Genomic DNA, 61,545 nt, shown 5'->3' with positions numbered 1-61,545 from the left:
AGGGGCCTGGGAGGGGTGCCCACTCCACCCCCTCCACCCCCTCCACCCTCCCACACATAGGTGCCCGCCCAAGGCCCAGGGGCGCTGGCCCTCCGGGGGTTTCGGCTGCAGCCTTAGGGAGCCCCCTTCAAGGATGCCACCAGGCAGAGGGCAAAGGGGGGCAGAAACCGGACGGGGGGCTGAAGGCCGAGGCCCTGGGTGGGGTTTGGGTGCACCTGGGACCCTACAGGCCGGATCAGGAAGGGACCTGCTGAGCCGGGCAGGAGAGGGCAGCCCAGGCAGCGGGGCTGCGGGGGGAGAGGAGCGGGAGGCCCCGCAGGGCCAGGCCTGGGTGTGCTGGGAGGGGCGGCTGGGGTCCCAGGTGTGTGGATAAGGGGTCACCGCCTGGGGGGAAGGCCAGCATTTCTAAAGGAGGAGCAGGCACCTCGTGGCATTCCGTGGTCTTGGGGTCTCCTCCACCCCACCGTCCTGACAGCATCCCCAGGAACCTGGCCAGGCCACCAGGGCTGAAGAGCTGGGGGGCTGTGGGGCTGGACCCCAGAGAAAGGCGTCTAAGCAGGTCGAGCGGGAATGTCCTGGGAGGCGGATTCGAACGCAGACCCAGGGGCGCGCCCCGCCCAGCCTGGGGGCACCCTCCCCCCCCCCCGCCTCCTGCACTCCAGGGAGCTGCAGTTCGCCTGCGCCGCCAACGGGGGTGGGGGGGGGGTTGGGGTCGCAGCCGGCCGCTCCCCGCTCCCCACCCCAGGCCTGGGGCGCTCGGACTTCGAACACCTGGGCGCGTGGGCGTCGGCCCCCAACAGGGATGAACGCTCAGAGCGCGCGGGGACCCCAGAACCCAGCCACACGCAGCGGGGGCGGTGCCTCTATCTCAGCGTGCCCCCGAGACACCTCCCCACCCCCAAGGTCCCCCGCTTCCCGCGCAGGGATGGGAAGGTTAACCGCGCTCAGCCGCCCCCTCCATCACGCGCCCCCTCCCCCGCCCCATCACAGGCCCCGCCCCCAGGCCCGTCCCGCACGGCGAGGCGGGAGGGTCAGGCCCGCGCAGGCGTGGAGACTGCTGCCGGCGGGGCGCGCGCTCCCGACGGGCCCCCCCCGGCCCCCCACCCCCGCGCCCCTCCTTCCCCCCGAGGCCGTCCGGCCGGAAGCCGCGGGCCCCGCCGTCGAGGTCTGGAAGGACGGGCGTCTGTACGGCCCGGGCCGACGCCAGGCGGGGGCGGGAAGTGAAACCGGGCGGCGGGGGCGCGGGGCTGAGTCGCGCTTTCCGAGGGGGCGCAATGGAACTGCGGCCGCGGCGGGGGAGGCAGCGCAGCCCCGGTCCCCCTCCCGGGGCGGGATCCTCCCCCTCCCGCCGGCCTCGGGTCCGGAGGCGGCCCGGGAGGAAGGGCTGCGCCCCGCTGAGCGAGGGCCCCCCGGAGGCCCAGCGGCCCCCCTCCCGCCTGGCCCGGGACGCCCGCCCCGCGACCGGGACACCCCTGCGCCGGGCAGGTCCGTGTGGAAGGTGGCAGAGGGGCTCGGGCTCCCCCAGGAGCGCTGCCAGGAGGCCCCTCGGGCCTGGGGGCTCGCAGGGGGACGAGCGCACCCTCCCGCCCAGCGCACCCCTCCCAGCCCGGCTTCCGGCCCGGCCAGAGGAGCAGGAATTGGGAAAGTTTGGGAGCCGCGTGCTAACCGAGGTCCTCTGTCCCCGCCCTTCCCTGGCGCTGGGGGCGAGGGGCGCGCCCCAAGGCGGGGCACCCCTGCCCCGCCACCCCAAGCGTGGGGTGCAGATGGGGTAGTGCGTGGCCACCCTGCAGCAGAGGAGCCGGAGAGCCGGGGCCCCCCCACTCGGGCCTGTCCCGGCAAGCCCCTGCCTCCGCCTGAGAATGGGGTGGAGGGAACCAGGTGGCCCGCAGTGAGGGGGGGGGGGGGGGAGAGACCCGCAGGCCACACCCCTGCAGCCCTCCTCTGGGTCCCCCCTCTGGATGCAGCACCTCCCAGCCCCCCTCACCCCTCCCCAGCCTGGCAGGGAGCCTTTTCTGGGACTTTTTCCTTTGAAACAGGAAGTCAGGGTGTCCAGGTCCCCACAGGAGCCCCCGGCTGGGGCTTTAGACCCCCTGGGAACTCGCCCCCCTGCCCTGCCCCTGCTGCCCCCAGGGCCACCTTGGAGAAGGGAAGGACACCCACCTTGACCGGCCTGGGTGGCCCAGGCTCTGCCCACCTGGTGCCAGCCCAGCACCGGGGTCCCCTCCCCACTGTGCCAGCTCAGTAACAGGAGACGAGCCCTGTCACGGCAGATCCTGATCCCCCAGCCCTGCCCATGCGTGTCTCAGCACACACATGCATGCACACACACAAGCATATACACGCTTACAGCCGTCGCCGGTCTCCCACGGCCAGGAGACCCCTGGCGCGGATGGGGTACGGGGTGCCCCTCCTCTTCCTGGCTCTACCTGCCAGCCCCTGGGGACCTGGGTCTCCTCACTGCTGGGGCCCAGCCACTTCCTCTCGGCCAGGGAGCCCCCGGCCCTGCCCACACTCACTGGGCAGGCAGAGGGCTGTGACCCTCACTCCCGCCCCACGTGTGCCACCCGTACATGCTCGCAGCACGGCATCTCCCTGCTGGTCCCACCGGAGCCACTCCGGTTGTGCCTCCACAGGGCACCACGGGCACAGACGGAGACATGAACTTGAGGCACAGCAGCAGGGCCTGACCCAGCCCCCCAGGCCCCTCTGCCAGGCCCAGCGAGGGCCGCCCACCCGTCCAGAGCCTGAGAGGCGTGGCTTTGGAGGGCGTGACGTGCAGCCTGCTTTCGGGGTCTTCCCATGACTGCCTACCCGCCCCCCCCACCCCCACCGTGGACCTGGGAATCCCTCCGAGATGGAGGATGCAGCCCGGGGCGGGCGGCCAGGGAGTCGGTGCTCACGGGAGTGGGCCCGGTCGGGCACCAGTGGCCCAAGGGGCCTGGCCAGATTTGGGGGGAGCAGGGGAGGGCTACACCGACACCCCCAGGCCTGCGTGCAGGCTGATCCAGCTTCTCCGTGCGTGCACACCAGCACGTGGGTGCCGGGCCACCCCACGGCCTTCCGGGTGGACACAGGGCCTGCCTGGCCGCAGCCCGCCTGGCCGGGCCTGTCCCTGGGCCGCAGTTCAGTGCCCAGGGCATGTTGCCGGGCACCAGGCTGCCCCTCCTGCCCTCCCCTCTTTCTCAACCCTGCCTGGGCCCGGAGCTGGCCTCAGGGGGCCCTGGACACGTGTCCTCTGAGGGGGGCCTTCTGGGCATGGGAATCTGAGCCCCGCCCTCAAGCTGCCGCCTTCACAAGGTGCCCTGTCCCCGGAGGTTTCTGGAACAGGCCTCCGTGGCAGCAGGAGGGACCTGGGCGAGAGCCTGGGCCGAGCTTCCTGCACATACGGCTGCCAGGCCGGGCGCAGAGCGTGAGGCCCCACCCCAGCCCGGCCGGACACCTGCCGGGCACAGGACACTCCGAAGCCAAGCCGGGCTGGCTCCACCTGCCCGTCCGCCCCCTGCGGCGGGGCCACCTGCTCCAGGGCCGGAGCCGCGGCCCGCAGCCCCTGGCACCGGCCTGGGCACAGATGGCTGTGTGCATGGGGCCTGCAGGGCACGCGTCATCCTTACGCAGGGGGCAAGGGCCGGCGGGCATCCAGCCCCAAACGTTCTGTCCGCACCCCTTCCAGGGCCTGGCCGTGGGCGGGGCAGGCAGGAGGGTGCGGGGCGGCTGCCCCCAGAGGGCAGTGGCTTCCGTGGGGAGGGTCTGGGACCCCATCCAAGCCCCCGGTTTCTCATCCCACTGGCCCGCCCAGCAGGGTCCCAGCCCCACCCTTTTGAGGGCCAGAGGGGTGGACCAGCCCCCATTTTCCCCACAGGATCCCCACCTCCCTGCAGGTGGTGGTCCCCCGGTCCCCCAAGTGTGCAGCCAGGGCTGGGACAGCAGCTGCGCAGAGGCCTGGCCCGCGGAGCGTGGGGAGCGGCCTGGGACTCTCATGAACCCCTGAGCAGACTCGGGCCTGCCCGGGGCTCCAGCTGGTCTGCCCTTGGCCAGCAGAAGGGGTGACCCTGTGGCCGGACAGGCAGGAGGGAGGGAGAGGCGCAGGGCAGGCCGGGTGTGGGTGGGGTGCAGGCTGAGGGCCACGCTGAGGCCGGCTTGGGGGGCGGAGGGGGGGCTGTGCAGCTGTTGCTGTGAGTGGGCGGCGGCTTCCTCTTTTCGGGAGGGCGCGCCCCGCACCTGCCTCCCAGATGGGGGCCGGGGTTCCAGTCCTCCGCCTGCGGCCGCGTCCTGACCACAGGGCTGGGGGCGGGGTCTGGGGACCCCCTCAGGGGACACATCAGAGGACCAGGCGGGCACAGCTGAGGGCGAGGGTGGCCGGGCTGCGGGTGGCAGGCAGAGCGAAAGCTTGGGGTGGGTGACAGGGACCCCAGGAGGCTCCCAGGAGTATCCCCCCACGAGGGCTCACTTCACCCCCAGGCCTTGGGGGGTAGGAAACCGGGTTGCCCACACAGGGAGCCTCGCTGGGTGGCTCCAGGCAGGGGAGGCTGGGAGCCCTGCCGGCTCAGAAATGGGGGTGAGGCCATCTCTGTCCCCTCCAAACCTTTGCCCTCTCCCCTGTCCTGGAGGCAGGGGCTGCTAGGAATCCGGGGGAGGGGGTTTCTCCTGTGCTGACCTTCTCTCCCCTAAACCCACAGGGGGATCCCCGACCGCCCCCCACCCCCAGAATGGCTTTGGGAAGGGGGTTCTGACGCCAGGTGACCCCCATGCTGCCTGCCCTGGGTGGGGGTGACCTTTTTAATGCTGTGAATTTAAGGCCCAAGTGGAGCCTGGGCAGGCGGCAGAGCCCGGAGCCGGGAAGCTGTTGTGGGCCGGGCTCCAAGCCCCCCGCTGGCCACATGGACCCGCACCGCCTGCCCAGGGCCTCCAGCGGGGCCAGCCTCCCCCGGGACACGCCTCCTGTCCAGCCTCGCCTCCCACCTCCTCCACCCCCCTGCCCCCTGCCCCGACCCCTCAATTCTCTGGAGGGGGGACCTCGAGTGGCACCTGGACCTGAGTGGTGGGGGGGAGCCAGGAGGGCCAGGGGCTTGGGGGAAGGGCGAGGCAAGACCCTCAGAGGCAGAGCCCAGGACGGGCCTCAGGGAAGCTCTGGGCATCCACGGGGCAGGCCTGGGTGGACACCAGTGGAGGCACCGGAGCTCAGTGATGGCAGCTGGTCGGACGAATCCGCAGGTCACGTGGTCACCCTGGCCCTCCCCTCGGCTCACCCCTGGCTGCAGGGGGCCCGGGACCCCGATCGGCTGCAATGGACAGCTGTCCACTCGAGACCTCAGAAGATGGCGGGAGGGCGCCCTCCTGGTGGACAGTGCAGGGGGGACCCCAACACCCAGGCAGAGGCCGTGGTCGGGCAGGAGAGACCCCCTCACTCCCTCTGGTGGTGGGGTCCAGGCCCAGGTGTGGGCGGCAGCTGCAGTGGGGGGTGCTCTTGGGGCAGAGGATATCGGGGCCTCAGCTGTGCCCCACTGAGGTGCGTCTGCCACCCACACCTTGGGACCCAGGCCCCAGGCACGGCTCCCGGTCCGCAGCAGCCCCGCCTGTCCACCCGGCCTGCCTCTGACCCTGGGCCTCACCCCCCAGGGGCAGCTGCTGGGGGCCCAGGTTCTGGGCCTTGACAGGGGCTATAAGCCAACAGTGGCCTGGAGTGTGGAAGCTCTCTCCGAAACCCCACCGCTCCCCCTCAACGCGGTCTGGCCAGCCCTGGGGTGGCGTGGCCTTCTCAGGACACCTGGGCAGGCCACCTGCACTTGGGGACCACTGGGGGCGGGATCTGTGTGCACCAGCACTTCTGGGCCCAGGCCTGGGGGGCTTCCCAGGTGCAGGAGACGGGGCCTGTGCTGGGCTGCGCCTGAGCTCCCGCCGCCTGGAGGACCGGTGAGGGGCGGGGGCCGGGGCCGGGGCCGGGCAGGGAGGCCGGAGAAGTCAGGCGCCCGGGGCCCAGCACAGCGGGGTCTGCGGAGCCTCCTGGGAAGCGAGGCGGCACGGAGAGGGCCCTGCTTCTCCCCCAGGGCCACACTTTGGGGTCCAGGGCTCTGACACCCTGTTCCCCACCCCACGGAAGACATGCTCTACGGGGGACGAGGCCTCAGAGCCCACGGAGGCTGGGCCAGAAAGGGCACAGCCGGCAGGGCAGGGCCTCGAGCTGATGCTCCTGGTACCAGGAGACCCGGGGGGAGGATGGACCGGGCAGCCGCCCCTCCCCCTCCCCGGGCTCAGGCGGGCGAGCACGGCAGCGAAGTCCCTTACTGTACAAGGTCATGGCGGGGCAGGGGCGCCGAAGGGCGAGCGGGCACAGGGCGCAGGCGATAAATATGCCAAGCTTTCTCTTTCTCTTTAAATCAGGCATTTATAAACAAGAGCGCATACATTAATTACATAAAAATAGCTTTCGAATCGTAGAGTAAGTCATATTGTCGTTAGCAGCAGCGAAGGGGAGGACGGGACGGCGGTGGGTGCTCCTGGCGGGGACAAAGGTAGAGCTGTGTGACTTTCCTTAATCGAAGAGAAGGTGGTTGGTGACTCCTGCCTTCAGGAGGGACGAGCTTCCCCCGGAGAGCCGGGCAGGGCGTCCCCGTCCCCTCCCCGCGGAGGAGCCCGTCCCGTCCAAACGGCCCAGAAAACAGGGCGGCTCCCGGGTAGGAGAGGGGCTTCTGGAAACCCCGCGCACACGAGTGGTACAGGGTTTAATGGGGTCCGCCCGGCCCGGCCCGCTGAGCGAGGCGGAGGCGGGCGGGTAGCTGCCCCGTGGATTGTTATTGCTGTGGTTTCCCTTCGGGACGCCTCTCCGGGCAGAGGAAGGTGAGCGGCGCGGCTGCACACACCCTCCGGACGGTGTCACACCTGGTCACCTGCCCACAGGACCCTCCTCTCCCTGGGGAAGGACGGGGCGCAGCTGCATTGGGGAGCGGGGCTGGGGCCTGCGCCAGCTGCACCCCGGGGCGGGGGGGGGGAGCTGCGGGGCACCCCCGCCCCGGCCTTGCTCAGGGAGCTGCCCAGGAAGGCCGAGCTGCTGGTGAAGGGGAGCCGCCCGTGCGCCTCCCGCCCCATCGCTCCCTCCCCGGGCCTGGGCGGGACAAGCAGCCACTGCGTATGGAGCTCTTCCCAATGACGTCTGGGGACACAGCTGGCGGAGGCGTGGGAGACCGGAGGGGACAGTGCCAGGGGAGGGACAGGTGGCTCCCTCGTGTCCAAGCTGGAGGAGTCGCGTCTCCCTCCGGAGCCCGCCCGGCGGCCTCGGTCTCCCTGCGCACAATGCTCCGGCTATACCGTTTCGTTTCCCTTGAAAAGTGACTGAAAAAAAACACACACACAACTCCAGAAAAACAAGGCTGACACGGCGTTCTGCGCGTTGTCTAACTGACCCTTTACACGACACGGTAATAATGCCCATCGAGGGGTATACGTGTGGCAGGTTCGATTCCATGCATACAGGTTTAATAACTGCAAAAGAACAACGAAGCGGAAAGAAAAGACGAAACCCGGACGCTCGCGGCGAACACACGGGGTCCCTTTCGCATTGCACTTCAGGAGGGGCCCCCGGGGAAACCCAGGGCGACCCCGCAGGGGGGCGTCGCACCCACGCCGCCCCGCTGCGCAGCTGCAGCTGCCGTGCCGTCAGGACGGAGACAGAAGAATCCGGTGAGACCTTCCTCGCGTCCACAGATGCCGCCACCTGCAGGCGGGCCCGTCTCCCGGGAGATCACTTCCGGCTCGGGCGGCAGAAAACCTTATACGATTTGCATAAACAACAGCGGAGAGTAAACGAGATTATCTGGAATAAATGCAAGGAACTTATTTTATAGTGGCAGATTCGATCGCTACTGGAGACGGATATCTGGGGGTAAAAAGACGCGTCGGGATTCGCTGTACAAGATGCTGGAAGGCACAGAACTACCCCCCGAAGTTCAGTTTTTGCATTTCGTTTCCTTGTGGTTCCCTTGTTCAGCCGAGCACCAGAGGGGTTTCCAAACGCTCGAGCACGCAGGCCGGGACCTGCTCTAGAGATCGGGTTCGACGTCTGAAAAGTAAAAACCTCAGTCAACTGGGGGATAAAAACGGGGGGGGGGGGGGGGGGGAGGTTTCCGACAAAGTGCAGTTCTAAGTGGACGTTTAAATGAACAAACAAAGAGAAAAAGAAAAGAGTGAAATAATGCTGTTTTGTTCCGATGCTGCGGCCTCAGCTGGAGGAGCGACGTCTGCCCAGCAGAGCAGGTCGCCGCGGTCAGGCGGCACAGACAGTCCTGTCCCCTCCGGCAGATGGCGGGCGGCCTGCCCCGGACAGGGCGAGGGCGGGCAGGCTAAGGCGGCAGTGTCAGCTCAGGCGCGGGGGCCCCCCGCTCCCCGCGGCAGCACAGGAGACCTGGGTCCTCGTCGCTGAAAAAATAGACTCTGGAGAAAAACCCTTCCTGTCCTCATGCAGCCGCGGGCCGATGAGCTGCGATGGCTTCGCCGGGCGGCCGCCCCGGCTCCCTTAGGGTCCTCGATGGCGTCACGTGGTGATGGGGCTTTTAAAAGTTAAGTCATTAAAAAACGTGTTGACTTTTTTTCCGAATATCGAGTCTCCTTATTGGTTTTAAATAGCTTATAACAAAAGTGTGAATGGTCGGGTGTCCCAGCAAGCGGAGGCCCGCGGCCCAGCGGCCGGTCCGGCTGCGGGGGCCCAGCTTGCGCCTGAACTTGGCCAGTAGAAAATTTGCTCTGGATTCCAAAAGAATGTGGTTCCAAACACTTGCTTGGTTGTAGGCACAGTAAGACGTTGTGCTATCTGGGCTGGGCGGAGGGCGGGCCCCCCACGCAGAGCCCCGCGGCGTGGCGACTGCCCGCCTCCCCCACAGGGTCCACACGGGCCGGACGCAGGCGGGTCCGCTAGGGCTCCAGCTCCGTGGCGCTCTCGCTGCCTGCGGCCTCGGGGCGGGGCCGCGGCCACAGCTGCTCCTGCAGCTCCTTCACCACCTTCTCCAGGTGCTCCCGCGCCTCGCGCTCCCGCAGCAGGTCTGCGCGCAGCTGCTCGCGGTCGGCCTCGGCGTGCTGCAGCTTCACCTGCAGGTCCTCGATCTGCAAGGGAACCAGCGTCAGCGCCCCCACGCCCCGCCCGGCCGTCAACAGGGCCGGGGAGCCTCGGGGTGCCCGCCCAGACCCAGGCCGGCCACCCGCTGGGCACGCGCAGCCCGAGGAGGGGACTCTGAGCAGCGGCCGCCTGGGGCTGCCCAGCCCACTGCCCGCAAGGTGGCCGCGCGGGATACCTGGCCCCTCCCCCCGCTGGCCCCGCCCCGCCCACGCACCTGGGCGGAGTACTTGGCGCGCAGGCGGCCGGCCTCGCAGCCCTTGTCGCACACCCGGACCTGCCGCGCCTGCTCCAGCTCCCTCTTCAGGCGCAGCCGCGCCTCGTTGGCCTCTTTCATCTTCTTCTCGTTCTCGGCGCGGAGGCGCTCGATCTCCTTCCGCAGGTTGCGCTTCGCCTCCGTGGCTTCCCGCAGCTTCTCCTTCTTGGCCACGCGCAGGAACTCCAGCTCCTGGCAGAGGCTCCGGTCACCACCCTGCCCGGACCACCTCGGGCTCCCAGCTCTGCCCCACCCCCGCACCGCCAGTGGGAACAGGCCTAGGCGGTCAAGCCACGCAGATACACACAGACACACACACAGACATGCACACACAGAGGCATACACACATACACATAGGCATGCACACACAGACATAGACACGCACACATACAGACATGCACACATACACAGATGCACACATACAGAGACAAAGACGCGCACACGCAGACATGGACACATACATAGACGTGTGCACAGACATGCATACAGACACACACACACATACAGACACACACATACGCACACACAGAGACATGCACATACACACATATAGACATACACACGCACACACATGCACACACACACATACACCTAGAAACGTGCACATACACACAGACATGCACACATGTGCACACACAGAGACATGCACACATACACACAGAGGTACACATATAGACACACACGCACACACATGCATACATACACAGACACATACATAGAAACATGCATATACACACAGAGACATACACACACGCACACACACACGCCTGCCCGCCCTCCCGGCACTCTGGCCGCCCCATGGCACCTGTGACCCAGGAAGGGCCACCACTGGGCTCCTCTCTGCCCCACAGCCTCCTGTCTCCCTGCACCCTGACGGGTCCCCACACGGTCCCGCGGCCTAGGCTCTCACCCCCGCGTGCCAGGGCTCCGCTCTCACCAGCACCCACTGAGCCTGGGGTCCGGCCAGGAAGTTACTGCACTGAGACGCCGCTGCGGGGCCTGGACCGCCTCTCCCTGAACTCCCTGTGCCCACGGTGCCCAGCCCCGGGGCTTCTTTGCAGCCAGGGGTTCACTCAGCGCCAGTGGCAGGTGGCACCGAGCCAGATGGAGGCAACCCCTTCCCGGGCTGCTCCGGCTGGTCATCAGGGACCCCTGCAAACACGCTTGTGAACACGCACGTGGGAAGTCACACCTCTACCAGAGCCGGGGCCGGGGCAGCGCTGGGGAGGCGAGGGCAGCGGAGCAGAGCCTGGGCCTGAAATACGCTTAGAGGCGGCGCCTGAGATCCTGGGGCTCTCGAGACCGAGACCGCAGGGCTGTGCTGTGCTGGCAGCCCACGTGTGAAGCTGTCCCCGAGCCGCCAGACGCCAGCAGAGGTGTGAATTCACCAAGGCTGGTGTGAAGGCCCCGCCCTCCCAGGCGCTGGGAACTCTCTCAGCCTCCCCACGCGTCAGAACAGCAGCAGGCAAGCCTGGGACAGCGCCTGGGACAGCGGTGGGGGAGACTGGCCGAGCTCCAGGACCCACAGGGGGTCCTGCCCTGTCTGCCCTGCTCGGGGGACGAGGGTGCCAGTGAGGCCCAGACGGCTCCAAGCCTCCAGCCCCCTTGTCACAAGAAAGTCACTTCTGAGGACTGTCTAGACCTGGGGTGGGAGGAAGAGGCAGTGTGGAGGGGGGAGATGCAGTGGGGGAGGGAGAGCTGTGTGGGGGGAAGGGGCAGTGTGTGCGGGGGGGGGCAGTGTGTGTGTGTGTGGGGGGGGAGGCAGTGTGTGTGTGTGGGGGGGGGCAGTGTGTGTGTGTGTGGGGCAGTGTGTGTGTGTGGGGGGGGAGGCAGTGTGTGTGTGGGGGGGGGCAGTGTGTGTGTGTGTGGTGGGGCAGTGTGTGTGTGTGGGGGGGAGGCAGTGTGTGTGTGTGGGGGGGCAGTGTGTGTGTCTGTGGGGGGCAGTGTGTGTGTGTGTGGGGGGGCAGTGTGTGTGTCTGTGGGGGAGGCAGTGTGTGTGTGGGGGGGGCAGTGTGTGTGTGTGGGGGGGCAGTGTGTGTGTGTGGGGGGGCAGTGTGTGTGTGTGGGGGGGCAGTGTGTGTGTGGGGGGGGCAGTGTGTGTGTGGGGGGGGCAGTGTGTGTGTGTGGGGGGCAGTGTGTGTGTGTGGGGGGAAAGAGGCAGTGTGTGTGTGTGGGGGGCAGTGTGTGTGTGTGTGGGGGCAGTGTGTGGGGGGGAAAGAGGCAGTGTGTGCGGGGGGCAGTGTGTGTGTGGGGGGCAGTGTGTGGGGGGGCACTGCCTGTGCCTGGAGCCCCCCTTCCTGAGCCGCGCGGACACCCTGTGGGGCCTGCACGCCTGCTGCTGGGGGCCTGGCGGCACCTCCTCCTAGAACCCAGGCTTAGTTAGGAAAGGCCCCTGAGCCCCCTCCTGCTGCCACGGGAGCGGCGGCTGCGCCTCACCTGGTGGAGGCTGCGCTTGGCCTGCAGGGCGGCGCTCAGCTTCTCCTCCTGCTTCACGCGCATCTTCACCACCTCGTGCAGGAACTTCTCTTTGGCCTCCTTGGTGTCCAGGCCGCCCTCCAGGGCTTGACGCAGGTGCTCCAGCTCTGCCTCCAGCCCCCCACTTGGGGTGTCGGTGGGGGCCGTGGTGTCGGGGGCCGTGGGCGGGGCGGGCGGGGCGTGCACCCCCGGGGAGCTCAGGTCCTTGGCCGAGCTGGATGAGGTAAAGGACGGAGAGGAGAGCGAGGACAGGGAGGAGGTGACTGTGGAAAAGAAACGGGTGCAGGTTACAGGGGAGCTCGCGCCCGCCCGGTCCCTGGAAAGGCTGGCCGAGGGGCGGAGGGCTGGCCGAGGGGCGCAGGGCTGGCCGAGGGGCGCAGGGCTGGCCGGAGGGGCGCAGGGCTGGCCGGAGGGGCGCAGGGCTGGCCGGAGGGGCGCAGGGCTGGCCAGGTTCACACGTACATTCCTCTCTGCTCTCCACCTCCACCTCCGCCTCCGAGTCCTTGCCGTCCTCCGGGGCGACTGTGGGCGCCTGCGTCTCTGTGGCCCCAGGCGTGTCCACCGCCAACTTGCGCTTCCGCGGCTGGATGCAGGAGGCGAGGGGCTCGGGGGCCCGGGAGACAATGGTGGCACATGGCGGGCTGCTCACGACCTTCTGCTGGGCCGGCGGGGCCAGGGCCACATTGGGGGCCACGCCGGTCTCGAAGCTCTTGTAGGAGTAAAAGCTGCAGGGGCACGGGCATGGGGGCGGGGCACTGTAAGCGCCGGCCAGCCCCACCCCCACCCCCACCCCACCGCGGGCCAGCATGCGTGTTTGGCACGGAACGTGAGGGGGACACCAGCAGGGGCCTCGGGAGCTGAAACAAACACCGGCTGCCACGGCTGCAGCCAGCCCTGACCCCACAGAAAGTTCTAGACGAGCTCTTCCCGATGCCCATCCAAACGGCCAACACTTGCAATGGCTGGACAGCTGGGGTCTGGGCATCAGGAAGCCTACAAACCACCACACGCCACGCACACAGACGCCCAGGGTCACGCAACGTGAGGCGGGCCCTGGTTGGTGGCTCAGTGGTTAGCGTGTCGGCCTGTGGACCGAAGGGTCGCAGGTTCGATTCCCAGTCAAGGGCATGTGCAGGAAGGAGACACACCATCGATGCCTCTCTCACATGGATGTTTCTCTCCCTCCCCACCGCCCGCCACTCCCTTTCACTCTCTAAAAATCAGTGGGGAAACACCCTTGGGTGGGGATTAACAAAAAGCCAACAACAACAAACACGCGGCGGGTCCCGCTGCCCCGGCCACGGAGGCTCAGGTAGCAAGCAGCGAGCCGGGCTGCGGGAGCGTGTGCCAGGGCCACGCACAGGCCGCCACAGGCCACGCACGCAGGCACGCGGCCGCCTGAGGCCGTCCCGGCGGGCAGTTCAGTAGGGAGCTGACCCCTGACTCGGAGGCTGCAGAGTCCAGCAGTGCCCAGGCCTGCGGGGACCGCTGGCCGCTGAGCAGCCGGCCCCTTACCTGTCTCGGATCAGGGCTGGGAGGTGTGGGGAGAGCTCCTTGTCACCGGCAGAAACCGCAGGGGACCAGGGTCGGAAGGCGGAGAGGCGCTGGCGAGGGTGAGCACAGCCCAGGCTCTGAGGGGGGAGGGAGAGGCACCGCTATCAGAGGCCAGTGAATTGCACTGGAGGCCCCGCCCACAGGCCCCGCCCCGCCCACCATGCACCGCCCCGCCCCATCCACAGGCCCCGCCCCTCGCCCCGCCCCGCCCGCGCAGAACCTTGTTGGAGGAGCTGGCCAGGGTCCGCAGCCAGCTGGACTGTTTGTCCTTCTCAGAAGACGTGGGGTGCTGGGAGGAAGCATCGTCTGTTTTTCTGATGGAGACGGGGGGCTCAGAGGAGACCTGTGGGCGACACAAACAAACGTTCCCATTGGCACCGAGGGCCCCCACCAGCACTGGACACCCTGCCTTGGGGTCGGGCCGTCTCCCCGGCCCAGCGGCCTGGCTGAGGGCGCCTCTGTCGGGCAGCCCAAAGCTTCCCTGGGGTGTCGCACGGCTCCCCCAGAGTTCTGGATTTCACCAAATAGAACTGATTTCAAAAAATACTTCTGGCCTGTACTGGGGGTGGGGGTGAGCGGCCTGCAGCGATGAGCCCTCCACGCTCACACCAGGCGAGCTGAGCTCACCCACGTGTGTCGCTCACAGGCTCCTGGGCGTCTAGAGCACAGACGTCCCGGCCAGTACTCCCTCCCGGGGCGCACAGCAATCTGCCCCCAGGTACAGGGGCCTGCGTGTCCAGGAGACTCTGTGGGCACCCAGAGCTGTGCCTGCATCCACACCGCAGGCCCCCACACCCCCGGCGGCAAGGGGCCCCCCTCCAGAGCGCTGGGGGACAGCTGTGCCACCGAACTGGCCCTGAGGGGCGGGGCTTCCCTGGGGGGGGGGGGGGAGGCGGCCAGTCGCGGGGCTGCTCACCACGGCTGTCACTAGGGGTCGGGAGACCCGGCAGGCGGAACCGGGGCAGGGACCGCGGCCCGAGGGCTCCAGGGGAAGGTCCTGCCCAGGTCCACGGGGTGAGCAAGCCAGTGGGACAGGCGCCCGGGGGCCCTCACTCCCAATTTCACTCCAGGAAGCAGGCAGCCCCAGCCCCAGGGAGGACGATGACCCCAAACACGCGGGGCCAGGAGGGCGGTCCAGGTGGCACAGAGCAGCGCCCCGAGGAAGACGTGCACTCGGGAAAGACCCGCCGGGTGTGGCCTTTTAGGGGAGACGCCCCATGAGGGTGCCCGCCACCTGCGCACAGACGGTGGGGGGCGGGTTACATGGCAAGGGCGGGGCTTCCTGCCTGAGCGGATGGGACGCGGGAGGAAGCAAGCCGGCTTCTCGCCAAGAGGAAAGCCACAGGCGCCGATTCCGAGAACCTCAGAGGGAGACCGGGTGTCAGACAGCCGGCGGCGCGGCCACACCCACCTGCCGCGCGGCCACACCCACCTGCCGCGCGGCCACACCCACCCGCGTGCCCATCACCCCGGCCCCAGCCACTGGGCAGGGTGTGCAGGGGCGCCCGCACCTTCGGGGTTTGGGCACTTCCTGTTCAGGGCAGTGTGCGGACACTGGGCACGCAGACCACCACCCAGGGACGCCCAGGGCCTCCCGCATCGGGTGCTGGGGGGCTGGGGGACCAGGCGGGACCTGGCGCTGGGTGAGGGCAGGCCGGGGTGGAAGGCCAACGGAGAGCCTGGTCCCCACCGAACACCTCCCTGCAGAAGGAACACCGGCTCCCTGAGCTCCCTGCCCCAGGGCCAGGCCCCGGAACCCAACAGGAGCACAGGGATTCTGCCACCTCGGGCCGGGGAGGGGGAGGGGGAGGGGGCCTGGCACCAGACCCGGGTGAGGTCACCGACGGCCCCGGGGGCTGACACAGCTGCAGGAAGGGCCACGCACGGGAGGAATCCCGCACAGGAAGCGACACCACTGTCCAGCCGACGGGCCCTGGTGTGAGGCCGAGCAGGGACCGGCGGGCCCGAGAGCCGGCCAGTCTGGGTGGCAGCCAGGCCACAGTGCTCGCACCCCTCCTGGCCCCCGGCTGCAGGCACTGGGCGAGGCCGGGAGCGGGGACGGGCCGCCCCCCACCCTCCGCCGTGAGCGACATGACAGGCAGCAGAGCCACGGGGAAGACCCTCGAGGACCCTCCTGCCGGAGGAGCAGCCGGGCTGGGCTGAACTTGCTCAGCTGCCAGGGGTCAGGAGCAGGTAGGACGAGGAGCCGAGCCCTCCGGGCCCCAGGGGACCAACAGGGACCAACACCCCAATGCCCCCGACGCGGAGCCCAGGAGCGTGCCAACCTGAGAGGCGGTGGCGGTGGCGAACTCACCACAACCCGAGGCGGCACCGAGAGCCACACACGGCTCCATGGGGGCGCGGGCTGTCCGGCTCCGAGGGACCCCTGCAGGCTGCCCCTGTCTGCACGCCCTGCGGCCAGGCCTCTCCTAGGCCGGGTCAGACGCCAGGCAGGGACAGTCACTCCCTGGCTCTCTGGACACCTGCACGTCAAATTAATGCCTAATTTCTAACTGAAAGCCACAGCTTTTCCCTCCCTGCCCCCTCGGTGCCGACGGCCCCTCTCAGAACGGCCAGACACGGGTGTGTGAGCGACGTCAGCGGAGAGGGTCACACACCCAAAGCCAAACACGGCGCACCCAGCCCGCACGCGCCGTGTCCCGCAGCGGCCAGCGGGGCACCTGCCCAGGTCCGCCTCAGCGCCGGGAGCTGGCCCCGAGGAAGCCCCGGTGACGCACGCGGCCGAGAGCACGCTGCAGGCGGGGCCTGCACAGCCCCGGTGACCTGAGAGCAGGCCTGCCTCACACGCTCTGGTCAGCTACCTCTTCCCACCACGAGTGCAGCTGGCGGGGCCGCACAGGGAGCAGGTGTCGGTGGCGGAGGAAGACAGGCTGGGCCCCCCACTGCTACCCCACGGAGAGGGGGGGCCCCCAACTCCAAGAGCGAAGGCACATACCTGCCTGGGTGAGCAGGGACCGCCCCTGGGAAGCTCACACAGGCGGGGTGTGCCACCCACATGCACGCTACCCTGGGAGCACCCTGCCTGCACCTCCATCACCCCACCGTTCCTGTCCCACCACCTTCTCCAGCACCCCTCTGCAGGCCGGCGCTCCATCCACCGAGCCAGACCGGCCAGGGCTAAAGCCAGAAACTTCTACCTGCAAAGCACACCATCGAGAAGGTGGAAGACAAGCCACCGAGGAAGGAGAGGAAGGATCTGCAGATCAGATTCTCTCACAGGGGCCTGGTCCAGGATACAGACAGAAAGCAACGCCGCCCCCCCCCAACACACACACTCACACTCTCATTCTCACACACACACTCACACACACACATTCTCACACATACACACACTCTCACACTCACACACACACACCCCCCCACACACACATACACTCTCACACACACATACACTCACACACACTGACACACACACTCACACACCCCCCCACACACATACACACACACACACTCACACACTCTCATTCTCACACACACACTCACACACACACACTCACACACACTCTCATTCTCACACACACACACTCTCACACACGCTCACACACACACACACACTCTCATTCTCACACACACACACACTCACACACACACACACACGAAAGGGGTCAAGGACGAGCAGACATTTCTTCAAACAAGACACACGCGTGGCCGACAAGCACATGAAGAGACGCCAGCATCGCTGGTCACCAGGGAAACGAATATCAAGCCACAGCCAGGCCCCCCACAGCAGGCCACGCCCACGCCCACGGGAAAGAGCGAGTGCCGGCGAGGACGGGGCCTCCGAAGCCTGCGCACTGCTGGCGGGGACGCGGCCCGGGGCAGCCCTGCGGGAACGTGGTGGCCGCGTGGCCTGCGACCCCGCTCCGTGGTCAACACGCCAGGAAGTGGAGAGGGCTGGGGCCCGGGAGGACGGTGGGCAGCGGGGAGGGAGCGTCTCGTACCTCTGACGACGGCGCGTGGAGCTGCAGTCACCCCACGGGCTGACCTGAAGGACGGGGAGCTAGGCCCCACCCACGCGCCGTGGAACAGCGTCCGGGTCCCCCAGTGAAACACAGAAGCCCCCCGTGACCCGGCAGCTCCACTCCTGGCACGGACTCGAGACTGTGGAAAACACGTCCGCACGGACACGTGTACGTGTGCTCACAGCGACCCAACACGGGCACCGCCCAGTGTCCGGCGGCGGTGGTCTGTCCACACGCGTGTGAGGCCCGGTCAGGAGGGAGGCTCGGCCACGCGCTGTAGCGGGGGGGCACCCTGAGCACGGTGCTCAGTGAGGAGCCGGCACAGAGGCCACGGTGTGTGGCTCCGTCCACGGGAAGGCCCTGAACAGGAAGTGGGTGCCGGGTGCTGGGTGCCGGGTGCTGGGTGCCGGGTGCTGGGTGCCGGGTGCTGGGTGCCGGGTGCTGGGTGCCGGGCTTTCGGATGAAGAAAATGCCCTAAAATCAGGTGAGGTGACGGCGCTGAGACTGGACACCACCGAGCTGCGCTCTTAGAAAGGTGAGTTTTATGTAAACTGTCTCAATAAAGCTGTTATTTAAAAGTCTGCTTTAAAGAAGTGAGATACACCGCTGGGTGGGAACCAAGCCCCTGAGGTCTGTGCCTTCCGACTGACTCCCTGTCGCCCAGCAGAGGCCAGCGCAGCTGCCGGAGGTGGGCAGACGCGGCAGCGAACAGCCTGTGGCTGCGGCCTCGGTGCCAGGCACGTCCGAGCCTCGACACGCAGGCTCCCCAGTGCCAACCCCGAGGCAGACGTGGCTGCACCGAAGGTCAGGCTCACCGGAGCCACTAGGAGCCGGAGGCCGACAGGGGCAGGGAGGTCAGGCCCTCATGGAGCTGACCCGGGCCCTCGGGACACGCGGCCCCGCCCCGGCCTGAGCGGTGCCAGCGAGGACGCGGTGCAGGGCGACCGGGGACTCTCAGGGAGACGAGGACATGGGCTCCTGGAGGCTGCGCCCTGCCAGGCGAGGCACGGGCACCCTCGGTTGGCCCTGGGCAAGGTCCCATGGGGAGAGGCGGGCGGCACGCACAGGCAGCGGCTCCGGAGAACAGCCAGCCCCGCCGGCTCTCACCTGGCACCAGGCCCCAGGTGGACAGATGGCCACCATCGCACACAGCAATGGGCCAGGGGGACGTCCGGGGCCTTCACTAGACCCGGCCCCCCTCAAGTCACTGGATGGGCTTCTATGCTCTCCCCCTCCCCACGGTGTCCCCCCCCCCCCCCCCCCGTGCCTTACCACCCGGGTCCCCTTGCAGCTCCCAGCCCCAGGAGACTGGGGGAAAGAACGTTCCAGAAAGAAACAGCTCTCGAGGCGATTGTGCAAACGCAGTGGAAAATGAAATAAAGACGGGGAACGGAGGGAGGGGGGACTCCGGGCAGGGAGACCGCGATCTGGGGAGGTGAGGAGCCCGGTCCGCCAGGGACCTGCAGCGCCTGTCCTGTGCGGCCCAGGTCACCACCGGCCGGGAGCGCGCGCACGGGGCTGGGCTGTGAAGCGTGAGGCGCTTCGGGGTCTGGAGGAGAAAGGAAGGTCTGGAGCAGCCACTGCCCAGAGCACGCGCCCCTTCCCACCCCCCAAGCAGAGGCACGTGAGCGTGTGGGCTGCCCGTGAGCTCGAGGCCAGGCGAGCGGGCACACCCATGACGGGGACCCCATCACCCATCGCAGCCGCCCCGCTGCTGGGATCTCCCGCTGCCGGACGTTTCCCAGGACCTGGGCGCCCACGGCCCCCGCCGAGCACCCCGTGGGGGAGAGCACCAGGAGGCACTGTCCTCTCTGAGGGGTGCGGGGTGCCCTGTGAGCAAGCATCCCTGCAGGCGGGCCCTCACTCCCGGGCCCGGACCCCACGCCGCCCGCCCGGGACCTGCGCCTCGGGCCCTCCGGAAGTCTCCCGGGCCTGGAAGCCAGGAGCTATTTTTACCGGCACCGTCAGTGCCTCCCACGTGAGGAGGCAGGTTTCAGATTCTGCTTCGCTGAAATTAACCTATTTTCTGATGATTGTGGCACAGAGGCAGCGGATTGAATTTGTAAGACAACCCCAAACTCCAAAGTGACGCGGAAACAGCGATTTTAAGAAGTTGCTTTGATTTAAAAAAAAAAAAAAAGGAAATACATAGTGTGCCTTTCTCCGCTGCCCCCGCTTTTCTGAGGAAGCCCCGCCAACCCACACGGGCCACCCAGCCCTGTCCCGCCCCGGGCTCCACGCAGGGGCGGGCTCCACGCAGGGGCCAGCCTGGGCGGCAGCTCCAAGTCCCCAGGGGTCGGACCCACGGAGAACACCCACCAGCCCCCATCTGTCCCGACACAAAGGGGCCCTCGGATGTGCAGGGAGTGCCTGTGCCTGGGGGCCCCGTGCCCCCCAGCAGCCTTGGGAGGTGGGCGGGCGAAGCAGCCATGGAGCCGACAGGGAGTGCCTTCCCATGAGCCCCTCACTGCCACCCTCCCTCCCGACCCCACAAACCCTCGCTTTTAGAACCAGAGCACCAGGTAGAGGGAGGGGGGTGGGAGGAATCTTTTTTCCCTTTCAGGAGCTGGAAAGCAATGGTGACGAGGGCTTTAGAAACAGGCCCGCACCACCAAGGACGATAAAGCGGCTTCGAAAACCCAGTTTACTCTGGGGGCTGGGAGCCCAAGGGTCTTTGCCCAGCGCCCCGGCCAGCGTGGGGGAGGGGCCGGCCCCACCCCGATGGAGCCAGGGACGCTGCAGAGGGAAGCGCGGTGGGGACCTGGGCTCGGGCTCCTGGGAGGAGGACGGAGGCCGACCTTACAAAAGGCTTCACAGCCCAGCGGGGACTCGCACCTCACAGCCTGCGCCCGGAGAGCCCCCAGCGAGGGCCCTGCCCCCAACAAGCCTTGGACACCAAGGGCCCGGACCCCAGGACCACCAGGCGCAGGGGCCAGCCAGGCCTCGTGTGGCGTGCAGTTCCCCAGCGATGCCGGGCTCGGCCTGGGACCCCCGGCCTGGCGGGGTGGGTGCACTCCGACGCTGGGCTGGGAGCAGCGGAAACACGCAGTGGTCGCCTGCGTCCACCCTCCCGCCCGGGCCCAGACCCTCCCCGTGTCCTCGGCCCGTTCCCTCACACCCCCCCCTCCACAGCTGCGCAGGAGGTGCGTGGGCCTTCCGACGCCCCCCTCCCGGCCACCTCCACCCTGACTCGCAGCGACATCGGCCATGCTTGGGCATACAAAGATCTCCGTGTGTGTCCACGCACATGCATGCGTGTCACACGTGCACACGTGTAAGAACACATTGTGTGTCGTCTGTCGGAGGTCAGTGTGCGGTGTGAGGCAGGCCCCGAGGACCTCGGGGGCTGTCAGCTCTGCCCCGACCCGGGCGCCGGCCGGGCCTCACAGAGCTAAGGGCGCAAAGAAATTTCCTTTTGGCCGAACTCCCACCGGGCTGGCAGGTGGGCTCGGGCAGCGCCGGGACAGGTCCTGGTGTAAGGGACGCCCCGCCTCCCCACTGTCTGGTCACGTCGGTACAGGGCGTCGGCAGGTGCTGGCCGAGGGGCCACTGGACCCCAGATGCGTCCAACACGAATCTGACTGCCACAACCGGGGGCCCTGGGACCGGGCAGCTCCTGCCTCCTCCAAACTCGGCTCTGAGCCGGGGCCTCCCCAGCCCGAGAGGAGAGTCGGAGGCTTCCTCTCAGGAGAACCAGCAGGTGGAGGGCCCGGAGAGCGGCCGAATGCCCGTGTGTTTGCACCAGCGGACACCTGGTCCGACACAGGAGTTGTGTCCCCGGCCATGCACCCCCCAGGCGCCATCTCCCCGCCACCCTTCGCGGCGGGAGGAGCAGCTGGCCCGGCGCTGGCAGCCGAGCCTGCCAAGCCTCCACGCAGAGAAAGCCTCGCCGTCCCACCCCTCTTCCCAGCACAAAGGCTCCGCTCACGCCCTGCGATGAATGATGCATAACAGCTCAGTCATAGGGAGACGCAGGGCTGGGGAGCCCAGGAGGGAGGGGAGGAGGCAGCTGGGGTCCCAGCGGTGACACAGGGGCTCCCCGCCCGGCAGGGGGCCAGCGCTGGATGTGGGCAGGAAAACGGATTACTCAGTCAGGGTGGCTGGTGGGGTTTTGGGAGGGGTCCAGGGATGAAGACCTCCAAACCTGGAATTAAGTCCCAACCGCCACCCTGGGCCTCGCCCATCACCCAGGTCCCGAGGACACTGCCCTGCCACACCCCAGCGGGCCCCCCGCAGCCAGGCCTCAGCAGACACCACGGCCTGCGGAGCGCAGACGTGACCCTGCCACAGGAACTCGCCGAGAAGCGCTGCTGGGCCCCAGAGAGCTGCGAGGCACCCCCACCTCCGGAGGTGAGAAGCTGGGCTCAGGTGGGGGCACTGCCAGCTCCGGGTCCACTCTGGCCGGGCACTGTCCACCTGCCCACGCCGGGAGGTCCCGCTTCTCTCTGGATCCGAGGTTTTCATGTCCAGAGCCAACACTTCCCGCCTTCACACCCACGGTGCACCCCCCCCCAAGTGGCGCCGCCTGGCAGAGGACGGTCTGCACAGCCCCGACCCTCCAGGCATCGGACCCTGTGGCTCCTCCAGAGCAGGAGGGGGAAGGGGGCCCCTAGCTGGGCCCCACCCCACACAGCACTTAGAATCCAGGACTGCTTCGTGGGCGAGCAACCTGCCCACAGGGTCCCGCTCTGCGGGTGCCGCCGTGGGATTCTGGGCGACGTCACCTCTGACGATGGGACCGGGGTGGGCACAGCGGTGAGGATGGCAGGCTGAGGAGAGCACGGCCCCCCCACCCCGAGGCCAGGGCTGCCATCGGACGGAGCGGCCCACCCCGAGGCCAGGGCTGCCATCGGACGGGGCGGCCCACCCGAGGCCAGGGCTGCCATCGGACGGGGCGGCCCACCCGAGGCCAGGGCTGCCATCGGACGGGGCGGCCCACCCGAGGCCAGGGCTGCCATCGGACGGAGCAGCGGGCGGGCGGCCTAGGGAAGGAGGACGTGGTGACCCCCCCTTCCCGCTCCACAGCGAGTGCACGTCGGGGGGACGGAGACGGGAACAAGAAACAGCAACGTGGACAAAGCTCAGACGGACGGCCGAGTCGAGGGCGCCCACACTGTGTTTGAAAGGGGCCTCACACACCACAGACGGACAGCTCGGCGAGCGGCAGGAATTCCCGTTTTCTGTGCCTGCGACGCCTTAGGAGCCACGAAAACCACACACGCTGACAGGGAAGGGGCGGAGGCTGCTGCTGAGGGAGCACCGCGGTCAGGAAGCGGGACGAGGCCCGTGACTGCCGGCGACCCCTCCGCACCCCGTCCACGTGGGTCCCCAGGAGGCCTCACGGAGCCCACGGCGCCGGCAGGTGTCACCGGTGGCCACCCCGCCGGAGCCTCACACGCGGCACAGGGACGTGGAAACACCTCGCTGCGGGTTTACCGACCAAAGCTCCGGAAGGCAGGCTTAAAGCCGCTCCATGTTTAAAGCGCCCGGCGCATGCCCAGAGCGGGCAGAGCCAGCATCGGAGCAGGAGCAGGAGCAGGAGCAGGAGCAGGCCCAGCGCCACGTGGCAAGGCCGGGTTTCCCGGAAAACGGCTGCGCGAGGTCCAGAGCTCCGCTACACCGCCTGCCACCGAACTCAAGAATATTCTAGAAGCTCCAAACACCAGGAAATAAAACTGTACTTCAGTGAAAACAAAAACCTCGTGTGCCTAATTCAAGTCACAAAGTAAACAGTTCCTTCTTTTCACACCAGAAGGGTGGGTGTGGGGGTGCATCTGTACAGAGTAGGGTGCTGTCCCCGAGCCCTCTATGCTAGCCATGGGACAGCCTCCCGACGGGAGGGGCAGGGCAGGAACCACGGGGACGGGGGGTAGGGGGTGGGGGGGAGTTCTCAGCAGCACGAGTTCCGGCCCCGCTCAGCACTGTAGGCTGGAACCTCCCTGGAGGGGCTCTCAGGAGGTGGCCACCTGGGGTGGGGGGCGTGGCTTCAGCCCCCACACCCCGTGCCTGTGTGGCCCTGAGAGAAAGCAGGGGTACCCAGTGCTGCGCCAGGAGGCGGGGGCAGGGGCCCTGGGAGGCGGGATCACGGGGGAGGTGCGTGCAGAAGGAAGACAGGCCTCCGGTCCTAAAGATGGACAGCCGGCCCAGACCCATTGGGCCTTCTCTGCTCCACTGCCCCGCCCACCCGCAGGCCAGGCTCGCAGGTGGCTGCCCTCCACGGTGGCTGTCTACAGGTCCCCCAGGGCGGCCCCCAGGTCAGGTCCCCAGGGCCGGTCCCCCCAGGGCAGGTCCCCCCAGGACCGGTCCCCCCAGGGCAGGTCCCCCAGGGCTGGTCCCCCCAGGTCCAGTCCCCCAGGGAAGGTCCCCCCAGGGCAGGTCCCCCAGGGCGGCCCCCAGGTCCGGTCCCCCAGGTCCTGTCCCCCCAGGGCAGGTGCCCCAGGTCCGGTCCCCCAGGTCCTGTCCCCCCAGGGCAGGTCCCCCAGGGCCGGTCCCCCCAGGGCCGGTCCTGCTCCTGCAGGAGGCGGTCCGGGCCAGGCCTTCCAGGCAGCCCTCGCGCGGAACAGGACACTTTCACCCGCTTCCCAGCCAGGAAGTGGAAGCCAGCGCCAGCCCCGCCCACACGCGGGTCTGTTTTGCTTCCTGGCGCCGCCCCCTCCTCGGCGCAGCAGACGCCCTGGTTGTTTTCTCTCCATAGAAACCGACACAACACAGCCCGGCGCTCGGCCGGCGCGAGTGGACGGTGGCGCTGCCCAGCTGCAGGGAGGCCGGGCGCCGGGGCTGGCCGCGGACCAGCGCGGACACCCTGTGCCCCAGCGCCGGGGCTGGACGGCGGCTCCCGGCCCCCAGGGAGGCGGCTGCGCTCGAACGTGGAGACTCGGAGCTGGAACCCAGAAGCCACCGCCTGTGCCAGCGCCTACGGGGGGGGGGGGGGGGGGGGGGGGGGCGGGGCCCGCGGAGGTCGGGAACATTCCCCAGCGAACTGAGAACGCTCCACACGATGCCCGTCACTTTCGAGCACCAACGGTGACAAACTGCGTGGGCAAACCGCAACCGTGGGCTGTTCCTGCCGGCGGGGTGGGGCGGGGGTAAGGCCCTGCCAGGGTCCAAGGGGCCGGGCTGTGTGCTCCTGGGGCCTGAGCGTCTGGGGGAAAGATGGGGTGCACCAGACCACACCTGGGGCCACACAGTGCTGCCCCCCAGCAGCCCAGACAGGACCCCCCTCCCCTCCACCAGGAACCCTGTTTCAAGTAGGGCACCCCTTCGCAGCTCAGAAACCGACGGCCCCAGACCCCTGGCTCCTCACAGCAGAGCCCCAGGCTCCAGGCCCTGGCGCCCCAAGAGGCAGGCCTGGCGGCGAGGCAGCCGAGGCTCTGGCACCAGGGTCCTCAAAAGGCTGCCAGGCCCGCGTCCAGGTGAATCCTACACTGGGGGCTCGGCCTAGGACTGACCCCCCCCCCCAATGCCAACATCAGCCAGCGCCAGTCCCCGGCTTTCGCACGCCAGCAGGCCCTTCCTTCACTACCAGAGACCAAGGACCATGTGGGAAGGGCGGGGTCTTCCGGAGACTTCTTGGCAGAGCAGCCCATGGGGGGGGGGGGGGGAGACAGAGGAGGGGTGACCAGCAGCCCTGCCCAGGCCTGGGTGGACAGCGGGGCTGGTGGTAGAGCTGTGGGCTCAGGGACACAGGGTCCGTGGTGGGAGACGCCCCGCCCACCACCCCAGCACTGACCTGGGCCCTGTGCCTGCTGAGGGGAGGTCGCAGCAGTGGCGACCCCCCTTGTCCCACCTCCACGCTGACCCTCACTGAGACTGGGGCTCAAATGACCTCATCAGCATGCGTCTCCTGCTTTACTTGGTCCAACACCTGAGCGACAGCCTGTCCCCTCAGCGGGTTTTGAGCCGGGTTTATCACACACAGGGTGCACGTGCGGAGGGTCAGGTAACGCCGCCTCCCGGCACTTCCCGGAGAAGCCACCGAGGAGAAGGCCAGGCCCCAGAGGGCAGGAGCGGGAGCCCTGTGCACCGGGCTCAGTCCCGAGGGCCCGGCTCCTGCAATACAGACAGGATGCCGGGGGGCGGCCTCCGGGGAAGGGGCCAAGGTGAGCCCCTTTGGGGTGCTTCCTAAGTGGCCAAGGGGTGGGGGCACCCCTGAGTTTGCTTTTGAAAAGCCGGGCCGGAGCGGGCGGAGGACACTCACAATGGCCGGCTTAGGGAGAAAGAGCCCTTCTGTCTGCAGGGCTGGCGTGCGGGTTTGCCTTGGCGGGGGGACAACTTTCCGCAGCCGCCCCTCCCCCGCGCCCTCGCTTGCAGCTGGAGCTGTCCTTAGAGGGAAGGAGGCATTTCCTGTGTCCCCTCCCCCTAATTTCCCGGCATTCTTGGCAAGCCCAGAGAGGCAGCAAGAACAGGGAGGGGGCCGCCCGCCAACCCCCTCACGGGGCGGGCACGCGGGGCCTGGACATGGGGGAAGGGAGCTCACGGTGCCCAGAGGAGGCCGAGGGGGTCAGGGCTGGCCCGTGGCTGCCTCCCCTGGGGTGGCTGCCAGGCCCGAGGGCCCACGGCGCAGCAGGAAGGGGCCGGCACAGGCTGCCCGCACCCCAGCGGCGGGGGCTTCAGGCGGCGGCTGAAAGCGTGTGAGCCGGGCCTGCTGGAGGCGCCGCCAGGGCACAGAGGTGCCAGGTGGGCAGGCGCTCAGGTGACGGTCCGGTCACCGGCCACTGAGGCCCCGCACAGGCGTGCCACACGGAGGTGCAGCCTGGCCTCCGAAAGGTGGCAGGGAGGTCGGGGCAGGCTGGGCTGGCGGCCACCAGGAGCGGCTGAGGCCCCCGGCCGCCCTCTCCCACCTCCCCGGGGCCCTCCCATCTGGATCTCACGCTGCATCGAGGGAAGACAGGGTTCGTACCTGGTTCTGTAGAGCCCAGTGCCCGTCAGGGAGTGGGCCTGGGGAGGGACCCGGCTGGGGTGGCGCTGCCCCCCGGGGCCAGGGAACACCACCCACACAGCCCTGGGGGTCACCACGGACACGTGTGTCTGAGGCCATCAGGGGCCCTGGGTGTCTCAGGGCCTGGCCCTCAGCCCGGGCACGTGCCAGGCTCGCTGGAACTTGGTAGGGGAGATGCTGCTGCCTCAGTGGCGTGGCGACCACCCCCTCCTGGGCCCAGGCCCCAGCGCCAGGTGCTGGGCCCGGCTGAGTGGCATGGCCGGGCCTGCACGGGGCACACCGCTGCTCGCCTCACCGGGCTCCCGTGCAAGCCCGCCCGGCACGCAGGAGGACCCCGTCCCGGGAGCCGAGCGCAGGTACACAGCCGTGACTGGCTCGGGGGCGTGAAGACTGGGCTCCGGCAGCCACTTTGGACCGTGAGGCAGGAAGCAGGTCACACGCAGACGGCAAGGACAGCGCCGCTGCCAGCCTGCCCAGAGCTCCCGCCGGCAGGGAGAGCCCTCGCACACGAGCCGCTGGGCGTACAGTGCTGGTCACATGTTGCCGAATCACGCCCTTGCGGGAAGCCGCCATGAGGAAGACGTGCTCGAGGACACGGACGCACGGACAGACGGACGAAGCCGGAGGTCACAGCGTCAAGAAGCGTTACGTTTTGCCCTGGCCGGTGTGGCTCACTGGCTAGAGCGTCGGCCTGCGAACTGAAGGGTCCCGGGTTCGATTCCGGTCAAGGGCACATGCCCGGGCTGCGGGCTCAGTCCCCAGTAGGGGGTGTGCAGGAGGCAGCCGATCCATGACTCTGTCATTGATGTCTCTCTCTCTCCCCCTCTTCCTCTCTGAAACCAATAAAAATATATTTTTTAACAAGTGTTCAGTTTTGATAGTCTGAAATCGTTTCTTTTAAACAAAATACTTCCCACCGGTGAGACCAGCATCTTCCCTCCAAGCCCCGACAGAGAGAAGCTGTGGCTCCGTGCGGTTGGCGTCTCCGCCCCGGCGGGTGGTGTGCCCCTGGGAGCCGGGGACGGGCCAGGGAGGGTGCGTTCGGGACTCTCCGTGCAGCCAGGAGGAGGATGCTGGCCTGTGGCTGCTCCGTCCCTCCCCCGCCCGGCCCGCTCGGCAACTTCCTTCCAGCAAACATTTAAAGACGTACTAGAATGTTTCCAGAAACAACACCCCCACACCTCCTCCTGCCCCAGGGCTGGGAGGGACCAGGCCCTGCCCAGGTCACGTCAGAAAAAACGAACCCCCCATTTAAGAGCGTGAACTCAGACACCCCGGTCCAAACGCAAGCCCAAGGGCTACCATGTCCTCGACGTGTGCGACCCCCCGGCCCTGCCCTGGCCCCGAGCCCACCCCCCGGCCCTGCCGCTCAGCACAGCTCCCCTCTGCTGCCCCCTTCAGCTGCCACAGCGTCCTCCTCAGGGAACCGCGGGGCCGGAGGGCCGTCCATCTCGCTGCCCATCGCCCATCGCACGCTGGCCCCGACCTGAGTCCCACTTCGGGGACACGTCGCAGGGGCCACGTGGCCAGGTGTCACCGGGGCTCTGCGTGGGGGACAGGCTAGCCACGTGCCAGGACACACATGGCCGCGGCGTGCCCACGGACCTCAGGCGTCACGTGAGCAGGTGGAAGGGCGTGAGCCGGGAACTACACGCAGCCTTCGCTGAGCACGCGCCCTGGGGGCTCACAGCCAGCACAGCGGAGTGCGGGGCCCCCAACACGCCAGGGCTCAGCCTGTGAGCACTGACCTGCCCCGGCAGACAGAGAGCAGGGGGGGTGCAGGAAGGAAGGGCTGCCCACCACCTCAGCCACGCTGCCTCCAAGGAATGACGCCGAGGTGGTCCGAAGACAGGGCCGTCCCGTGCCCGCTGAGCCCCCCCTCCATCCCCACCACAGCCACACGACACCCTCCCGAAGGCCCGCAGCTCTGTGCACCCCCTACTCTGGAGCATCGAGTACTTGGGCCGCCCCAACTTCAGGGCCACCAGAGGAGACTCCGCACGGGGGTTCATGGTCACAGAGTCACTGCGGGGGCCCCCAGCCAGACCTGGGGTCCACAGGCCACACTCAGGTCGGAGCCTGAGACACCCCTCAGAGTCCGTGCTCGATCCCACACGTGTGGGCGCCGTGCCGACCCTCAGGAAATGGCGCCCACTGCCACGGAGCCCACGCGCTCCCCACGCCTCCCAGCCGCCGGGACCAGGAGGGCAAGTGACGGACGGCAATGTGACCGACACCAGGAGGTGCGGGCGGCCCACGCCCCGACCGCCCGGGGGCCCGGGTCCCACCACAGGCGCAGAGCGAGGAGGGACCGGGGACACCTGCCTCCCCCGTTCGGCAGCTTCGCACGAGGAGGGTCCGTGGGGCGACGCCGTCTTCACCCACAAACAGTGTCGGATACGGCGCCAGGCACCCCCCACCGGCCCAGCACCGCGTCCCCCAGAGCTGGCCGGGCCCAGTCCCAGGTGGGCACCGTGGGCCCCTCGCCGGCACAGGATGCAGGACCAGAGGCCTCGGGTTGTCGGGGAGGAGTGAGCCAGGCGGACACGTGGCCGCAGACGGATGTGTTCCTGGCGGGAGGTAGGCCCGTGTGCACAGTGGGCAGCCGGCAGCTCCCCGATCTCGGACCCGGGCTCCTGCCGCCTGACCCAGCCCGGAGGAAGCGCAGTGAAGGCCGGCTGGGAGCCGGGCGCCTCGGTCGCACAGGTCACTGGGGCTGCGGGTGCGGGCGTGGCGCGTGGGAAAGGCGCCCACCATCCTAGGAACAGAAGCGCGACTGCTGGGCCCCAGAAACCGGGCCCACGTGACAAAGGGGCGCGAGAGGGGACCCCGGCACGGCAACAGGGCGCCACGCCGCGGCGGGAAGTCCGGCTTCGGCAGAACCTGCTGTTGTTCCACGGACAATGTTCACGAGACGTGGGCGTGTCTGACTGCAGGGCCTTGGGGGCAGCCAGCAACAACGTGAAAACGCTGCCCCACCCTTTGTGACTTTATGTTTCTAATAAATACATCTTATTGACTTTTTATCTTATTGACTTTTTACAGACAGGAAGGGAGAGGGAGAGTTAGAAACATCGATGGGAGAGAAACATCCATCAGCTGCCTCCTGCACGCCCCCTCCCCTGGGGATGTGCCCGCAACCAAGGTACATGCCCCCGACCGGAATCGAACCTGGGACCCCGAGTCCGCAGGCCGACGCTCTATCCACTGAGCCAAACCGGTCAGGGCTCCCTCCGTTATTTTAAAGAAAGGGGCCAAGGGCTTCAGGCCTGAGCCAGCGCGCGCCCTTCCTGCAGGCCCGTCCCCCCCCCCCCACCCCGGGAGCCTGGACAGGGTGCCGCTCCCGGTGCCCCACGCGGACGCCGATGAAGGCTCCGGGCCAGCGCCATTCCCCCGTCGCCCTGTACCAGGAGGGGGGCACCCACCTCGCTCTGGTTTCTCTCTGCCCAGACCTGGATGTACAAGCGTCTCTGCTCGGTTTCCAACGCCGTTTCTAAGCCATTGAAACAGCTCGCCTTGGTGACTCCCAATTCAGACCTGCCCCGTGTTCTTCATCCCTGAAAGGCCCTGTCAAAGCCCCCGCCTCCCGTCCCTGCAGAGGGCGCGGGGTCGTGAGAACTCGAGCGCCGGCAATAAAAATCAGGGCAGTGACCTTTCGACCCAGCCTCTTTGCAGGGCACAGTCCTGGAGCTCAGCGAGGGGTTTGGGGGGCGGGGTGTCCCCAACGGCCGGGCCGAGCCCCTTCCCAAGGCCCCTCGGCTTGGCTGGCCCTGCACCTGCCCACGGGCCAGTGGCCCCTGAAGAAGCCACACGGAAGCAGGACGGGCACCCCCCCTCGTCCCTCTGGTCTGGGAGCGACGCCTGTGGTCTTGGGGACCAGGTCCCCCTTCACGAAGGGGCTCTGGAAATCTGGCCACAGCTCTGGTCCCCCGCATCCGCCTCTCGGGCCATCAGCACAAATGTCAGCACATCTTGGCCCTGTGGCTGGGGGAAGGGCCCCCACGGGCTGGGCGGCACCCAGGAGCCCCTCAGAGACAAGTGTGAATCGTGTCCAGGGGGCCGTGGGGGCGGCGAGGCCCGGCACTGACGGGGCAGGGGCGTCTGTGGCCGGAGTGCGGGGCACAGGGCGGGCACCCGCACGGAGCCTCAGCCTCAGCCTCAGCTGTGAGGCCCCAGCCGGCCCTGCGTGCTGGGAAACTGAGCAACGGGACACGGAGGAGGCCCTCGGGCTGCCCGGGCCCTGGGGGAAGGAGGCCGGCTCCCGCCAACTGGAGCCTTCTGGGATGGGCCAGAGGCTGGGGAGGGGAGGTGGCAGCGTGAGGGCCGCCGACCACAAGCAGGGGGACCGTCCAGAGACCCCCACGCTCCCGTCACCCACGCCGTCACCTGCCGTGAACCCACGCAGCCCCGGCTGGGGGGCCGGCGGGGGGGCTCCTGTGAACTTGTCTGTCCGTCCGAGGCCCGTCCCCGGCGGCCCGCTCTGTCCGCCCACAGATTCCCAACAATGGGCCAGCCCTGCTCAGCCACCCGGGCGTCCAGGGAGCCCGGGGAAAGAAAGCCGCTCGGCCCCACCCCCGCTCCCTTTGGCGATGGGGCAGGCTGAACTTTTCACCCCCCGCACAGACACCAGAGAGAAGGGCCACAAAGGTGTCTGCCGGGGGGCGGGGGGGGGGGGGCCGCCACCATCTGCACTCCGCTCCCCACCATCCCCCTAGCGATGTGGATTGCCCGTTTTACAATCGCCAGATGGCGGCCGGGGCCTGCAGGCCTCATCACCCACTGTGACCGCCTGACCCCTCGTAAACGGGACAGAGCCCCGGACCTGTGGCCGCACCCCTGCGCCCGGGAGGGGCTGTGCAGGTCACCAGGCAGCGTCCAGCGTCCCCCAGATCCGCTCAAGTGGGAACTAAAGAGAACGGGAACCCGCTGGGCGGGCACCGGGGGCCAAGCAGACGGCAGCCCAGCAAGGCCATCCTGCCGGCGGCCCGGCCAGGCGCCTCCGCAGCGAGCTCGCCCCGAGTGGCGGCCACAGGCCCAGGCACGGCCTCCGCGGGAGGGGACGTGGGGGGACGCGGGTGGGCCTGTGCACGGGGACTGAGCACACGGATCCGCACACCCACCCCAAAGGTCGCTGCTCCCTCGCCCAGCCAGCGAGGAGGACGGGCCGCCAGGCTGCTCCCCACCCGCTGGTTCCCCTGGGCAAAGTGAACCCCTCCCCTCCCGCAGCCTCCCTGCAGGGCGACGGGACATGCAGCAGCCCAGGCTGCACAGCCGGCTCTCGGCCTTCCTGGTGCAGGAGCCTCCGGCCGGCCGGTCGCCTGGAGAACCACACGGGCCGGGGCCAGGCATGTTCAGAAGCAGAGGCCATGCCTCCACCTGGTGCCGGACGCCCAAGCCTCTCGTGTCCCCGAAACATGCCAGGAGGGGGACAGAGCGGTGGAGAGCCGCCGGGCGCGCCCTTCCTGGGAACAAGCCTTTCCTGGCCCTCCCATCCCTGCCCGGCACCCACTTCTCGGGCACCGCACCGCGCAGGTGGGACGGAGTCCACGCTGACCTGGGGGCCCGGAAGCCCGCGCCCAGGTGTCTCAGGAGCACACAGCACTGCCCTTGGGCCTGGCCACACCCCACGCGGGGACCAGCCTCAGCCTACCTCAGCCTACAGGGGCTGCGAGGCAACGGGGTGTTGACGTGACCGCACCCGGGGAGGCAGCGGCCGGCCATGCCTGTAGCTCGGCTGTCGGGGCAGGGCCCCCAGCGAGCCGCGCCTCTCTCTGGAGGGAGTCCCGCAAACGGAAACAGCCAGTCCTGCTCGGCCAGGTCTCGGTGGCACGCGACCCCGCCCCCACCGCGGCCCGCAGCTGTCAGCACTGTCCACACTTGCGGGCGCCCCCAAGAGCACGTGGACGCCACGCCGAGCCTGCAGCCACCAACCCGGCGCTGGCTCACTGCAGCTGTCAGGCTGAATAGTCAAAATCACGGCACTTTGTTCACCATCAATTCTCATTGAAACTGAAAAGGCGGTAATGAAGATGTTAACAAAACACGTCTAATGCAGCCAAAACCACTGCAGAGAGGAAACCGTATCCGCTCACACGGACACGCCAGTCAGCACAATTCAGCAGCTTCCGGAACCTTCCACCTCGGCGCTGGATTCGCTCACCTTCCTCCCCAAGCCACGCTCACCACGAGGAGGTTATTTCTACGAGCGGCGGTGCTGGGCCCCGGGCCGCCTCCAGCTGTGTGTGGGGCGAGCTGACAGCACAGCGGGTCCTTCCTTTCTCTCCCATCTCCGTGCCGTTTGTGAAGAGGGTGCTGATTAGAGAAGCTCAGAGTCAACTCTGCGGGGGCAGCAGCCACACTGCGCCGGGGCCGCCCGCAGCCAAGACGGTGTCACAGGGCCACGTGCTCCCCGGGGGCAGCCCAGACCCGAGACCAGGAGGCTCCTCACGGCACCGACACGCGGCCACTGGACACGCGGCCACTGCGGACGATGATCCCAAGAGACAGGCCATCACGGGGGCCCTCCCACCACCCTGCCCACAGCCCTGCGTGCCAGGCCTCAGCCCAGGGAGGGGACCCAGGGGGGCCCCGCGGACCCCAGAGAAGAGGGTCCACAGCCGGGGATCCGGGGAGACTGTGTGGCTGGGTCCACAGGACGCATGGCGGAGGGGGCGCCAGGTGGCGGCAGCGCAAGGAAACGGCTCGAGGAGAGAAGACCCTCAGGAGGATGGAAGGATGGCCTGGGGCTCACACCCGGCTGCGTGGCCGTTCCCCGTTCCCCGTTCCCTTTGCCGGACCCTCTGATTCACGGGGTGCCGGCTCCGCAGGAGGCTTCGCCGGTAAAAGCGCACCACTGGCCCAGGAGGAGCCTGCTCAGGGCCCCCCAAAAGCACAAAACCTGTCTCCGAGGGGCTCACTGCGCCCCGGGACAAAGTGTGGGAGGCCACAGGGCCACGGAGACACCCGGCACCCGCACAGGCAACCCTCCCAGCGCCTGCGGCTGCAGAGGCAGGAAGTGCAAGCGTGACGAGGAGACCCATCAGTCCTCGGAGACGCCAGGAACCGGCACACAGGTGAGTCCCCGGAGGCCGTAAACCGTCCACAGAGCTGGGCGCCACGCGCTCACAGAGTTACAGACACACGGACGACACGCAGTGCCCCGTCACACCGGAGAAGAAAGCCAGGGCCGGGGTGAGACCGCTCTGGGCGGGCGGAGGCGGGACGCGGGGCGTGAGCAGAGCCGCGGAGTCCCAGGGGTGAGACCAGCACCCAGCCGGGGCTGCTCAGCACGGCCTGGTAGCCGGGCAGCTGAAGGGACCAGAGCAGGGGTGGGCGCAGGAAGAATGGAAAATCTGTGGCCAAAAGCCTTGCAAAGAAAAAAAAAAAAAATTAAGAAAACCTACAGCCCTGGCCGGTCTGGCTGCGCACCGAAGGGTCGCGGGTTCAATTCCTGGCCTTGGTTGGGGCGTGTGTGGGAGGCAACCAACCGATGTTTCTCTCTCACTTTCCTCCCCTCCCTCCCTCCCTCCCTCTCTCTCTAAACAAAAATAAAAATTAAAAAATAAGGTTTCCTGTCCTCCCTTCTCTGGAAAGGTGTTTGCTGTGGGAGGGGGGCCCGGGCCGGCCGTGTGCTCCTCGGAAGCCTGGCCGGCCGGCCTTTCTGCACTTCCGCTCAGGCCACCTGGGGTCCCGGCTCCGTGACGGCGAGGCACTCTGCCGTCGTCTTTAGGTGACGTGTTTGTGGTTTACAGCTTTTCCTCTTTTTTTATTTTGTTAATCCTCACCCTAGGAGGTTTTTTCCGTTGATTTTTTTTTTTTTTTGAGAGAGAGAGTGAAAGGGAGGGGGAGAGACAGAGAGCGAGAGAAACATCAACGTGAGAGAGACACATGGCTTGGTTGCCTCCTGCACATGCCAGGGCCGGGGTTCGAACCTGCAACCAAGGTCCGTGCCCTTGACCAGAATGGAACCCAGAACTCTTCAGTCCGCAGGCAGACGCTCTAACCCAGCCGTGGGCAAACTATGGCCCGCGGGCCGGATCCGGCCCGTTCGGCTGTTCTATCCGGCCCGCGGAGCCGAAAGAGCGGAGGGTTCTCTTGCTCTCCCCTCCGCTCCTTTACTTTGAATTTATATTAGTTCACACAAACACTCCATCCATGCTTTTGTTCCGGCCCTCCGGTCCAGTTTAAGAACCCATTGTGGCCCTCGAGTCAAAGAGTTTGCCCACCCCTGCTTTAGACGCACAAAAGCCGTCCCCAGCAGACCCCTGCGCTAAAGGAACCGGGGCAGAAGGAACACCAGAGAGAAGGCTGTCTGTCTGTCTGTCTGTCTACAGGAAAGAAGCAGGGCCAGAAACGGTAGCTACAAAGTAACCACGTTCCTATTACCTAAGCGCCTTGGAGAAGCAAGCCTAACGCCGTATCCGTGGCTCATGACACGTGACAGTCTGTGCCAGTCCAGTGGGAGCCGGTGGCGGGCAGCGGAGGGAAGGCCTTCTCACGGCCCATCCCTGAAGGGGGACGGCGGGAAGTGAAAAGGTGGACGCCCAAAGCCCCGAGAAACGCGAACCACCACGAGAATGAGCACCAGTCAGCCAACCAGGAGACACAATCCTCTAGAATAAAAGCCTAACAGGCTAAGCATCTGGCCATCCAGTCAACCGTTTAACCAATCAAAACCTGATATGCTAATGATATGCTAAGGGCGCTCAACTGCACGCTGTGACATGCACTGACCACCAGGGGGTAGACACTCCGACCGGTAGGTTACCTTGTGGCTGGGGTCCGGCCAATGGGGACTGAGTGAGACGGGCTTGGCACGCCCTCGAGCCCTCCCGCGGTCCCTCCCCGGTCCCAATCGTGCACCAGTGGGGTCCCTTGGCCTGGCCTGCGCCCTCTCGCAACCCGGGACCCCTCAGGGGATGTGGGAGAGCCGGTTTCAGCCCGACGGCGGAACGACTGGTCACTATGATGTGCACTGACCACCAGGGGGCAAGCGCTCAATGCGGGAGCTGCCCCCCTGGTGGTCAGTGCGCTCCCACGGGGAGCGGGCCTAAGCCGTCAGTCAGACATCCCCCAGGGCTCCCAGACTGCGAGAGGGTGCAGGCTGGGCTAAGGGACCCCCCCCACCCCCGGGTGCACAAATTTCGTGCACTGGGCCTCTAGTGCAATCATAAAAAGCACCTGGTTACCCCAAGGAAAGCAGAAAAGTGCTAAACAGGAAACATTAAAAAAAAGAAAGAAGAACTGCAAGATGAAAGATTCAAACCAAAGCTCAGCAGTCACAGTAAACGTCCACAACACCCAGTGAAAGGGCGGAGGTGACCAGGCGGGCAGGGAGCCGCAGCCCACGCACCCGAGCAGAGGATGCGGACGGCGAGGGAGAGGAGACGGCGGCCGTCAGCCAGGCAGCGTAAGGCCGTGCGGTTCAGAGCAGAGAGCGTGAATCGGGGACGAGGGAGACTTCAGAATCAATACGGAGGTCAAGGAATAAAAAGACACACAACACCCACCAAAAACACCAGCCCTGACGTCCCTAACAACAAAGCTACGAGATACACAGAGCAGGGACAGACACAACGGCTACGGCGCACCTCGGGACCCACAACTGTAACACAGCCCCAGCATCGTCAGGGCAGGAACAGAAAGCCAGGAAGACCGGCCCTGAGCAACGCCAGACGGCGTGACGTGACCGGACGTTCACACCTCGCCCGCCAATACGGGTGCCCACAGGACAGGCACCTCCCAGGAGGACGACAGTCGGGGCGGGAACAGGCCTCCGCGCATTCAAAAGGCGGCTGGAAATACAGCTGACCCCTGAGCGGTGTCGGGGTCAGGGGCGCGACCCCGGGCGCGGCTGAAAACCTGCGTGTAACTTTCGACTCCCCCAAAACGGCTGACAGCCTCCTGTGGACCGGAAGCCTTACCGATGACACGGTCGGCGCACACGGGCACGTGTCTGCGTTGTAGCCTGTGTTCTGACCGTCAGGTCAGCCGGAGAAAAGACCACGTTATTTGGGGAACCGGGAGAGAAAACACGTTTGCAGCGCTTACTGAAGAAGACCGCAGAGGGGTGGACCCGTGCCCGCAAACCCCTGCATCGCCCTAGCAGGTTCGGCTCAGTGGTTAGGGCGTCCGCCCAACGGCGGAAGGGTCTCGGGTTTGGTTCCCGTTACAGGCGGGGACCTCGGTTGCAGGCCCGTGCAGGAGGCAACCCATCAATGTGTCTCTCTCACATCGATGTTCCTCTCTCTCTCCCCCTCCACTCCCTTTCACTCTCTTAAAAAAACAAACATCCTTGGGTGAGGATTAACAAAAACAAACAAACAAAAGGATCAGCTGAATTTTGAACTGAATGAAAATAAAAACAATGTATCAGAATCTGTGGGATGTCCCTAAAGCGGGGCTTCGTTCCAAAGAACAGTTTCAAACAAGTGGCAAAGTCAACCTAAAGTAAGCCCCGTCAAGGAGAATACAACGATCCAAACATACGTCTACGAAACAGGAAACAGAGAATTAACGGGAAAGAAAATTCAGTGAAACCCCAACTGGTTCTCTGAGAATCAGATGAGTAACGCGGACAAACCTCGGCCCAGGCCCATCGGGAGAGGCGGGAGGGCGGCCGGCATCGGACGTGAGCTGGTTCCCGCAGACCCTACGGGGATCGTGAGGGGACACGACGAACGCCCTCCTGCTGACGCACTCGAGGACACGGACGAACTGGGAATTACTTGTGAAAACAGACAGCTCTCCGTCAGGAGCAGAAAACCCGGACAGGCCTGTGGAGGTAAAAACAATCCCCCCATAAAGCCTCCGGACCCAAGCGGGCTTCGCGCTACCGGGCCTTCTCAAAGGGACGCTTCTTCATTCGGGAAACGTAAGAGGATAAGGCCACTTCCCAGATATTCTACGAATCCAACGTGACGCTGGTGCCAAAACCAGACAAAGCCGTTACGAGAACAAAAGACAGAACGAAAAAAAAAAAAAAAACAAAACCACAGACAGACTAAGATCCCTCACGAGCATCAACGCAAAAACGACCCACAGTGTCAGCAAGTCCAACTCAACGCTGTTCTAAAAGAGGTAACGGACACCCGACGACCAGGAAGGAAGGCGAGTCAGCCGACGCGACGCGCCACACCGATGAACTGAAGAAGGAAGGACAATTGCATCAACGCAGCGGCAGCAGCAGCAGCAGCATCTGACAAAACCCCAGCACGGTTCCTGGCCGGAGCCACGTGGGACGGGGCGGCGGGGATCCCCCACTGACAGCCGCGCCTCCCCCACCGGGGGCCGCGGCTCCTGTCAATACGGCCCTGCCCTGCGCTCAGCAAGCGGACACGAGGCGTCCAGACTGGACCGGGAGAAGCAGGCTGTCCGCGCTCACAGGCGACATCGCCACATCTACAGAAAAGCTACCAGAACCAGTAAGCGAGCTGCTCTGAGACTTCAGGCGCGAGATCGACACACAGAAGTCAGTCGTACTGGCGACTTCTCATCAGGGACTTAAAATTTAAAAGTAAAAACTCTACTGCTTGTAATAACACCAAAAGAGAAAGAGAAACACCTTTTTTTTTAAAAAAAAAAAAGAGAACTGACAGGCTCAGTGGTTGGCGTGTCGGCCCACACAACAAAGGGTCGTGGTTGGATTCCCGGTCCAGGGCGCGCACCTGGGTTGCAGAATCAATACCCGGCCCCCATCGGGGTGTGTGCAGGAGGCAACCCATCGACGTGCCTCTCTCGCATCAATGTTTCTCTCTCTCTCTCTCCTCGCCCCCACTCCCTCCCTCTCTTCCTCTCTCTAAAAAAATCAACTGAAAAAACATCCTCTGGTGAGGACAAAACAGTGACCAACTGCTCACTCTGTGGTGCTCGCTGCATCAGTTATGCTTCTAAAGACAACGACACAGCAACCCCACTCGGACCCTCCGTGCTCCCGGACTCGTCTGTTCTGTGGCTTTAAACGATGTCCGCAGCTCAGCAACACGGGTCAGCTAGCGCGTGCGGCCCACCTCCCAGGGCCACCCCACATACACCTCCTCCCCTCCCACACACACACACACAGGCCGCTGCAGCCGGGGTGGCCCGCGCCCCCTGTGAAGGCCACGCACAGCCCCTCTGGCTTGGTGGGCCCCAGGCTCTCGCGCCTCAAGCCTGCCACCGTCTCGCTGAAGCAGCCACAGGCCATGTGAACAAACGGAGGGCGGGAGCCAATAAAACTTTATTTACACAAACAGAGGGGGGGCTGGCTGTGGCCGGGGGCTACAGATGAGAGTGGCATCTGCTTCCAGCAGCAGCAGCAGCAGCACCTGGGAAGAAATTCTCAGGGACCCACCTCAGGCCTAGGAATCGGCAACTCGGGGGACAGGACCCCGAAGCCAGCCGTTCTAAGACCTCTAAGCTCACGTGTAAGAACCACTGGTCTCGAGAAGCCGGCCAGAGGGACAGGCTGACCCAGAGCCGAGGATGAGCAAAGCCGAGCGTTTCTCAGGCAGCACGGGGCCTCGGGCGGCCCTGGGGAACACGTCTGCCGGCTGGGAGCACGCACGGAGGAGGAGGAGGAGGAGGAGGAGGAGGAGGAAGGAAGGGGGGCGCCTCGGACACCCTCGCGGGGAAGGGCCGCCGCTGGCCCCGTCCACTCCCCGCGGCAGCTCCCGGCCCATCTGAGACACGGCATGTGGCAGCTCCCGGCCCCGGCCCATCTGAGACACGGCATGTGGCAGCTCCCGCTGCTCCGTGACTGCACTCCGCGGCGGAACGAGGACCTGAGTCACGCTCCAGGGTGAGTCAGCCCGAGAGCGAGGGGCCTGAGTCAGGCGGGCGTTGGCCGAGGCCACATTCTGCCGTGGGCACCGCAGGTGAGCCCTTCGAGGACGGCGAGTCCCGTGGGCACACGCACACGCACACACATGTGCACACACGCTGGCGTGGAGTGAGACGTTCCGAGAGGATGGACCCTGCTCACCGGGGACACTGGCTAAGGTCACAAGGAGCTGGCACGCCGTGCTTTCTTTTCGCGCTCCCCTGAGAGCATGCTCGGTGGTTTCAGAGCGGGGGGGTGGGGGGGGGGGAGACGGGAAGAGAAACATCGACGGGTAGACTTCCTTCCACACACGCCCTGACCGGGAATCGCGCCGCAGCCTTTCGCACCCGGGACCACGACCCAGGCAGCAGGGCCACGCGGCCAGGGCCACGGTTTCCTTTTTGGAAGCGGCCCCTATGCCCTCCTCCTTCGGTGTGAAACGTGACGGATCCAGAGGCACAGCCGGAAGAGGCAACAGGCGTCGCGAGCAAAGAGCAGAAACGCTCCGACCCCGCTCTCCTCTCCGACGTCGCCACACCCCGCTCTGCAGCGACCAGGGGGCCCTGCGCACACCCGAGGGTGGGAGGCGGCCGGCCCCGCAGCGGAGGAAGGATGCCCGGGGTGACGCGCAGAAGCCCGGGTGCCAGCCGCCAGCCCCCGCAGGAGGCGGGACGTTCCCGGGGAGCACGCCGCCGGCAGAGGAACAGAGCTGTGCCCACCTGGCCCTGCCGCCCGCCGCCCGCCGCCCGCCGCCGCCGCAGCCCCGACGGGACCGGACAGTCCAGGCACCAGCACGGGAAAGCTGCCCCACAAAAGCCACATCCAGAACAAACCCAAGAGCTTGGGGGGAACCGAGAGAAGCAGCTGCCAGAGCGGCACCATCGACACCGAGGACAGGACGGCGAGGACAGGACGGCGAGGAGACGGTGGCAGCGAACAAAGCAGGCGTGCGCTCTAACAGAAGGCACCAGGGCAACGGGGCGCGTGACGTAAAAATGCCTCCACAGCCCTGGCCGGCGCTCCCTGGTTAGAGCACTGACCCGCATACCAAAGGGAAGCAGCCACCCCACCTCTTTCTCCCTCTCTCTCCCTCCCGCCCTCTCTGCATCAATAAACGCATCCTCAGGCAAGGATTAAAAAAACAACAACACTGGGGGGGCGGGGGAGGGGGCAAGCAGGAAGTGAGGTCAAAACTGCAGGGCCCGAGGGGAACAGGCAGGAAGTGAGGTCAGAACTGCAGGGCCCGAGGGGAACGGGCAGGAAGTGAGGTCAGAACACCTATGCCAATCAGGGGAACAGGCAGGAAGTGAGGTCAGAACTGCAGGGCTCGAGGGGAACAGGCAGGAAGTGAGGTCAGAACACCTATGCCAATCAGGGGAACACAGCCCCACGGTCACGATCATCGGCCGAAGGACGGGTTTGTCAAAGCCTGAGACAGGACGTGAGAGCCTGGACAGGCGGCAGGCACAGCCCACAGGAAGCAGCAGCTCAGGGGACACGCCTCCCTGGGCCCCGCAGGCGTCGGGGGATGTGCCCACAGCAGCCGCCGGAAGCCCCGTCCGCCTCCTCGTCTCCTCCTGACCCTGCCTCTCACGCCCTGGCCAGCGGAGCGCGTGGCAGGTCAGGGTAAACGCTCACGTGCGGGCGGCGGGCCTGCGCACAGGGGCTGGAGAGAATGCGGGTTCGCGGTTTGCAGAAGGTGCCTCTCCCTCCCAGAAGGCCGGCCGGGGGCCCAAGAACAAAGGGCACGTCACGCCAAGTGCAAACGCTGCTACGGGGACCAGGCCCCTGGGGCTGGGGTGCCCTGGCGCCGTGACACCCACTCGTGCTGAAGACGGAGGCTGGGGTGGGAGAGGACGGTCCCCTGGAGACCCACAGACGTGCCGGCAAGGCCCAGGGCACGTGGCCACGGCGTGCGGCTCCTCTGCAGCCACCCCGCTGAGGGCTCGTCTTCGGGGGTCACTCTATGGTCAGCGGCTCCCGCTCACAGAGCCCACCAGCAGGCACAAAGCATCACGGCCCGAGGGACCCTGCATCGTGTGGGGGGTGAGGGGCGGACCCAGGGCCCAGGCTGCTCCCTGGAGGCCCAGCACAGGCCTGGGAACAGGGGCGGCCCCCCCAGGGCCACAGGGCACCTGTCGGGAGCCTGCTCACCCCGGCAGGCCCAAAGGACCTTCAGCCGGTCGGGCACGCCACGGGCACGCCCTCGCCCTGAACAGCAGCCGCCCCCTCGGAACCCGCTCCTGGGCAGCTGCGGCGCAGACAGGCTCCGGGCAGAGGCCGCGGTCCAGCCGCCGTCAGGGCCAGTGAAACGCCGCGGACAGAGCGTGCGGGAGGCCTCCGGGGCCTGGAGCCAGAGGAGAGCACGAGGGAGGACGGCTCGGTTCCTATAAATGACCTGTGACAAGGGACACGGAGCCAAGTTCACCTGCAGAAAACACCGGCATCAGCGGCCACGCCTGCCGTGCCCCACCCCCCACCCGAGAGAGAAGGACGCCATGTCGAGGGCTGGGGGTCAACCAGCGGGTGACCTGGTTCCCTTCCAGGGACAGCTCAGAGCGGGTGGGCCTCACGCTGCCGTGAGGTAAGGGCGGGGGGAGGATCTCGGGGAACAGATATCAGGAGAGACCGAGCCCCAGCAGGCGGCCAAAAGGGGCGATTTCGGCATCAAAACGACGACCAGGAGGGCGGGCGGCCTGTGGCGGCCTGGGTCAGAGGCACGTGAGCACAGGCGGGCGGAGCAGGAGCCGGAGGCCTCGAACTGGGTCAGCAGGATCTCGAGGGACACTGAACCCCTGGGAGAAAGTTCACGGGGGACAGGATGCTGACAGGGTCCAAAGTCCCCCCCGCGGATTACTTATTAACCGGGGAGGGAGAGGCAGACCGGCCCAGGAGCCAGACCAGGGTCACCCACCTCGAGGGGAGGGGTGGCTCCGAGCCTCCTGCCCCGGAGCGCCGGGGAGAAGGTGTGGTGGCGCCACTGGGCCCCACCACGTGCACCCCTGCATCCCACCAGGCACCCCAATCCACGGGACAGACCCGCACTCCGAATGCACAGGCGCCACAAGGTGGTGAGGGACCCGCGAGAAGGGGTGCCTCCCGCTGGGTCCCGGGCAGAAAGACTGCCGTGAAGGGTCCGGGTGGGGCAGCGGGCAAGTGGGCCCGGGCTGCGGGGGCCCCAGGCGTCACCCCGATGTGGCCTCGCAGCTTCCCCAGAGGGGGAAGAAGGTTCAGAATAAAAGGCTCAGCCCAGCCCGGCCGGTGTGGCTCAGCAGCTGAGCGTCGACCTATGAACCAGGAGGTCGTGGCTCGATTCCCGGTCGGGGCACATGCCCAGGTTTCAGGCTCCATCCCTAGTGGGGGGCGTGCAGGAGGCAGCCAATCGATAATTCTCTCTCATCCTTGATGTTTCTTTTTTTTTTTTCTTAAATACGTTTTTGTTGATTTCAGAAAGGAAGCGAGAGGGAGAGAGAGAAAGAAACATCAATGATGAGATCGGCTCCCTCCTGCAGTCCTCCCACTAGGGACCGAGCCCGCAACCAAGGCATGTGCCCTTGACCGGAATTGAACCCGGGACCCTTCAGTCCGCAGGCCCACGCTCTAGCCACTGAGCCACACCGGCCAGGGCTCGTCACTGATGTTTCTCTCTCTCTGCTTCTCCCTTCCTCTCTGAAGTCAATAAAAATATATTAAAAAAAACAAACAATAAAAAACCGCTGAGTGAGGAGGAGAGGTGGCAGGCTTATGACACCGGTTCTGCCTCCAGCGGGTGGCAGGCCCCCAGCATGGACTCCTGGGAGCACATCGGACCGCGGGGCGAGAAGGGCGCCAGGTGCCCAGCGGGGGCCGCACGGAGCCTCGGGCTAGCTGTGCGGGACGAGCTCCCTCCCCCTGAGCCACGTGGAGTCCCTCTGGACAGCGGGCCGCCGAGGCCCCTGGGGTGGAACAGCGAGTCACCTGCCCCTGAACACCACACTCCTGGGCTGTGACCAACCTGGGGATCGGCCAGAGCCAGGTCCACTGTGAGGAGCCAGGAGCCGATGGCCCGCGGTCCCGACCCCCAGGGGCAGGAGCAGCGGGTCCAGCCTTGGTCTGGCCAGGACCCGGGCCCGTGCCGGTCGGAGAGGTCGGGTCCACACGCCCTGTGCCCGGGCCTGGCCCTTCCTGCCCCAAACCTCCAGCGGGCGCCCTCTGACGGCCGGACAGGAGACCCAGCCTCCACGCTGGCTTTCTCGGCGCGGCCGTTTCCCCGCTTTCTGTAAAACCTCACACCTTTTCCCCGCTAAGAACCGCCCTGGACTCGGGCTCCCCCGTCGGGACAGGCTGGGGGTGAGGAGCCCACCGCTGTCGGCTCATTTACCGACACCTCGGCTTGAAGGATGGCTGAACGCTGACGGCCTCGCTCTGAAACCAACGCCAGCTCCTCGCCGCAGCGTCGCCTGAAGGCCGAGCTTGGCAGAGACGTGATCCCTCAGCCCACCACGGCCCCAGCTCACTGCCACAGCCGTCTGCACCCCGGGGGCGAGGCGGGGCTGTGCTGACCCGCCCACCACCAGACCGCACACGGAGGCTCCGGTCAGATGCACCCTCCAACGCCCCACCGCGGACGCCGTGCGGGGAAGCTGGCCACGACCCTGGGGTGTTCCCCATCGGGGGTGGCCCGTGTGGGCACACCGGCCGTGGGCAGCACGGGCCTCAGTCCACGGACGTGCCCGCTGCTGGCGCATCCCTCTGTGCTCCGCTCTCAGCACCTGCTGGTGTCCATCCGCTGGCCTGGCGGGCTGTGGGGGCGCCGTGCCAGCCCCGTGTGCCCACACGGCCCCGGCGGGCTCCTGTCAGAGGACCGGGCTGTGCGGAGAGCGAGGACTGCGCAGCTGGAAGCCTGGACGCGGCCGCCTCCTCGCCCTCTCTGGTCCTCGCCGTCCACGTGCAGGGTGGGCACCCCCACCCCCCTTTTTACAGAGGGGGAAACCGAGGCGGGGCCATGACATAACCCAACACCGAGAGAGGAAGTGGCGGGGCCCTGGGAGTCCACGCCCTAACCACTAGACAGTGCTGCCTCTCAGACTTCTAGAAACTTCTCCTTGGCTCGAAATACCAAAAATTACACCATCTACTACTTGCGCAGAGGAGAAGGGGAAGGAACCAGCAGGGCAGTCGGAGCTGGAGAAAGTGATCTCTGCTCCGGGCAGGGGAAGCGGGCACCCTGAGGGCACTGCCTCACCCTGCGGGCCTCCCTCAGCCTCCAGCAGTGGCCTCGCCCCCACCCAGCAGGTGGGGCCCCACCCGTTTTGCAAAACAAAAATCAAGCCTCCTCCTTCCAGGAGCCACTGGGGAGGGGGTGCCGCCCTCAGGCCCCCGCCCCGCCCCCTCGTCAGCGGCAAAGACAAAGCTGGACAGAGAGCCAGGAGGCCGCTCAGACGCAGGCGGCCAAGATGGGGCGTTTGGAAACCAAGGAACGGAAATGGCTGCCATGGCTGAGTCATCAGTTCCATCAGAGCCGCCCGCCCGGGGAGGGGAGGGGGCCACAGGCAGTGTGGGCACCGCCCGTCCCGGCCAAGGCGACCGTCCAGGCCCCAGTGCCGAGAGGCAGCTGGCCATGCCCTTCGGGGCTCGGGGGAAGGGGCTGGCTTTGTCCCGAGCTGCACGGCGCAGCCACGTGCCCGGGCTCGCCTCCCCGCAAGGCGCCCGCACTCACAGCCTCAGCCGGGCCCCCCGTCACCACGGCCCAACCCGTGCAAACGGAGGCCGAGGACAGGCCTGGCCGTGGCGCCCCTGCGAGGGCCGTGCGCCGTGGCGTCCAGAGGCAGGAGAGCAAGGAAAGCGGCCGGCGGTCCCGCCGCGCTCCCCAAGCTCCCGGAGCCACACTGGACGGAGGCTGCAGGCCCGCCGTGCACGCCCCGCCGACCCGCGTCCTGTCCTGCCGCCCTCCTGCCGCCAGGAGCAGCCCTGGCCTCTCCCCTCCCCGGGAACCATCAGGGTCAGGCCGTCCGGGGCAGCGGTGGCCTCGCCGGCTCTGGGTCTGACGCGCTTGGTGTGCGATTAAAAAGAAAGCACAACCCCAGGGGAGGAGAAGCACCCCTTCCAGGGAGCCCACCCTTCGCGCTCTTTTTTAAAGGACTTCTCCCCCCGCAGGCGGGGCGTCGACCTAGGAACCAGGAGGTCACGGTTGGATTCTCGGTCAGGGCACATGACCAGGCTGCGGGCTCGACCCCCAGTGTGGGGCGTGCAGGAGGTCAATGATTCTCTCTTGTCATTGATGTTTCTCTCTTTTCCTCTCTGATATCAATGAAGATATATTTCTTTAAGTTAGAGAAATTTAAAAAAAATAAAAATAAAAAAAAATAACTTCCTCCAGAAACGGGCAGGACAGAGACTTAAGAGGGGAAAGGAAGGTGCGTGAGGGCTCACAGGACCTCCTCCGGAGCCTCGGGCCCCCATCCCTGGACCAAGGCACACGCAGACACACGCACACACAAGCATGCACACACTGGGCTCTCACACAGGCCTCCCCAGGATCAAAGGCGTCATCAGCCCCACGAGCCCCATGGTCCCTGCCAGACTTCTCTGGCAGCCAGCGGCCGGGCACACAGTAGGGCTCCATGACGGAGGGCGGCCAGAGGCCGGGCACACAGTAGGGCTCCGTGACGGAGGGCGGCCGGAGGCCGGGCACACAGTAGGGCTCCGTGACGGAGGGCGGCCGGAGGCCGGGCACACAGTAGGGCTCCATGACGGAGGGTGGCCGGAGGCCGGGCACACAGTAGGGCTCCATGACGGAGGACTTCTGCACTCACTCCCACTGGGAGGCCCCAGGCGCCAGCAGCCCCGGGGCAGCAGGTCGCTGCACCTCTACCTGCAGGGCCTGGGCACGTGGGGTTCCCTCCTAGAAAGGCGGGTCCCCGGCTCAGAGCTGCTCTTGCCTCCAACGCCCCACACCCTCCGACGGACGGCTGAGCCACGACACGCGCAGCACACGGAACATGAGCCCTCACACGCGACGGGACTCACCCACCACACACGGAGCGCTCGCACGGCCCGACCCGAAAGAGCCAAGGGCTCGAGCAGGCACTGCTCCGAAGGCGCGCACGCGCTCAGTAAGCGCGCGGCAAGACGCTCAACATCGCTGATCACCAGGCAGGCGCCGCGGCGAGGCCCTGGCCGGTGGCTCGGCTGCTTAGAGAGTGGTCCCGATGCGACAAGGGTTCGATCCCAGGTCAGGGCACAGACAAGCAGCAACCAATGAACGCGTCAGTGAGCGGAACAAGCCGATTTCCCTCCCTCCCTTTCTCTCTCCCTCTCTCTCTCCTTTCCTCTCTAAATCAATAAAAATTAAAAAAAAAAACAACAGTGAGACACCAGCTCACAGCCAATAGAATGCCTACCGTCAAAAACACACAAACAACAGGCGCTAGCGGACACGGAGCGATCAGAGCCTGTGCCGCTGGTGGCATGTACACTGGTGCAGGCGTGACGAGGGACGGCGCGGCGGCTCCTCAAACACTAAACACAGCATCACCGCCGAACCCGCCACTCCACTCCTGCACCCAACGCTCACAGCAGCGCTGCCCACAGGAGCCGAACGTGGGAACAGCCCGGTGTCCACCGATGGACGGACGGACACAGACACACACACACACACACACACACACACACACACACAGGAACACCAGGAGTCTCCGACGTTACCACGCGGCTGGGCTTCGGGCACGCCGTGCTCCGTGACGTAAGCCAGACTCAGAAGGACAGAGGCCGTGTGATCCCGCTCCCAGGAGGGCCCTGGAGGACTCAGGTCCAGGGACAGAGAGTAGACGGTGGTGCAGGGGCTGGGGGAGGCGGGGTGAGCGTGACGGGGACAGAGGTCACTGGGGGACAATGGGAAGTTCTGGAGACGGTGGCGGCTTCGGCACAGGACATGTGGTGCGCTTTCTGGGTGGCAGGAGCTAAGGTTGGCAGGAAAACGGGCAGCTTCCCAGCAACCCTCTCGGCCTGGAAACTGGGCCCGCATTTAGAGAAAACGTCGGTAACACGTAAAATCAAGGCCTGTAAGAAGGCCCCGTGCCTCCTGGGAATCGAGTCACTAGGAGAATGATGGGCAATGTGTGCACACAGCAGCGGGCGATGGACCCAGGACTGAGCACCTGGGAGTCACGGGTCCTCACCCAGCGTCACCCACCACAGTGACAGAGAGAACCCGCACGACCCGCCGTCACCCACGCGATGCAAGAGGAACGCTTACACCTGCACGTTCCATGTGAGTAAGGCGAGGTCGCTCCCACCCCGTCTTCCACGAGGAACGCCCCAACCCCTAGTGCACCGCGTGGGGGAGACACCCTGTAGCAACACCTGAGCCACACGGGGTCTCAGGCTCCGCCCTCCCTACAGGGGGACGCCAGCCGGGGCCAATTCAGAACCAGCCAGGGGACCCGCCATCTTTCTCCCCTGCCCAGACACAAGTGCTCACACGTGCCTCCACGGGAGAACGGGACGGGCCACTGTGTGAGGCCAGCGCACTGGAGCCAGAGCCCCCGGAGAGCCGGGCACAGCGCACACTGCAGGCCAGGCCTCGGCGTCCGCCCTGGGGCACGGCCCCGACACGGGCACGGCCCCGACACGGGCACGGCGAGGAGGGTCCCCAGAGGGAGCGACGAGGGAGGAACAGGGCACAGTGCGCTGACCGTCCGCGCTGTCCGTCCGCGCTGCGGCTGGGACGTCTGCAGGCAACCCTTACAGAGACAGGAAGAACCAGCGGCCAGCGCCCTCGATGTTCAATGAGGCCCAGAGCCTCAACACCAAGGAGGCTGACAATGCTGCGGGGCACGTGGCCGCAGAGACGTGGCCCAGAGACGTGGCCCAGAGACGTGGCCAACAAGTGCACACGCAGCCCCGACGCGCCGTTTCTGAGATGCCCGGATCCAAACACGGCCCGGGCGCTACAGAGCCCGCTGGCTCTGCTGGGCACACCAACGGCATCGCAGTCCTGGTTCCCACAATCCCGCGTGTTAAACAGATACTGAGACGTTTCAACGTGAAACGAGATGACGTCTGGGGTTGGCCTTAAACAACATCCCCGTCCCCTCACAAAAGAGGGAAGGGTTCGACGCTGTCACCGCTGAGCTGGGCGCGGGTCATTAACCAGGTGCGGCGAGGAGTGACCCCTCGACACGACGGGACACGACACTGTGTGTCCACGGGCACGTCACGATGCCACTGCAGGGCTCCCCTCGCTGGTCCTGCCAGGGTGGGCGCAGGCCGTGAGCTGCGGAGGGACACTGGGATCGGGGGTCGGGGATCGGGGATCGGGGATCGGCAAGGCCCTGCCCGCTGGCCACAGCTCCCTGAGCCACGACTTCCTTGGCTGAGCAGCCCGGCAGAGGCCCAGGCCCGTGGCCCACCACCGGCGCCCGCCACCCCTTCCCCAGCCCTCCAGGGTCCCCTGCCTCCCTCCCACCGGCTTACACGGCCAGCAGGACCCCAGATGCCGGGACCACGGGGACAGCAGCCGTGTGGGCTGCCCTGCAGTCCCGGCTCGTCCTCAGCCTCCAGGGCTCACAGAGGGAAGCGACAGGCCTCGTCACCGAGAGCCCGACCCGGCACGGAACACAGCTCGGCGCCGCCGTGTCAGAGGAAACGCCACCACTGGCAGCACGCGCGGCCTCCAGCTCCGACGGGCGATGAAGTCGGCACGAACGGCCCGAGAGGGACCCCAACACCAGACGGCTGACAGCGGCCGCGGGGAATCAAAGCCACTCTCCCCCGCGCTCCAGGACAGAGCAGAACACGCCGCCCTCCGGAGCCCGCGGCCGCACACGCGCTCTGGCTGCGGGAGGCTTCGGGCGTCGCCGGGCCGGCAGCAGCAGGGACACGGCGTGCACTCGGGGCCCAGGAGCCTGGCCCACAGGTCGAGGGCCCCTCACGGCGCAGCTCCCAGCGCTGGGGCCACTGCTCCTCGATGGTCCCGCCGGTCACGGCCCTTCGGGACCTCCAAGGCGGGCCTCCTGGCTCACCTCCAGCCGGGCCAGGGCCGGGGCTGCCAGGGCTGCGGGCCCCTCTGGGGAGGGTTCTCCCTCCTCCTCCGGCGCCACGCCCGCCGCCCCGGGTAAGCAGCCGCCCACTGGCTGAGCCGCGCGGAGGCAGCCGGCAGCTCACCTAGTCTTCACAGTTTGAAGACCTTTGTAAATCGAGACAAAATCGACGAGGGTCAGGCAGGCGGGCGACACTTCGTGCACACGAGGATGTTAAAAAAAATCACAGTTTTGATAGTTCTGCAAAAAAACTTAGCAAATTTACAACAAAACTGTCAAGTAATTAAGGCAAGGCACTTCACACATGAACTTAAACTGCTAATTAAAATCCCCTCGCTTAATTGACTACATTTGCATATCACTCAACTTGGGAGCATAATTCTCTTAATGGTTTGGGCAAATCAGTTGTAACCTCAGGGAGCGGGCAGCAGCAGGGAGGGCCAGGTGAGTGAGGGGCGTCAGGGGCGTGACCCCAGGCAGGGGGTCCCCCACCCAGCGGGCATGGTGCAGTGTGATGACGGCACCGCCCTGCTGCCCGGCACGCCAGCCCCCACGCCCCCAGAACCACCGGGACAGGCCCCTGCCTCCTCCAGGGAGCGGGTCCCCAGCCCCCCCCCCTCCGGGCGCGCCCTGCTGCCCGCCTACCCTGGCCGCTCTGCGTGCTTGCCCAGCGCCAGCCCTGCCACTGGAGAGACACTCACCCTCCAGTGGCAACGGGTCAGTGCAGATGGCCACGCTGACCTTCCACCAACCAGCGCTAGCCCTGCCCGGCAGAGCCCGGCACGCGTGGGCTCACTGCTCAGGAAGGGCCCCGCCAGGACGCGGGCCCAGGAGACCGGGCTGCTCGGACCCGGCCCAACCACGCCAACGTTCCAGGCAGGGGCTCCCACACGGCTCTCAGCGCAGCACCCACTGTTCTGCCACCCACGGTCCACGGAATGGGCGTGCTCCCCGCAGCTGGACCCCCGGGCCCGCCCAGGCACCCCCGGCCCCGCCCAGGCCCAGCTCTGCCGGGCAAGCGTAGCAGCGAGTCCACACGAAACCCGGCGGCCGGGCAGAAGGACGCGCGGCCTCGGGATGGCAGGCAGCACGGCATCGGCCACGGACGCAGCTCCGCGGACCCGCGGCCAGAGAGCCTCCAGCAGGACCGCGAGCACGAGGGCCACCCGCGCCCCAGCTCTGCACAGACGCAGACGGGACCCACAGGTGGGGGCGGAGACAGCCTGGCACCAGCCCCCCATCACCCGCAGGCCTGAGCTGCCAAACAGCGCCACGGGCTGGGATGGGGACAGAGCGCCACGGCGACGGCAAACAGACGGGCCGAGCGGGAGGAGCTGGCACGCTCCCCGGGGAGATGGTGGCGCCAGCCCCCGACGAGAGGTTCTCGCAGGTCACCCAGGCACCGTGGTCGCGTGGCGGCGGGGGGGGGGGGGGGGGTCCCTGGTGCCTGTCAGTGCCGGGGGGGCTGCACCCATCCCCAGGACGTGGGCTGTCTGTATGGGACTGGGGCCGTTCCTGACCCAGGGTCACGGCACGTGAGGCGAGACCGGGCCTCGGCCTCCGGACATGCGCTCCTTCCCCCAGCGAGTGGCTCTCTCAGGATGCGTGGCCGGGAGAGGCCTGGGGAGCCCCCGCCCAGCTGGGAAAAGTGGGGGACCAGAGACCATGGCTCCAGACCACTCCCCAGACACCACGTCACACCCAGCGGCCGACAGCTCCCGCTGGCAGAGGAAGAGCGATGTGGGCACGCGGGCAACCCGGCGCCTGCCGAGTGTCCCCAACATGCGTCCCCCCCCCCACCCCCACGTGACTGCTTCTGGCACCGTCAGCCCGGTTCCTTGGTGCCACCCACACATGGGGGTCTCTACCCTGGGGCTGGGGGCACACAGCTCAGCGGCCACCGGTGACTCACCACCGCACACGTGGGTTCAGACCAGCTGCAGCTCGCCCACCCTCGGGGCGGAATGAGCCCGACCAGGTGCCCGCTGCGCCTCCCCCTGCCTGCACCCCAAGCGACCTCCCTCCGCGGCTGCCCTGCCCACCGCCCCGTTTCTCTGCAACAAGCAGGAAGCCCGCTTTCAACAAAAAAAAAAACGTTTCTTTCCAAGGAACCAGCCAACGCCCCAGGGGAAGCCGAGCCAGGGCGGGCACCTCGCAGGCTGGGCCAGGCAGGGCCACAGCGGGGACGCCGTCCCTCGGCGGGCGGCAGGCGCGTGTCGGGTGCCCCGTCGGCGTGGCCCCAGGCTCCTCCAAGCGGCCCACGCAGACAGACCTGAGCGAGCCATCGTCTTCAAAACTCAAACAGGGCAGGACAAGCCACCTGCCAAACGCCCCCACTGCACCCCGAGAAAGGCTCTCCGCCCCCCTCCCCTCTCCAGCCGTCGAGAGCAGAGCTGCTAACAGACCCTATCGACTTCATGCCTCCGTGAGCCCCTCGATGGGTGTCTATCCGGGGCCTGGAACCAGGGGCCCGGCTGTGGCCAAGCCCCCCGCCCCCACGCCCGGTGAAGCCACAACGCAGCGCGCCATCGGGGAGCCAGACCGCAGCGGGCTGGGCGTCCAGAGTCACGCCGCGGCTGCCTGAATTCCTACCGACGCCGCCAACCCCCGTGAGCCTTCGTAAGTCACACAGGTGGAACAGGGAGGACGCAATGCCCACGCCACGAGTCTGGTCTCTCCCGGCTCGGGCCAGGATGCTTCCCTCCCCCCAAAACGCCCACTCACGGGCCCTGGGTGCCCAGCAAGGGGCTCCCTCCGCCAGCAGGTGCCCCCCCGCTCTGGTTCCCACCACTTCCTTTAAAACTCGTGCCCGAGCCGAAACCGGTTTGGCTCAGTGGATAGAGCGTCGGCCTGCGGACTGAAGGGTCCCGGGTTCGATTCCGGTCAAGGGCATGTACCTTGGTTGCGGGCACATCCCCAGTGGGAGGTGTGCAGGAGGCAGCTGATCGATGTTTCTCTCTCATCGATGTTTCTAACTCTCTATCCCTCTCCCTTCTTCTCTGTGAAATATCAATAAAATATATTTTAAATAAATAAATAAATAAATAAAACTCGTGCCCGAGCCTAAGTCCTTCATTTTAATTTTTTGGTTGTTAATCCTCACCTGAGGGCGTTCCCCCATTGGTTTTTAGAGAGAGCGGGAGAGAGGGAGAGACAGAAACATCGACGAGAGAGACACACCGGCTGGTTGCCTCACGCCACAGCCTGCAACGGAGGTACGTGCCTTTGTTTTTTTTTAGTTTTTTTTTAATATATGTTATTGATATTTTACAGAGAGGAAGGGAGAGGGATAGAGAGCTAGAAACATCGATGAGAGAGAAACATCCGTCAGCTGCCTCCTGCACACCTCCCACTGGGGATGTGCCCGCAACCAAGGTACATGCCCTTGACCGGAATCGAACCCGGGATTCTTCAGTCCGCAGGCCGACGCTCTATCCACTGAGCCAAACCGGTTTCGGCGAGGTATGTGCCTTTGACCCCTCAGAACTCACGCCGATGCTCTACCCACCGAGCCAAACCGGCCAGGGCTGGGCCCTTCATTCCAGCCTTAAGCAGACACACGTGGGGGTGACCGGAGGACCCCAGAACCTCCCTGGGCCCCTCCTCGCCGCTGTCCCAGCAATGCCACCTGAGAGACAGCCAGCCTGGCGCAGCCAACGGCCACGGGGCCAGCTGCTGGGAGGGCAGGGCTCCTGGAGACCCCATCTTCCTGGAGAGCCCCGTCCTCCTTCCTCAGCGGCCACCACTCCTCGCCCACCCGGCCCGGCGGCCAGGTGCTTCCTGAGCAGACGTCACCTGAACAAGCCCCACCTGGTCTTCCTGGGGCCCCGCCCCCCGAGTTCAGGCAGGAGGCTGGGGGGGGGGGGGGCCGGGGCCACCCAGTTCCCACGAACAGCTGGCCAGACACACACCCCACACGCTCCCGAGCAGTGACTTCCTGTTCCTTCTGCGAGTCTGGCCCGTCCCCCGCGTCTGAGCCGGCTCGTAAGCACAAGGCGTGCCCATCCACCATCTCGCTGCCCGGCCGCCATCCCAACGTGCCGCCCGCCGCGTCTGAGCCGGCTCGTAAGCACAAGGCGTGCCCATCCACCATCTCGCTGCCCGGCCGCCATCCCAACGTGCTGCCCGCCCCCCGCGTCTGAGCCGGCTCGTAAGCACAAGGCGTGCCCGTCCACCATCTCGCTGCCCGGCCGCCATCCCAACGCGCCGCCCGCCCGCCGCAGCCCCGGTGGCTGCCAGCAGGAGGGGACGGCCCTCGGGGAGGAGGGACGCCGTCTCCTCCGCCAGTGCTCACCCATCTGAAGGAAATGATCCAGCCTGTGTATTTTGACTCAAAACAAAGAAACTTTTAAAAAACATTTCAGTTGAAACTTGCATAATTCCTCCAGCGAGAAACCCTCCCTCGCTTTCGCAATCCTTAGAAAGAGCCACATTATTGCTGCTTGTGTAACAGTCTCCGGCCGCCGAGTCCGGCCGCCGGCCGCGGGCACAGACACCTCCCACGACGGCCCTGGTGCAGGCCCGGAAGCCCTGGTGGCCGGTGTGGGGCTGGGGTCACGCTTCCTCCCCGCCCGTCCCATCTGCCTCACCCGACACCCAGCACCGACGGCACAGCCCACGCCCGGCCAGGCAGCGACCCTGCTCTCAACGCCCCGCTCGTGGGGGGCCCGAGGGCAGCAGGGTCAGAGGTGAGGGCCACTCAGTGACCTGCTGCCCCAAGCGAGATGCCCACATCAGGGAAACCCCAGAAGGCAAGGGGCCCAGCCCGGCTCCAAAGAAGGTGCTGGGCCCGGGGATGGGCCATTCCTGGAGAACCACCGGACGGGGCCGCTCGCTGCAGACAGACGGACACCAGGCAGCCCCCCTTCCCCTGCTCCACGGCCAATGACAGGGTGCAGGGCAGACCAGCCGCTGTTCCCCGCTTGAGAGACACCCCGCAACCTTTACCCTAACGTCCAGACTGACTCACAGACCCATCCTTCTGCGGGGGGGGGGGGGGGCCGGAGCCTCCCCTCAAAGCATCACCCGATTTGGCACCCCACCTTCTCAGCCAACGGTCTGGAACCAGGAAATCCTCACGGAACCCCACAAAAACAGGGAGCAAACCAAGGGAACACAGGACAGTGGACCCTCGAAATCTCTGCCAGTCCCGGTGGCCCTGGGGGAGCACAGCTGCCCACGAAGAGGGGGTTCCTGGAGGGAGCGCGCTGGCCATAGCGGCTCCACCTGATGGGACCCCCTTCCCGTGGGAATTCTAGCTCAGAGGTCCCGGGCCCCACCGCACCCCCTGCCTCCGCACCTCAGAGCCGCAGTCACCCCCCAACAGGGACCCTGAGACGCCAGGCTGCTCAAGGCTGCCGGCCGCCCGGTCTCTGCCTGAGGGAGCAGGTCCTCGGCCAGGGAAACGCCAGTCGGCGCAGGGAGAACAGCGTCCACCTGGACAGACCGTCCAGCCGTGGGCGCTCCCGCCACACCCCGTGGGCCAGTGGGCCAGCCGCCCGAACACGCGTCAGCCACACGCCAGGGCCACCCTGCGGGGAAGAGTCCTCCGGGGACTCGGTGTCCAAAGGACAGAGGAACAGAGGGACGGCACTTCCGAGGAGCCCTGCTGGGGCCCCGGGGACGCACGCAGCGCCCCGCCCTGGCGTCCCCCGAAAGGGCAGCCCCTGGGGTCCCCGGCAGGAGGGCCAGCGTCTCCTCCTCGACGGCACCTGTGCCGCTGAGACCAGCCCAACGTGGCCCAGACGCCGCCGCCGGACAAGCCCCGGGGGAGGCGGAGCCCCTGGGCCGAGCGGGGGGCCGAGCGGCCAGGTCCTCAGCTCTGTGACACATGTCCCCAGCAGCAAAACGGCACGTCTCCACCCCGGGGACACCGACACCTCCACACCCGAGAGGAAGCAGCTGCCACTACGTCCAACGTCCCCGTGTCACACGTGAGGAAGCGGAGGCACGGAGACGGTGCAGCGCGCCCAAGGTCACACAGCCAGCGAGGGCCCCGGGCGGTTCCCACCCAGCTACGCGCTGTGGACGCCCCCGGACAGCAGGCGGGGGGGGCCTGGGAAGTGGCTTGGGACGGCCCAGAGCCCTCTCGCTGGGACCCGTTACAGCAGAGGCGTCACCGAGGAAGGCCGCCAGCCTGCGCGTGAGAGGCCGCCCTCGCAGGGTTTCCAGGCCCGGAGCTGGCACCCTCCCCACGCTCGGTGCCACCCGGGCAACCACAGGAACCACCAGCCCCCACGGCCGGGCCGCAGGCGACGGACGGGCGAGCGCAGGCGACGGGGCCTGGGAACACCAGGAAGGTCCCCGACCCCTCCCACCGCCCGTGGCACAGAAGCGCCGACCGAGTGTCCGTCTGGCAGGAAGGAGACCCGGCGACCCCTCGGCCGCCAACACCCGGGATGCACTTCCTCCTCCTCACAGGACCCTCCGCCCCAGGGGAGCCCTGTCCCCTACGGAGGGCAGTCCTGGCCCCTTCTTTGTTGCCTCCCGTCCTCATTCTGGGCTCATCAGAAACATTAAAAGGCGCCACAAAGGAAGTGAAGGCATCACCACACGGCCTGCGAACGCGCTGTCCAGAGGCGAGGGGGAGGAGCGAGCGCAGCTGGGCAGGCGCTGCTGGGAGGGGTCTTCCCAGGCGGCCGCTTCCAGAGCAAACAGTCTGGGCAGCTGTGGGTCCCCCACCCTGAGGCCGAGACCCTCCCCTCACGTGGTGCCTCTGGCATGTGGACACGAGCACACGGCTGTGCTGGGAAGATTTAAAGGGGACCACACACCCCAAGACTCCGACGGTGCCATCAGAGCCACGGCAGCGGGGCAAGGGGGCAAGGCTGGCAGGAAGGGCCCAGAGGCGGGGTGAGGGGTGGCTGTGGGGGGGCAGCAGGAGGGCAGGCAGGAGCCCCTGGAGGCGCAGCCGGCAGAGACGGGGGACGCACGGCCAGACGGCCAGACCTCGGGCCCAGGCCACCACCGAGGACAGGGCTGGGCTGCCACTTAGGCCGGGAGGCCGGCCACTTGGGAAGTTCTTTTAAATCCGTACGTGCGGTTCCCGAGCGGCTTTGGGGCGGTCGCTGAAGCGGAAGGGGCAGCGCTGACCATCTGCCGAGACGGCCAGTGCGAACGTGTGCCCCCCCGACCACCGGTCTGTGGCTCCTCTCTCCCAACGGCGCCTGGGCCCCAAGCCCCAGCCGCGCCCTCCCTGAGCCTGAGGACGCAGGGCCTGCTCAGGGCGCCGCGGCTGTGACAGAGGCAACCCGGGACGGCAGGAGACCGCAAACACACACATGACCCAGATTCGGACACAAACACAGATGCAGGCACGCCCTGCCAGACAAAACACCCTCTGCTGTCCACTCTGAAGGTGAGGGACCTGCCGTGGCCTCGCCCGCCCGCCCGCCCGCCAGCTCCAGGCGGCCAGGACCCACCCGTCCTGCACACGGCCCCCCTCAGGCCACGCTGGCTGCCCAGGGTGCAGTCGCCCCAAACTGGAAAGGCTCCCAGTTCCAGGGAGGGCCCAGCATGCCTCCCAGAGCCAAGTCCGCCTCAAACGAAGAGCCCTGCCGACAGCCTTCCCACCAGCACCCCCCAGCGCACACCCGCTGCCCCATGGCAAACCCCCAGTCTGCAAACAGCTGCCACCTGGGCACTGGTCTAGAAAGGGCAGAAACGCCGCTGCACACACACAGGCGAGCACACACAGGCGAGCACACGCGTGCGCGCGCACACACACACAGGCGAGCACACACACACACACACACAGGCGAGCACACACACACAGGCGAGCACACACACACACACACACACACACACAGGCGAGCACACACACACACACACACACACACACACACAGGCGAGCACACACACGTGGCGGCCCCCTCTAAGCACAGGCGACAGGCCCTCATTTTCCCCAGCCCCTCCTCCGCTCCCCAAGACTGACACTCGGCTGGAGGGGCGCCCAGAGAAGATGAGGCGGGAGCCTCTATTCACAGATTCAGAAAAAGAAGTTTGATGCAATAGCTGAATTAATTAGGCCTCCAAGAATAGCTGAGCCAGGGCAGCATTCTGTGCGCGATTTAATAAGCCTGGAAATGTAAAAGGAAAGTTGCAAATTCGTGGGGAGGGGGCCAGGCCAAGGGAAGTTGGTGAGGACCTCGGAGACTGCGTTCCGTGCCCAGTGGTCCCGGGAGGGGCCGGACCACCTATGGCCCCGGCCGGGCACACAACAGCACCGGCCTGGCCTCCCTGCCCTCCCTGCCCTCCAGCGTCTGAGACGGAGGGAGAGGGACGTGGGAGCCTCCAAAACGAACTGCAAGCCACAGGCCCCTCGAGCTCACGGCCCCGGGGCGCTCGTGGCCCGCACCCTCACACGGACTCTGGGTTCGCTCCCTGGAAGGCCCAGGGAGACAGAGCTGGAGTCCCCAAGTCTCGGCCCCCTGCCAGGGCGCCAGGACACGGGCTCTGCCTTTGAGGGCTTCCCAGGACTTCCAGGCACACACGGAAAGGCTCGGCCGGGCCAAGTCCCGTCTGCGGGGACTGCGGGCGGGCGGGCACCCCTCGCTCGGTCTGCGAGCCTGGGAGCGATGTGGGGATGGCAGTGCCCTTTGCCCCCACCTGGTCTGGACACTTCCTGAGGTACCCAGAGGCAGGAAGGCCTTGGCGAAGGCTCCAGCCTGGGCCCAGCCCAGGTCTAACTTCCCAGGACTCCGGGCAGGAGCGTCCCGAGGTCTGAGGCCTGCCCTTCCCGGCCTTTCTGGGCAACTGCGAGACCATTGCCAGGCAGGCTGCCTAGTCCTCGGGGTCAGGCAGGAGGGGGCCTGCCTCCCCAGCTACAGGACCATCCGGGGGACTCTAAAGCTAACCTGATTCTCCTTCAAACAAAGCGAAACCCTGAGACGTGGGGGAGGCAGCTGCACAGGTCTCAGCCTGCAGAGACAGGGCCCCTGCCCGAGGAGGCCCCCACCCTCTCCCCAGCCCCGCCCCTCCCGCTCCCTCCCCCGAGGCCGGTGGGGACACTCACCAGGGGCACCCTCCGCTTGTACTTGTTGCCATAGTCGAACTTCTCCTTCACGTCGTCCAGGCAGCGGCCCAGGCGGGCCTGCTCCTCCTTGCCCGTGTAGTCCTGGCTCAGCAAGATGTAGGCCCGCCAGTTGGCGGAGTCGAAGCCCCAGTGGCAGGTCCGGTTCTCCAGGGCCTTGTGCGAGTGCACCACGAACTTGTGCGGCGGGTACATGAGGCGGCAGTCGAGGCACTGGATGCAGGCGGCGCTCGGGCTGCTGTAAAGCTCGGGCACCAGCAGCCCCTTGCACTTGCCGAAGCACTCGTGGTACACGCGCACGCTGCGCTCGCGCAGCTCCAGGCCCAGCGCCAGGCTGGCGGCCAGCTCCTTCTTGCAGGGCGGCGGATAGGCGCCTCCGTAGAGCAGCGCGTTGCACAGGCGCTCCGCGTCCGTCTTGGTGATGAGCCCGCACGAGGGCGCCGAGAAGGGCAGGATGCCCATGACTTTGAGGATCTCCAGCTGGTCGGCCGTGCAGCGCGAGCAGTAGATGTGCAGCTCGTCGCACACCGAGTTGATCTGCTGCAGCGAGAAGTCACGCAACACCGAGTTGAGGATCTGCGGCAGGCACAGGCGCTTCTCGCCGCCCACCACGAAGCACGAGATGGTCTCGCCCTCCAGGACGGTCTCGCAGCGCTCGGTGGAGCGGTCGGACGGCATGAAGAAGGGCCCGGGCAGCACAGGCGGCGGCGGCTGGATGGCGGGCAGGTGCAGCACGGGCGGCGGCTCGGCGGCGGCGGGCACCGGCGCGGGCACCGCGGCCGCGCCCGCTTCCTTGGCGCTCTCCTTCTTGTAGGCCTCCTGCGCCCAGCGCGCCGAGAAGGCTGCCGGGCCGCCCAGCGAGCTCATGGAGCTCAGGTGGAACTGCTCCAGCGTCTTCTGCAGCCCCGGGTGCGGCTGGAAGCCGCCGCGACCGCCCGCCGCCGCCTCCATGGTGCGCTCCGACTCCACGGGCCGCTCCCGATCCCGTGCGCCGGGGCCCCCGCGGCCCCCGCCGCCGCCCCGCGCGCCCCGGCGGCGGCCCCGGCCCCGGCCCCGGCCCCCCCCCGCCGCCGGCTCCCGGACGATCACGGCCGCGGCCTCGGCCTCGCCCGGGGGCGCGAAGGGGAAGGCGGGCGGGGCGAAGGGGTCCCGCCGCTGGAGCCCGCCGCCGCCCGGGCCCGGCGCCACATCCACGCGCCCCGCGCCGCGCCCGCCGCCTGGGCCCCCCGCGCGCCCCCCGCGCGCCCCCCGGGCCCTAGGCGCGGGGCATGCCCCTGCGCGCGCCGCCAACGCCAACGCCAACGCTCGCGGGCCCGGGGCACGCGGGGGGCGCGCGGGCAGGTGCCGGCGCCGCGAGGCGCGAATCGCCGCGGTGGCCGAGGCCGAGGGGCCCGGGAGGAGCGGGGGCGCGGGCGCGGGGCCCGCCGGGCCGTCCTCGCGCGGCGCGCCGCCGCCGCCCCGCTCCTCCCACCGCGCGGCGCCCGCCCGGCTCGTCCCGGCGGCGCTGGCCGGCCGCGTCGCGCCCGCCGCCGGCCGCCCCGGCCCGGCCCTGCCCGCGCCCACCCCGCCGCCCGCGCCGGCTCCGCGGCCCGCCCGTCCGCCCCCGCGAGCGCGGCTTTCGGGGCGGCGGAGCGCCTGTGAGGCGGCCCTCAAAGCACGGCGGCGGCGGCGGCGGCGCGGGGATCGGCGTACATCCTCCCGGCGGCTCGCTCCGGCTCGGACTGAGCGCCCGGCGTTGAGCTCACGCCGCCGCCCCGCCCCGCGCCCCGCCCCGCGCCGCGCCGCCGCCCCGCCCCGCGCGCCGTCTGGGCCGCGCGTCCGCCTCAGCCGAGCGCCGGCCAGGAATGCGACCGCCCCACTGCCGGCTCTTCCAGGAACGCGCGCTCCCCCGCCCGCGCCGGTGCCGCTCGGCCGCGCTCGGCCGCGCTCGGCCGCGCTCGGGCCTGTCCGCCTGACACTCGTCCCCGTCCGCCCGGGACTCGGCCCTGCTCGGCCCCGCCCACCTGGGACTCGGCCCCGCTCGGCTCCTCTAGGCTCCGCCCACCTGGGACTCGGCCCCGCTCGGCTCCTCTAGGCTCCGCCCACCTGGGACTCGGCCCAGCTCGGCTCCGCTTGGCCCCGCCCTCCGGAAGGCCGCTCGGCGGGGGCGGCGGCGGCGCCGGGGGCCCCCTTTCCGGCCGAGGCCGCTTCCTGCGCGGCTGGGAGGGCTCCGGTCCCGCCGCCGACGCCGGGGCCCAGAAACCCACACGCGGCCCCGCCACAACCGCAAACCAGCGGGGAAGCGGGCGGGACGGGACCGCGCGGCCCCACCGCACGCCTTGCGACCCCTTCCATGACGGGGTTGCAACACACCGCACAACCCAGCTCCCCACTCACCACGGGGACGCCACGAACACGGCCCGGGGTCCCCCACACGACGGCACCCCTCGCAGTAGGACCTAAGGTCCGACATAGGACAAGGACGCCACGGAACAATAAGGGTCACCAACACGTTAGGCTAGAAACACCCCGAGACCCCAGGCAGGAGACAGGCATCATTCAACACGTCCCAGGACCCCCACCTCCGGCCAGTGCCGCATAACACCCCCCACCCCCAGGGATGTGCCCGAGCAGCACCCACCACCTCATGACCCTGCACCCTGGTGGCCCCCACGGCCAGCAGGACCGCTAGCCAGCAGCTTGGGCTCCCAGCTGTCCCCGCGCAGGACAGTGAGCTCCAGGGGCAGGGGCTGTGCCTGGGATGGGTGGCCCTGCACCCAGGGGGCTGTGCCCCGTGCTGGCCAGGCTGCGGCCAGGGCCAGGCCTAGGGTGGGTCCTCGGGAAGGGGACCTTGCGTGCCCCTTACCCTGCAGCACCCCAGTGTGGCCCGTCCCCCACACTGGCTGTGTCCTGGGGCAGACAAAGCACCTGATGGCAGAGGACTAAGGACCCGAACTTGGACAGGCAGGCGGGGTGGCCCCCAGAGGAGGCCTGTGGGTGGGGACTTGAAGTCCGGAGCAGTCCTGGCTGTTTTCAACCGGAGTGAGGATGGTAGCACCTTTTTCTCCACACCAGTGAGGGCACCCACACCAGCCTGGGCATTGAGGGGCCTGGGACCATACCCACTTCAGCTTGGGTGGCCTTCAGCGTGTCACCTACTGCTCCTACCTCCCCAGTGGAGGCTGGCACTGACCCCAAACCAGTGCTGCTGGGGGCAGCCCCTGCCCAGGGCGCTGACCGGGCATCTCTACAGACCTTGAGGTGCAGGCAGGTTCCTGGAGAGGCAGGTAGCTAGGGCGGGCGGGCGGGCGGGCAGGTGACCACATACCTTCCTGGCTACAGACCCAGGCAGGCCGCCCGGGGAGGAGCTGGGGTCTGAGGTTCAGGGTTTAGTGCTCCATGTTTGAA

At 67.2% G+C, this 61,545-nt stretch overlaps 1 protein-coding gene across 1 annotated transcript; it reads right to left on the bottom strand.

Annotated features, from left to right (window-relative positions):
- Positions 1-6,365: 6,365 nt before the first annotated feature.
- Positions 6,366-59,368, bottom strand: SKI (SKI proto-oncogene). Its single transcript, XM_080656281.1, has 7 exons — positions 58,141-59,368; positions 13,606-13,728; positions 13,347-13,462; positions 12,294-12,556; positions 11,793-12,094; positions 9,318-9,548; positions 6,366-9,090 (listed from the first exon to the last, which is right to left on the bottom strand). Exons 1-7 carry the CDS (start codon positions 59,107-59,109, stop codon positions 8,902-8,904), a joined length of 2,193 nt encoding a protein of 730 aa, XP_080512407.1. The 5' UTR covers positions 59,110-59,368; the 3' UTR covers positions 6,366-8,901.
- Between the last annotated feature and the right edge of the window lie 2,177 nt (positions 59,369-61,545).

This window comes from Plecotus auritus (assembly GCF_963455305.1).
Source record: "Plecotus auritus genome assembly, chromosome: 2".
NCBI classification, from domain to species: domain Eukaryota; kingdom Metazoa; phylum Chordata; class Mammalia; order Chiroptera; family Vespertilionidae; genus Plecotus; species Plecotus auritus.
Note: the sequence above shows the minus strand (reverse complement) of the source record. Positions and strands in the feature narration are given on the sequence as shown.

What these genes read in the sequence shown, in the direction of transcription:
- SKI (XM_080656281.1), bottom strand. Translation starts at nt 59,109, where the DNA reads ATGGAGGCGGCGGCGGGCGGTCGCGGCGGCTTCCAGCCGCACCCGGGG. An exon ending in ACAAGCGGAGGGTGCCCCTG is followed by an intron (nt 13,729 to 58,140) that starts GTGAGTGTCCCC and finishes TGTCGCCCACAG; the next exon opens with GTCTCCTCTGAGCCCCCCGT. An exon ending in CCAGCCCTGATCCGAGACAG is followed by an intron (nt 12,557 to 13,346) that starts GTAAGGGGCCGG and finishes GTGCCCCTGCAG; the next exon opens with CTTTTACTCCTACAAGAGCT.